Source organism: Biomphalaria glabrata, chromosome 1 (assembly GCF_947242115.1).
Source record: "Biomphalaria glabrata chromosome 1, xgBioGlab47.1, whole genome shotgun sequence".
Classification (NCBI taxonomy): domain Eukaryota; kingdom Metazoa; phylum Mollusca; class Gastropoda; family Planorbidae; genus Biomphalaria; species Biomphalaria glabrata.
The window spans coordinates 59,686,330-59,747,277 of NC_074711.1; the positions used below are offsets into that span (position 1 = coordinate 59,686,330).

The 60,948-nt window shown below is 36.9% G+C and overlaps 2 protein-coding genes across 4 annotated transcripts; one reads left to right on the forward strand and one right to left on the reverse strand.

Annotated features, from left to right (window-relative positions):
- The first annotated feature begins 15,808 nt into the window (after positions 1-15,808).
- On the forward strand, positions 15,809-19,818 carry LOC129925331 (uncharacterized). Its single transcript, XM_056025066.1, has 3 exons — positions 15,809-16,019; positions 16,755-19,073; positions 19,796-19,818. The coding sequence occupies exons 2-3, from the start codon at positions 17,960-17,962 to the stop codon at positions 19,816-19,818; spliced, it is 1,137 nt and encodes a 378-aa protein (XP_055881041.1). The 5' UTR covers positions 15,809-16,019; positions 16,755-17,959.
- A 16,468-nt stretch (positions 19,819-36,286) lies between these two features.
- LOC106073291 (angiotensin-converting enzyme-like) lies at positions 36,287-53,501 on the reverse strand. Of its 3 annotated transcripts, none has more exons than XM_056005059.1 (14): positions 53,391-53,501; positions 52,334-52,551; positions 51,141-51,299; positions 50,736-50,823; positions 49,032-49,175; positions 48,106-48,297; positions 47,504-47,601; positions 45,332-45,504; positions 44,866-44,990; positions 42,913-43,011; positions 42,046-42,190; positions 40,043-40,141; positions 38,342-38,476; positions 36,287-36,698 (listed from the first exon to the last, which is right to left on the reverse strand). In XM_056005059.1, the coding sequence occupies exons 2-14, from the start codon at positions 52,541-52,543 to the stop codon at positions 36,524-36,526; spliced, it is 1,842 nt and encodes a 613-aa protein (XP_055861034.1). In that variant the 5' UTR covers positions 52,544-52,551; positions 53,391-53,501; the 3' UTR covers positions 36,287-36,523. The 3 variants fall into 3 exon arrangements, with proteins under 3 accessions (XP_055861034.1, XP_055861018.1, XP_055861028.1); XM_056005043.1 differs by lacking the exon at positions 53,391-53,501 and adding an exon at positions 52,649-52,717; XM_056005053.1 differs by lacking the exon at positions 53,391-53,501 and adding an exon at positions 52,649-52,713 and having other exon boundaries at positions 38,342-38,464.
- Positions 53,502-60,948: the final 7,447 nt, after the last annotated feature.

Sequence of the window (60,948 nt, forward strand, 5' to 3'; positions counted from 1 at the left end):
AATACAGCTTCTGGCACCCATTAAGCTACCGTGGAAGTACTGACTTAAACTTCTCTTACAGGTTATAATTTGCATGGCGTTATGTTCTCTGGAGCTGAATCAGCTTCTGCACTAAATGGTGAGCTGATGGTATTGAAAACTGGTTCTTGACGTCTTAAAATTTGCCTTCATAAATTTCATAATTAAGGAATCCAAATAAGTCTGGTAATATTAACCATTTCACTAGAAATATTTTCACCTTTCAACAAAGGAAAATTACAAAATCTATTTTCCCCTGCTGGCCTGGAGAAATTGGAAAGCCTTGTTTGAAAAGATTTAACTTGCATTACTTAAGCAAGCAGCCCATTGCAATAGCTACCATGAAAAACATAAAATGTCTTCCACTCTTCATTAGAAATATTAGTTTCAAAGTCACAGTCAATATCCTTCTTAGAATATGGACATTTCTTCTTTGAGAATTTATATTCTTCTCATTACCTTGCCCTTGCTAAGCCAGCGGATGCATCGGAATATTTAGTTTATATATCTACAAGTACTTTTCTATACTGCCTGTGGTTATGACCGTAAGTCTGATGTTTTTATTGAGGAATTCCAGTTTCCATAATAGCAAGAGAATTCATGCAGCTTTGTGCAAACTTTTCTGTTTAGAGTTTATGGTTGGGATATTCTTTAAAAAAAAAAGTTTTTTCTCAGTCAAAGATCGAGCTTTATCAGTTGTTACACTTGCCATCTTGTTCCAATCATACCCAACACTCAACACAGTTCTTCAAAGCATTGAAGAAATACTGGCCTGAGATTGTGTCTTTGACTTTATATAATGAGAGAGTTTCGATAATTTGTAGGGAAATTTAGAATTATTTTTAATAGATTAGCATTTTTATATGTATATACTGTAGGTATTCGCGGGCCGCATAAAACACTTCAGCGGACCGCATGTGGCCCGCGGGTCGTAATTTGCCCACCCCTGTTCTACACCATGTGTTCACGTATGGCTGCAGGTAATCACATTTTACTTATTCATATTGTAGATTGTAATTTTAATTAGTAGTTTATATAGAATATCACTACCGCGGTTTTTGTTCATGTTGGACTATTCTTATTTTTAGAAGCCAGCATGTAGATGAATTCATTTATTGAAATGCGTACCTGTAGTATTCTATATATAATGTTAACTGTAGATCTTGTAAATGTATTTTTACAACAAGTGTTTAGATACTAGCTTTTAAGAAACATTGTATTTGTGAGTGTATAGATTTGTTCTATTTAATTGTTATAGTTTTTTGTAAGGGAAGTAAAGAGCGAAACTCTTCAAACAATGTATATTAGTTTTATGTAGAACAACTAGTTGATTTATTTTTAGAGAACTATATTTTCATTTATTTTTATAATGTTTTTGCTGTTCCATATCTCTCTTGTGTTTGTAAAAGAGATGATTGGTTCACACCATAAGATTTTCTTTTAGTTTTTCGTTAGATCTAGTATTTAGGCCTATTAATTATGTTTAGTTTATGTTCATTTGTAATTGTGTTTTATGTTTGCCTTTGGCAGGTCTTTAGTGTATAATAAAGTTTGGAATCGTCCTACGAGTTGCCTTCGTCATTTAGAATTTAGTTGTCTTCTGTGACAAACCCACCACATATATATATATATATCCTCCTTCGTGGTCGAAGATAAGCACATTACTCATTTCCCATGGACTCGAAGATGACTGTAAAATCTGAGCCTTGCTATGAAAAGCCGACCGCATGCGTGCCCTGGGTGGGTTAGGTCAGTTGCAGATTGGCCTGAATCTTCTCTCAGCTTTTTGTTGGCAGATGTCAGTTATCAGTGAAGGATACTGGGATGACATGGGAGCAGATGAAAAAAGCTGCTCAGAACCGAGTTTGGAGGAGAGGGGTGGTTGCGGTCCTAAGCAACCCTGGGAGCTTACAGGATTAAGTAAAGGCCAAGTCATTAAGCACACTACTTCTTAGTAAACAGAAAAATGTCCATTTCAAATCTTGCGGTCTATAGGGCAGATAATGTTTAGATCATCTTTGTTCATTGACCCACTATTACCGAGGATGTCATGTGGCCAGCACAACAGCCAACTAATGCCATGTACCCATTAGAGCTGGGTGGACTCAGAGGCGCCCCAAAGATCGCAAAAAATAAAATCCCAAGTCTACACCAGGATTCGAACCCAGAACGCTCTGGTTCAGAATCCCAGCGCTTTGCCACTCAGCCACCGTATTTCCCTATTTCATTTTAAAAGTTAGATATGTTTTTGTATTCGAATGTAACAAACAAAACAAGAATAAACTGTTTCCAACAGAAGTACTTAAAAAAAAACATACGCCCGTTAAGATCATTGCAAGGCATCTCATTCAGTGACATCCAACATAAGACCAACATAAGACCAAATAAAAACTCTTCATTGTTCTATAATTCCTATAAAAGAAAGAGAAAAAAAATGTTAAAGGTAAAACTGATGTTCCATTTAATACTTTTATAAGTTTAATGTATTTGCATAGGATTCTATAAACCAATGTGATTAACACAACTCATTTAATTTAATTTTTATTTTATTTTTTGAAATATTCTGATATAGCAGTAAATTTATTCAACTTATGATACGCAGAAAATAAAAATTAAAAAAAATGACCTTAATTTTTTTTGCCACAACCATATGATGTCGTTTAAAAAGTCTGCAAATAAAAGGAAATTTGTATATTAACATTAATAGATAGCATGCATATGTAACTTCTGTGACCATTACTGTTTTTCGTGCCTTATTTTGTGATGAGCTAATGTTTATGATAGTGTTTACAATACAATTCTTGTTTTTCTTTAGCGTACAATGGCATTAACAAAATCGCTTACCAAAAAAATGTAAAATGACTAAAAACAAACCCACTGAAAAACTTCTATAATTTTTTTTTATTTTTTTTTATGAACTCCTTAAAAACAAAAACTTATTCCCACTACAGCACTACTTGACGTATATTCTTACAAAACCACTGAAATAATAACACTGCACAACGTCATCGAAATACAACATACTGATAGAACTGAACAACTGAACTTTTCTGTCTTCTTAACTTCAACTTAACTTGCACTAAGAGTTGACTTCAAAGATACAAAGTACTCACATTTATTTACAACTTATGGACCCGAAACAACTCAACCTTTTTTTCAAAAATGTATTTCTAGTATCCTAGAAACTTCTATTCTAAATATTTGGCTATTTAGTTATGATCTTCTAGAAACTTCTATTCTAAATATTTGGCTATTTAGTTATGATCTTCTAGAAACTTCTATTCTAAATATTTGGCTATTTAGTTATGCTTCTAGAGACGGATGTTTGCGACTTTTTGTTTTCCTGACCTCTTTCTCTGATACGTCAATATCATTAAAACGTGCTTACTCCTGCGACATTTTGGACCTGACCCCCATTTCTCGAAATAAATAGAGGTCACAGTATCGATACGTGACAACGTCAATGTAAGAAATGTATTTAATAAAGTCACACTACGGATTTCTGAACTCAGAGCTGATGGGCTGCTGTGAAGGACATGGTGAAGAAAACAAAAATTCTGAAATATTTAGATGTGGTGACTCACTGTTAGCGGCGGATCATGGTCAGATATAAATCGTGTAAAAAGTGAGATTATTTTTAAATCTTATCAACTCACTCTGTCTGTCTAGTACACATTTTGCACACGTTATTTCACCTACACCACAATGCTTGGAACAAGTTGAACATTTACACAATTATTCATTGTCCCTGACAACACAAAAACAAATTTACAAATTATTTTATCAAGGAAAGGTAAAATAATTAATTTTGTTTTATGTGCAGACCATTCTATCTAATGGGATATAAGCTTTTTATACAAATTTAGATTTCAATTTAAAATGTGAAATTAACAAAAGCTAACGATAAGACCCTTAATATTCTTAAACATTTGTCTATCTCAATATTCAATTTTCACTCAAGCAACTTTGAACAAAACTTAACTCATTCTGTCTGTCAATCTGGTACATGTTTTATAGTTATTTAAGTAATAGTACAGAGAAGAAATACGGGAGGACTTTCCAGGTGTGCTCGTTATTTAGCTTCGAACATAACACGAAAATCTTTGGATACGAGCCATCAGAAAGTCCTTGGATACGAGTCATCAGAAAGTCTTTGGATACGAGCCATCAGAAAGTCTTTGGATACGAGCCATCAGAAAGTCTTTGGATACGAGCCATCAGAAAGTCCTTGGATACGAGCCATCAGAAAGTCTTTGGATACGAGCCATCAGAAAGTCTTTGGATACGAGCCATCAGAAAGTCTTTGGATACGAGCCATCAGAAAGTCCTTGGATACGAGCCATCAGAAAGTCTTTGGATACGAGCCATCAGAAAGTCTTTGGATACGAGCCATCAGAAAGTCCTTGGATACGAGCCATCAGAAAGTCTTTGGATACGAGCCATCAGAAAGTCTTTGGAGACGAGCCATCAGAAAGTCTTTGGATACTAACCATCAGAAATTCTTACAGTAAGAGTTATCAAGAATTCTTTGGATAGGAGACATTGGAATACTTTTGATACAAGCCATCAAAAAATCTTTGAATACGAACCACTAGAAAGTCTTTGGATAGCGATGTATCAAATAAAAAATGATTAAATACCTTTAAAGAATGAACAGTGTAGAAAGGCCAATCGAAAGGAAGATATCATGTGTCTGAATTTCAAAGAGTCTTCGATATTTCATAGACGAAAAAAAAAGAAAACTCAGAAATACAAAACAGTTTACTATAATTTTTATGGTCAAGTGCTAATCAATCCAACACTTAACAAAGAATACATTAGGCTTGGTGTGTACTACACATTATAACAAATGAAATAAGGATTCCATATGTTTTTGATTCTTAAGTTTTACAATAGAGACGGCGGGGAAGGATAGAGAGAAACAGAGGTAGACAGAACGAAACATCCATCAGCATGTCTCTACAACAACATGTTGAGAGACAGACATTTGTCCCTCCAACTGTAACTTAAGCATCACCTAATTCCAATGACATTATAGACAGTTGTTATTCCTACTGTAACCTAAGCATCAACTAATTATAATGACATTTGTCCCTCCAACTGTAACCTAAGCATCACCTAATTCCAATGACATTATAGACATTTGTTCTACCAACTGTAACATAGGCATCACCTAATTCCAATGACATTAAAGACATTTGTCCCTCCAACTGTAACCTAAGCATCACCTAATTCCAATGACATTATAGACATTTGTTCTACCAACTGTAACATAGGCATCAACTAATTCCAATGACATTATAGACATTTGTTCTTCCAACTGTAACCTAAGCATCACCTAACTCAGATGACATTATAGACATCTGTCCCTCCAAGTGTAACCTATGCATCACCTAATCCCAATGCCATTATAAACATTTGTTCTTCCTACTGTAACCTTAGCATTACCTAATTCCAATGACATTATAAACATCTGTCCCTCCAACTGTAACCTAAGCATCACCTAATTCCAATGACATTATAAACATTTGTTCTTCCAACTGTAACCTAAGCATCACCTCATTCCAATGACATTATAGACATTTGTCACTCCAACTGAAACCTAAGCATCACCAAATTCCAATGACATTATAGACATTTGTCCTTACAACTGTAACCTAAGCATCACCTAATTCCAATGACATTATAGACATCTGTCCCTCCAACTGTAACCTAAGCATCACCTAATTCCAATGACATTATAAACATTTGTTCTTCCAACTGTAACCTAAGCATCACCTAATTCCAATGACATTATAGACATCTGTCCCTCCAAGTGTAACATATGCATCACCTAATTCCAATGACATTATAAACATTTGTTCTTCCAACTGTAACCTAAGCATTACCTAATTCCAATAACATTATAGACATTTGATCCTCCAACTTTAACCTAAGCATCACCTAATTCCAATGACATTATAGACATTTGATCCTCCAACTGTAACCTAAACATCACCTAATTCCAATAACATTATAGACATCTGTTCTACCAACTGTAACATAGGCATCACCTAATTCCAATGACATTATAGACATTTGTTCTACCAACTGTAACCTAAACATCACCTAATTCCAATAACATTATAGACATCTGTTCTACCAACTGTAACATAAACATCACCTAATTCCAATGACATTATAGATATCTGTCCCTCCAACTGTAACCTAAGCATCACCTAATTCCAATGACATTATAGATATCTGTCCCTCCAACTGTAACTTAAGCATCAACTAATTCCAATGACATTATAGACATTTGATCCTCCAACTGTAACCTAAACATCACCTAATTCCAATAACATTATAGACATCTGTTCTACCAACTGTAACATAGGCATCACCTAATTCCAATGACATTATAGACATATGTTCTACCAACTGTAACCTAAACATCACCTAATTCCAATAACATTATAGACATCTGTTCTACCAACTGTAACATAAACATCACCTAATTCCAATGACATTATAGATATCTGTCCCTCCAACTGTAACCTAAGCATCACCTAATTCCAATGACATTATAGATATCTGTCCCTCCAACTGTAACCTAAGCATCAACTAATTCCCATGACATTATAAACATTTGTACTTCCTACTGTAACCTAAACATCACCTAATTCCAATAACATTATAGACATCTGTTCTACCAACTGTAACATAGGCATCACCTAATTCCAATGACATAATAGACAGTTGTTCTACCAACTGTAACATAGGCATCACCTAATTTCAATGACATTATAGACATTTGTTCTTCCAACTGTAACAGAGCATCACCTAATTCCAATGACATTATAGATATCTGTCCCACCAACTGTAACATAAACATCACCTAATTCCAATGACATTATAGATATCTGTCCCTCCAACTGTAACCTAAGCATCACCTAATTCCAATAACATTATAGACAGTTGTTCTACCAACTGTAACATAGGCATCACCTAATTTCAATGACATTATAGACATTTGTTCTTCCAACTGTAACAGAGCATCACCTAATTCCAATGACATTATAGACATTTGTCCCTCCAACTGTAACCTAAGCATCACCTAATTCCAATAACATTATAGACATTTGATCCTCCAACTGTAACCTAAACATCACCTAATTCCAATAACATTATAGACATCTGTTCTACCAACTATAACCTAAACATCACCTAATTCCAATAACCTTATAGACAGTTGTTCTACCAACTGTAACATAGGCATCACCTAATTTCAATGACATTATAGACATTTGTTCTTCCAACTGTAACAGAGCATCACCTAATTCCAATGACATTATAGACATTTGTCCCTCCAACTGTAACCTAAGCATCACCTAATTCCAATGACATTATAGACATTTGTTCTACCAACTGTAACATAGGCATCACCTAATTTCAATGACATTATAGACATTTGTCCCTCCAACTGTAACCTAAGCATCACCTAATTCCAATGACATTATAGACATCTGTCCCTCCAAGTGTAACCTAAGCATCACATAATTCCAATGACATTATAAACATTTGTTCTTCCAGCTGTAACCTAAGCATCACCTACTTCCAATGACATTATAGACATCTGTCCCATCCAAGTGTAACCTAAGCATCACCTAATTCCAATGACATTATAGACATTTCTCCCTCCAACTGTAACCTTAGCATCACCTAATTCCAATGACATTATAGACAGTTGTTCTTCCTACTGTAACCTAAGCATCACCTAATTCCAATGACATTATAAACAGTTGTTATTCCAACTGTAACATAAACATCACCTAATTCCAATGACATTATAGATATCTGTCCCTCTAACTGTAACCTAAGCATCACCTAATTCCAATGACATTATAGATATCTGTCCCTCCAACTGTAACCTAAGCATCACCTAATTCCAATGACATTATAAACATTTGTACTTCCTACTGTAACCTAAGCATCACCTAATTCCAATAACATTATAGACATTTGATCCTCCAACTGTAACGTAAACATCACCTAATTCCAATAACATTATAGACATCTGTTCTACCAACTATAACCTAAACATCACCTAATTCCAATAACATTATAGACAGTTGTTCTACCAACTGTAACATAGGCATCACCTAATTTCAATGACATTATAGACATTTGTTCTTCCAACTGTAACAGAGCATCACCTAATTCCAATGACATTATAGACATTTGTCCCTCCAACTGTAACCTAAGCATCACCTAATTCCAATGACATTATAGACATTTGTTCTACCAACTGTAACATAGGCATCACCTAATTTCAATGACATTATAGACATTTGTCCCTCCAACTGTAACCTAAGCATCACCTAATTCCAAAGACATTATAGACATCTGTCCCTCCAAGTGTAACCTAAGCATCACATAATTCCAATGACATTATAAACATTTGTTCTTCCAGCTGTAACCTAAGCATCACCTACTTCCAATGAAATTATAGACATCTGTCCCATCCAAGTGTAACCTAAGCATCACATAATTCCAATGACATTATAAACATTTGTTCTTCCAGCTGTAACCTAAGCATCACCTAATTCCAATGACATTATAGACATTTCTCCCTCCAACTGTAACCTTAGCATCACCTAATTCCAATAACATTATAGACATTTGATCCTCCAACTTTAACCTAAGCATCACCTAATTCCAATGACATTATAGACATTTGTTCTACCAACTCTAGCATAGGCATAACCTAATTCCAATGATATTATGGACATTTGTTCTTCCAACTGTAACCTAAACATCACCTAATTCCAATGACATTATAGATATCTGTCCCTCCAACTGTAAGCTAAGCATCACCTAATTCCAATGACATTATAGATATCTGTCCCTCCAACTGTAACCTAAGCATCACCTAATTCAAATGACATTATAAACATTTGTACTTCCTACTGTAACCTAAGCATCACCTAATTCCAATAACATTATAGACATCTGTTCTACCAACTGTAACCTAAGCATCACCTAATCCAATGTTATTATAGACATTTGTTCTACCAACTGTAACATAGGCATCACCTAATTTCAATGACATTATAGACATTTGTCCCTCCAACTGTAACCTAAGCATCACCTAATTCCAATAACATTATAGACATCTGTCCTTCCAAGTGTAACCTAAGCATCACATAATTTCAATGACATTATAAACATTTGTTCTTCCAACTGTAACCTAAGCATCACCTAATTCCAATGGCATTATAGACATCTTTCCTTCCAAGTGTAACCTAAGCATCACCTAATTCCAATGACATTATAGACATTTCTCCCTCCAACTGTAACCTAAGCATCACCTAATTCCAATGACATTATAGACATTTGATCCTCCAACTTTAACCTAAGCATCACCTAATTCCAATGACATTATAGATATTTGTTCTTCCTACTGTAACCTAAGCATCACCTAATTCATATGACATTATAGATATTTGTTCTTCCTACTGTAACCTAAGCATCACCTAATTCCTATGACATTATAGATATTTGTTCTTCCTACTGTAACCTAAGCATCACCTAATTCCTATGACATTATAGATATTTGTTCTTCCTACTGTAACCTAAGCATCACCTAATTCCTATGACATTATAGATATTTGTTCTTCCAACTGTAACCTAAGCATCACCTAATTCCTATGACATTATAGATATTTGTTCTTCCAACTGTAACCTAAGCATCACCTAATTCCTATGACATTATAGACAGTTGTTCTTCCAACTGTAACCTAAGCATCACCTAATTCCAATGACATTATAGACATCTGTCCCTCCAACTGTAACCTAAGCATCACCTAATTCCTATGACATTATAGATATTTGTTCTTCCTACTGTAACCTAAGCATCACCTAATTCCTATGACATTATAGATATTTGTTCTTCCTACTGTAACCTAAGCATCACCTAATTCCTATGACATTATAGATATTTGTTCTTCCTACTGTAACCTAAGCATCACCTAATTCCTATGACATTATAGATATTTGTTCTTCCTACTGTAACCTAAGCATCACCTAATTCCAATGACATTATAGACAGTTGTTCTTCCAACTGTAACCTAAGCATCACCTAATTCCAATGACATTATAGACAGTTGTTCTTCCTACTGTAACCTAAGCATCACCTAATTCCAATAACATTATAGACAGTTGTTATTCCAACTGTAACCTAAGCATCACCTAATTCCATTGACATTACAGACATTTGTCTCTCCAACTGTATCCTAAGCATCACCTTATTCCAATGACATTATAGACTATTGTTCTTCCAACTGTAACGTAAGCATCACCTAATTCCAATGACATTATAGACATTTGATCCTCCAACTTTAACCTAAGCATCACCTAATTCCAATGACATTATAGATATTTGTTCTTCCAACTGTAACCTAAGCATCACCTATTTCCTATGACATTATAGATATTTGTTCTTCCTACTGTAACCTAAGCATCACCTAATTCCTATGACATCATAGATATTTGTTCTTCCAACTGTAACCTGAGCATCACCTAATTCCTATGACATTATAGATATTTGTTCTTCCTACTGTAACCTAAGCATCACCTAATTCCTATGACATTATAGATATTTGTTCTTCCTACTGGAACCTAAGCATCACCTAATTCCTATGACATTATAGATATTTGTTCTTCCTACTGTAACCTAAGCATCACCTAATTCCTATGACATTATAGATATTTGTTCTTCCTACTGTAACCTAAGCATCACCTAATTCCAATGACATTATAGACAGTTGTTCTTCCAACTGTAACCTAAGCATCACCTAATTCCTATGACATTATAGACAGTTGTTCTTCCAACTGTAACCTAAGCATCACCTAATTTCAATGACATTATAGACATCTGTCCCTCCAACTGTAACCTAAGCATCACCTAATTCCTATGACATTATAGATATTTGTTCTTCCTACTGTAACCTAAGCATCACCTAATTCCTATGACATTATAGATATTTGTTCTTCCTACTGTAACCTAAGCATCACCTAATTCCTATGACATTATAGATATTTGTTCTTCCTACTGTAACCTAAGCATCACCTATATCCTATGACATTATAGATATTTGTTCTTCCTACTGTAACCTAAGCATCACCTAATTCTTATGACATTATAGATATTTGTTCTTCCTACTGTAACCTAAGCATCACCTAATTCCTATGACATTATAGATATTTGTTCTTCCTACTGTAACCTAAGCATCACCTAATTCCTATGACATTATAGATATTTGTTCTTCCTACTGTAACCTAAGCATCACCTAATTCCAATGACATTATAGACAGTTGTTCTTCCAACTGTAACCTAAGCATCACCTAATTCCTATGACATTATAGACATCTGTCCCTCCAAGTGTAACATATGCATCACCTAATTCCAATAACATTATAGACATTTGATCCTCCAACTTTAACCTAAGCATCACCTAATTCCAATGACATTATAGACATTTGTTCTTCCAAGTGTAACCTAAGCATCACCTAATTCCTATGACATTATAGATATTTGTTCTTCCTACTGTAACCTAAGCATCACCTAATTCCAATGACATTATAGACAGTTGTTCTTCCAACTGTAACCTAAGCATCACCTAATTCCTATGACATTATAGACATCTGTCCCTCCAAGTGTAACATATGCATCACCTAATTCCAATAACATTATAGACATTTGATCCTCCAACTTTAACCTAAGCATCACCTAATTCCAATGACATTATAGACATTTGTTCTTCCAACTGTAACCTAAGCATCACCTAACTCCAATGACATTATAGACATCTGTCCCTCCAAGTGTAACCTAAGCATCACCTAATTCCAATGACATTATAGACATTTCTCCCTCCAACTGTAACCTAAGCATCACCTAATTCCAATGACATTATAGACAGTTGTTCTTCCTACTTTAACCTAAGCATCACCTAATTCCAATGACATTATAGACTGTTGTTCTTTCTACTGTAACCTAAGCATCACCTAATTACAATGACATTTTAGACATTTGTCCCTCCAACTGTAACCTAAGCATCACCTAATTCCAATGACAGTATGGTGACCAGTTTCTCTAATAAAAATGTTGATTCCCGTTTCTCTCTGTTGTCTCTTCTGTCAACTTTAATCTAAGATCACTCTCTTCGAAACTACATCCTTTTGAACCTGAATTATCTCTCCTTCCTAGATCATTAATGGGGAAAAAAAACAATAACTATTTTACATACTGTTACAAATACCAGTAATAATTCATTTAACAAAAATGCTCATATCTCGCTTTATGTATTAATTTATTTTGAAATACAGAATGAAATATAATGACATTGTTTTAATGCGTATGTGTTTGTGATATGTATTTAGTGTCAAGAATTACTCACCTTGGCAAGAGAGTTCCTATTGTATTGTTGTATGTAACCTGTGTGATGTGAGAGTGTGTTATTAAAGAGTCTGATGTATCCAACGTCTAGTGTTATCATTGGTTATTGAGTTAAGTGTTCTTTACTATTAGTGTGCCATTATTTAAGGTAAGAAAATAAATGTATATAATTTGTCAAAAACTAAAACTTAAAATGTTCCTGCTTTGCAAAGAAATAACATCTGCACACAAAAGATAGAGATACTACAATGCATCGAACATGACATACCTGTAACAACAGTGGATTTCAAATCTGAACAGCCAAAGCAGCAATAACAGCCAAAACAGCAATAACAGCCAAGAGAGAAAGTTTTGAAACTAATCTATTTTGCATCATTTAGGTTACTGATGTCCGCCTTATATAGTCTGTGGACCACCTTACTTAGTCAGAGTACCAGCAAAATAGACTCATAGTCTATCGTTTAGCCATTTTTTTTTCTTTTAATTACTAGAAGTTTCTAAAATGCTTCACAGATTGCATTTCTTTTGGAGACTTCAGAATAAGTCTTTCTGAACATAATCAATCTTGGGATTTAACTCTTTATGCTACATGACTCTAGAATTGAACAGATAGTAATCAGTTGATGGAAATAATTAGATAATATTTTAAAATCTATTTTCTGTGACTCATTCATTTTAATAACAGTACCAGAGCTACGTTTTATTCTATGGTTCCCTCCCTTATTCCTAGGTGTATACGTTTACTTTACTCTCAAAGCAGAATTCCATTAAGTTTTAATCTGTACTTGTATATTTTACTAATAGTGGTGAGTTGGAGAAAGACAAAAAGACTAATCTTATATGTCTATTGTAAAGGTGGCAGTTATCCTACGCTTTGTAATCAGGAGATAAGTGATAAATTGAAATACTCTACAAACCGTTTTTATAAATCATAGCGCTTACAAAAGAGTTAGTAAACTTGTTGAATTAGATTTGTATTTCTGTCTTAATGTTTGAAAAAAAAAGAATTATAAGTGTTTCTAAAAAAATTAGTTTAACAGACAGAACTACAGAGATGCAGGTAGACAGACTAATTCAAAGAAATCTCGAAACCAGATGTTACTAAACTCTGCATTTGGCTACATACTATAATTCATACAATTGATTTGGTCTACAGTTAAATTGTTGTTTTCTTTTTAACAAAAGATCCAAACATCATTGCTAACCCATGGTCAAGTTGATCGCAGGACAAAATCGAAAGAAAATACTTCTTTCTTAAGCCAAAACATAACATTTTTGTTGGCTGCATTTAAACTTACCATAAAAACTATTTTCTTAGAGCTTAAATAAGATGACAAAGGTTACTTCTCTCTGCGTAGGTGTTGTGTCCACAGGAATGATACCAAGTTTGTATCTAAATTGATTACGAAAACCTTTCCAGTGTTTGAATTTAGCAGCAAAAAAAGATCTTGAATGGTGGCATTGCTAGTGATGTCGTCATCCGGGGTAGTTAACTTAGGATATCAACGCCTATTCAATCATACCTTCAAAGAATAAATTTTTTCAAGAAAATTGATTTTCATAAACAATCTTTTATAATCTTGTTCATAATTTTGTGAAAGGTCCGCACTTGCACTCTTCATGTCAAGCACACTCTGTAAACCATGTTTACGTGACGAGGTATTCTGTACTAGGCTCTAAATATCTTGGGAGCACTTTTCAAGCGATTACAAATGAAATGCTCACTTTCATTTAAAAGTGCACTTTAACATATTTTTTTTCTTTGAGGACAAAATGACAACATGCATATCACATTCGACATATTTTCCTTACATGTCAGACAACCTGCTGCCTTGAAGTCAAATGTACCTACAAATATATTATATCAGTTTATCTAATAGTACCAGGTGACCGAGCCTCGCTTGTTTGATTAATTTGTTGAGGAAATATATTGTTACAAATGACCAGTGACAGGAAGAGGTTAACGTGTGACCCCGACGAGATAACACAGCAGCGGGTGTTCCCTGGAATGTACATGTATAAACAGAGACAGGATGTGACGTGTCCTTACATGTTATTCCAAAAGGAACTAGCAATGTCCAGTGACAGATAGAGGTCACAACTTGTGACCCCAGCAAGATGTCACTGTAGCCGATGTTTTCTGGAATCTACATGTATAAACAAAGACAGGATGTGACGTTTCCTCACGTGTTATTCCAGAAGATACAAGCAGTGTTTGTGCAACTTTGGAGAAGCGATTAGGGACTCAATATAAGCCAGAAAGTTAATGTGAAAGTCAGTCGTATGGAGTCGTGAGTGAGTCGTCGGTACTGTTGTCTACTGTGCGAGACAGTAGAAGAGAGATGTGTACGACTCGATGCAAGTTAACTAGGATAGAGTTAACTGGAGTGGACTACTGTCGTTAAAGTCTATACGACGAACTACAGTGGACTTGAGCCGTTACAGTCGATACAGTCGATGTAAGATGTGTGCGGCTCTGATTCGGTAGACTTGAGTACGACTTGGTTCAGCTTAGGGAGACCTGGAGCGACACTGGGAAGTGTGTCGTTGGTCTGTTCTGTGGAATACGGCTCGATGCAAGTTGAGAAGAGATGAATTGCAACGAAATGAAGAGATGAATTGCAACGAAGTATAGCTAACTGTAAACTGACAGATATTGTACATTCTTCTACGCTACATGTTACAGTGACGAATTGTTAGAGTTAATAGTCATTAAAGTTATATGAAACTGAAAGTTTAGTCGTCAAGTTCTTTACAGTGTTTTTATTTGTGTGCCTACTAATACTTCTAGCCAGAAGATTCAGAAATACGTAACAATATATACATAATACCTGATGTTGTGGTCCTTGACTGAAAAGAGCTTATAAGAGTATTTGAAGAATTGAAATTGAGATAACAATACGGACAAACATCTTTTTTTTTCTAATCTCATAGACCAGTAATGCCCAACCTAATTCAACCTGCGGGCCATTTTAATTTCCGACACTCGTTGTGACAAGTCAAAAACTCGCTGTCAGAGTCACTCTAAATTATCACAGCATTAATTATTATTTTTCATTATTTATTTATTTTATTTTAATTATTTCCCCATCCTACCCCTAAACTATTCACCCGCCACACCTTTTCCGCTCCAGGCTAGACTTAGTTGACCACCTTGGAGATAGCTAAGGCGCGTCCTTTCATTTATCTGCCCTTGATCGGGGAAAGGTAGACACACAATCTCTTTTGTCTTGCCCGCCGGATGTCTGAAGGACGATCGCGGTTGACACCACCTTGGTTTGAATGCAAGCTAATCCTTCTCCCCCCCCCCCTTCTCTCACGTCTCTCCTTGATCTAAGAGATTACCCTGGTTAACACACCGCGTGATACTCCAAGGTGCGGCTCTTGTCGGACTTCACCCACGTGTAAGATAATTCTTAGCCTAGGACATTTCCGGTGTCCGCCCACACTTTTCAGGCATATATATATAGTAAACCAACTCAAATCACCCTCTCTTTCTCATTCGAGCTGAGCTATCGAGTCTGGACTATATCACTTATTCTTTCTCCTAGAGGAATACCTGGTGGTAAGCCGAACTTAATCACAAGTTCCATCTTAATTACTCTGTGTATATTTCCATTGGATATTATCATGTGTATTTTGCTTAGTTCATTTATATTTAATTAGTGCATTGTGTATTTCTCACTGGCGTAAGTAGAAAACATAAACATGTCCTATGTATTTATTTATGTATTGCATTAATCTATTAATGCTACGTTGCTCAATTGATCGTTGATGCAACCATGTATATATTTGTACATCTTAGTCTATTTCCTTTATCTCGGTTGGCCGCCTTGATAATTTTACTATCGCACTAATACTGCGCTTAGAAAGGAGATATGAGTTATCTCCCCTGTATTGAATTATCTCCCCTTTACTCATGTTACTCTAATGAGAGTTGCGCCGCTTGAAGGGACATTCAAGCACGCTCCATTGTTCTCGACCCACGGTCATATGTAAACAATCATCTGGGTCGCTGACCACCGCCCAATTCAACCCCCCCCCCTTTCTTTCTCTATCCACCTGTGTTGTTTATTTGAGATTATTATTTCCCCTGCTATGTACATTTTATATTATTACTTTCCCTTTTATGTACATTTTTATATTGCTACTATCTGCCATCTATTTTCCAAATCCCATTTGTCATCATCTCCCCTTTATGCTCTAAAGCAATTTTACCAATCTGACGAATGCACCTCAGTCGAGAGCATCGATAAGATGTATGAGAGACATGTCCTAACTTGTCTTTATTTATCCGCAGCCTCCCTCAGGTGTCTGCCTATTTGTTTGATATCAAGAATCACCTACTATTTATGTGCTGAGTGCTATCCAGCACTGCACTGTCCTACTGAGACCTGCCTATTTATAGGATTACTTACCTGCCTATTTGCCTATCACCTATTGCCTAGTTATTGGATCAACGATCTATTTACCGGCAGTTGTGCTTAGTGCTATTCAGCACTGCACTTGCCTACTGAGATCTACTCAACTCTACCACTTGGCGCTATCGGCATTGCCCGCCTATTCGACAGCCCACCTGTCAAGCTATTAGGTGCGACGTCCCTACGGACTCAGGTCTGTGCGAGACGTCATAGCTACGCCAACCCTCTGCAACTCACTGGACATATCCTGTCAACTACGCTGCCCACGGCAGATCAGCTCTGCCCGCAGTAACCTTGTGCCCACGGTAGCAGGCCACCCGCCCTACTGTGCCCACTACAGATATTAGATTTTGGGGATTGAGACTCCACAAGAACTATATCGCCGGCGTCCCTCTATCCGCTAGAGCGCCACCTCCAGCTGCAGAACCTCAAGCCAGGACACAGCCAGCTGCGACATCAACAGGAAAACCAGCTAAGTCGGAGGACAAAGTGACATACTCTCTTATTAGGTGCAAGAGTGATGATTAAATCTAATATATTAGAGATAGATGCAAACCCTCCCCCTTTTTATTCTTATATGTATATTTATGTAAATAAATATTCTTCATTTTTAACTTTTGTATCTATCTTTCATTGCTTTGTCTCGTTGCGTGTCTGCTCCCGATTCATATGCTGATAGGTTGGGGTGTGATAGCTTTAAAAATAATCATCCCCTAGACATAAAACGTGCCAAACACACGTCACATTTCCCCACCTGTCACATTTTGGCGAGCCCGTCCGTGGATTTAACCCATTAGTACAGCAGGCACGAACAGGCAGCAATAACCAAATTTCCTATCAATATTTTTCTAAAAGCATTTATAAGTATCATCACTTCGCATTATCAAGAGTGTCACTTCTGTCATATTTTATTTATTACTATTATTGCATTTCATGTGTAATATTTCATTGCAGGAATTTTGTGATTAACGTAGGCAGACACCACATTCCCCTTTTACTCTTTCTTGCATTCAGCGGCTCCTTTCTACATTTTACCTCTCAATATCTTCCACCTCATCCTCTTCCTAATCCGGCCTCTTTAACCATGGACTTAGCGGAATTAGCTTCCGATTTCGAGGCTGAAGGAATATTAGGTGGATTTGAAGGTCTCGAGTTAGAAGACTACGTACGAAGACGGATTGAAAGGGCACAAAGAATGGAAGAATTGCGCAAAGCCCGTGAGCAGGAAATACTAGAAATCAGACAGCGCTATAGACCGCAGAGTTTGGAGCGGAACAGCACACCCGCAAGACAAGGTCAGGAAGCAGAGGAGAGTGGAATCATGACTCATGTCGAAACAGAGCACACCGCCCCATCAGACACAGACGTTGCTAATAAAGGTGAAACTACCACACCTGATGCCCCTTCTCTCGACCAGTCCACCTTGTCTACCCAGCCCAACCCTCCAGCTCAGTCTAATAGAACTTTAATCCAGCCCATGCCCTCAAGCAAACCCCAACCTAGAAAGGCACCAATCCAACAACCAGCCTTGCACAAAAGCTGCAACTACCCAGCACGTAAGCCTCGTCATAACGAGAACAACCAAGCCCACCGTGACTGCAACAACAGCACGCGTGGCAACAAAACTAACCGTGCCTACCGTGACTGCAACAACAGCATGCGTAGCCACCAACCCAACCGCCAAAAGCAGCAGGCCTCACAGAACATTTCAGTAATGACCGCGGTCCCCAAACCCTCTGCGTCTAATCAGCAAACACAGACTGATAGAGCAGCGGGCGACCCATACGTCATATCAACACTGACTGTGGCCCCTGAACACACTGCCCTTGGCCCTACGAAAACGGAAGTCCTACCGGCACTTCCTCACCCTGTCTCCTCTTCCCCCGGGGTAGAGAAGATTCTGGTTAACGGACGTTACGTCCGGTCCCTATTTGACACAGGCTGTGCAGTAAGCTCAGTTATCTGCAAAGCACTGGTTGATCCAGCTGATCTCACAGATAGAACTGTGACGATTCAGTCCCTTGACCGTGAGATTCCTCCAAAGGTTCTTCCTATCGCGAGGGTGCACGTGGAGTGCAGATACGTACATGGCACCATCGACGCCGCCGTCATGGACACGCCAGTATATGACTTCATTTTAGGCTCCAAATATGTCCCTCTTGGGGTTGTCAAAAAGCCATACTTTTCTCTGCCCGTCGGTAGATCGACGGAGCAGAAACGTGGCAGCAACCAGCTGGTTGGAAGCCCTGGTCGCCACACTAACACGCCCGGTCCCGACTCATCAGCGAAGCTCACACCACTCCGCCCTGGCATTGACTCTGCTAGGAAGTCACGAGTTAAGTCGTTTACCCGCGCTCGTGAGGGTCTACTTGACCCATGCTACTCAGACAAAATCATGCAACATTCCTCTGACATTGACAGTGTCAGAATGCCCCGAGATAAGATGAACCCTTGCTCTCGTGGACTCACTCCTCTTCATGGCTCCTCAGCCACCATTCCGAATCAACCTCCCCCTGGCAGTGATAGTGTCAGGAAGTCACGAGGTAAGCCGAACCCTCGCGCTCGTGAAGACTCTTCTCACCCTGGCTCCTCAGCCACCATTCAATATCAACCTTCCCCTGGCATTGACCGTGTCAGGAAGCCACGATGTAAGCCAAGTTATCGCAATCGTGGGGACGTTCTCCGGCAGAACTCCACATTCTTTATCAGGCCACTCTTCCCTGACATTGATCGTGTCAGACGATACCGAGGTAAGCTGATTACTTACTCTCGTGAAGAGGCGCCTCACAGCGGCTTCGGAGGTAAGCCCCAACAAGCACACGTGCCTTGGGCACCCCGCCTAAGCCCCAATCACGCTCCCCAATCCGCCCCAGGAAGGAATTATTACTCGCCCAATCACCCAATCTACTCTCCCAAGCAGCCCCATATGTTTCACCCAGGTGACTACATACTCCGGGACGGGAAGTAGACCACGGACAGACTTGGACAGACCCTCCTCCTGGCATGGCTATCCCTTTATTTCCAGATTTTTTTTTTAATGCTGTGATAACAACTGATCTTAAAGTTAGAGTGACATCAGTCTGCTCGCACTTTATGGATCTTTCTGCGATAGATCCATCTTGGCGGCGGCGTATGTGACAAGTCAAAAACTCGCTGTCAGAGTCACTCTAAATTATCACAGCATTAATTATTATTTTTCATTATTTATTTATTTTATTTTTAATTATTTCCCCATCCTACCCCTAAACTATTCACCCGCCACACCTTTTCCGCTCCAGGCTAGACTTAGTTGACCACCTTGGAGATAGCTAAGGCGCGTCCTTTCATTTATCTGCCCTTGATCGGGGAAAGGTAGACACACAATCTCTTTTGTCTTGCCCGCCGGATGTCTGAAGGACGATCGCGGTTGACACCACCTTGGTTTGAATGCAAGCTAATCCTTCTCCCCCCCCCCTTCTCTCACGTCTCTCCTTGATCTAAGAGATTACCCTGGTCAACACACCGCGTGATACTCCAAGGTGCGGCTCTTGTCGGACTTCACCCACGTGTAAGATAATTCTTAGCCTAGGACATTTCCGGTGTCCGCCCACACTTTTCAGGCATATATATATAGTAAACCAACTCAAATCACCCTCTCTTTCTCATTCGAGCTGAGCTATCGAGTCTGGACTATATCACTTATTCTTTCTCCTAGAGGAATACCTGGTGGTAAGCCGAACTTAATCACAAGTTCCATCTTAATTACTCTGTGTATATTTCCATTGGATATTATCATGTGTATTTTGCTTAGTTCATTTATATTTAATTAGTGCATTGTGTATTTCTCACTGGCGTAAGTAGAAAACATAAACATGTCCTATGTATTTATTTATGTATTGCATTAATCTATTAATGCTACGTTGCTCAATTGATCGTTGATGCAACCATGTATATATTTGTACATCTTAGTCTATTTCCTTTATCTCGGTTGGCCGCCTTGATAATTTTACTATCGCACTAATACTGCGCTTAGAAAGGAGATATGAGTTATCTCCCCTGTATTGAATTATCTCCCCTTTACTCATGTTACTCTAATGAGAGTTGCGCCGCTTGAAGGGACATTCAAGCACGCTCCATTGTTCTCGACCCACGGTCATATGTAAACAATCATCTGGGTCGCTGACCACCGCCCAATTCAACCCCCCCCCCTTTCTTTCTCTATCCACCTGTGTTGTTTATTTGAGATTATTATTTCCCCTGCTATGTACATTTTATATTATTACTTTCCCTTTTATGTACATTTTTATATTGCTACTATCTGCCATCTATTTTCCAAATCCCATTTGTCATCATCTCCCCTTTATGCTCTAAAGCAATTTTACCAATCTGACGAATGCACCTCAGTCGAGAGCATCGATAAGATGTATGAGAGACATGTCCTAACTTGTCTTTATTTATCCGCAGCCTCCCTCAGGTGTCTGCCTATTTGTTTGATATCAAGAATCACCTACTATTTATGTGCTGAGTGCTATCCAGCACTGCACTGTCCTACTGAGACCTGCCTATTTATAGGATTACTTACCTGCCTATTTGCCTATCACCTATTGCCTAGTTATTGGATCAACGATCTATTTACCGGCAGTTGTGCTTAGTGCTATTCAGCACTGCACTTGCCTACTGAGATCTACTCAACTCTACCACTTGGCGCTATCGGCATTGCCCGCCTATTCGACAGCCCACCTGTCAAGCTATTAGGTGCGACGTCCCTACGGACTCAGGTCTGTGCGAGACGTCATAGCTACGCCAACCCTCTGCAACTCACTGGACATATCCTGTCAACTACGCTGCCCACGGCAGATCAGCTCTGCCCGCAGTAACCTTGTGCCCACGGTAGCAGGCCACCCGCCCTACTGTGCCCACTACAGATATTAGATTTTGGGGATTGAGACTCCACAAGAACTATATCGCCGGCGTCCCTCTATCCGCTAGAGCGCCACCTCCAGCTGCAGAACCTCAAGCCAGGACACAGCCAGCTGCGACATCAACAGGAAAACCAGCTAAGTCGGAGGACAAAGTGACATACTCTCTTATTAGGTGCAAGAGTGATGATTAAATCTAATATATTAGAGATAGATGCAAACCCTCCCCCTTTTTATTCTTATATGTATATTTATGTAAATAAATATTCTTCATTTTTAACTTTTGTATCTATCTTTCATTGCTTTGTCTCGTTGCGTGTCTGCTCCCGATTCATATGCTGATAGGTTGGGGTGTGATAGCTTTAAAAATAATCATCCCCTAGACATAAAACGTGCCAAACACACGTCACATTTCCCCACCTGTCACACTCGTGTCGCGGGGCACATGACCAAAAAAAGTTAAAAAAAAACAACAACTTGAAATTGACCTGAAACTATTTCATTTAAAAACCCGTGGATCTAGTAAGGACATTAATAATTTGGTATATTTAAAGTTTATCCTTAATCTAGTTTTTTCAACGTGTCTGGAAATGGCATTAATTCTCTATTTAAATTGTTAGCAACTTAGTAGTTAGCCTAGCCATTAATTCATGTTCTTCTCTTTTTTATGGTCAATATTCCCATGGATCCTCCGCGTCATAATTGTTTTTTTTATGCTGCTGCTGTATGTTGTTTATTAAAACAGCCAGACATTCTTTATAAAAAAAAGTGTGTTGGCTTATTACCATGTTCCGCAAAAAAAAAATCCGTTCAATGGTTCTGGTAGATTCTTAATTTCCTTTTCATAAAGGAACAAATGTTAAAGCTCGTGGTACCAATTTATCCAAGGAAAAGTGAGGGCCCTAACGTAGGTAAATATACATTTTTCAACCTTTATATTTTTTAAAGGGGTGGTGAGATTTTCTACACTTTATACCGACGTTTCGACTGGCCAAATGGATCCTCGTCACGGGCTGGATCTGGCCCGCGGGCCGTATTTTGGGCATCACTGTTGTTACGTCTTCATATTGGATGAGACTCTTTAGACATGAAAACGACAAATCCCAGTTTATAAATACTTTACTCTTTATTAATACTGAAAACACTTTCTTGTTCACATTCCTCCATTTTGGTTCTTCCCTCCTTTCAACACGCAATCGCACCATTTCACATTCACACTAAGATGCGCACGTAACACCCCCCCTGTTTAACAAGTTCGATGCACATCGAACGTCCAAAATACAAATCACTGAATATATTATCAGACTATTCCAAGTTAAAAAAAATCGGTAACATATAAAACCATAATGTAATAACTAAACAAAATCAAACACAATGTCATGTTAATACCAATACAATCCCAACATGAAATAACAATTATATTCATCACAATAATAACTGTTATTATGAGCAATTGAAACCACTTATGTTAACATTTATCTATAAGTAATCATATTTCTATCAATACAACTCCCCACTCATAATTGTATGCCTGTACAAAACACCATCATTCCAGTCGTAATCAAACAAAGTCTATCTTGCTCCATGCATCTTGTAACAACAATATTCAATTCATTACACATATATTTATTCATTGTAGAATAGAACAATAAATAATGTCCATCATTCTTACCTTTTCTAATCATATCTATATAATTCTAACATTATTGACATGCCATCCTTTCCGCTTCCCTCATTTGCAATGATGTCCCATTGTGATTCTACTACCTAATGATCTAGCTGTACTGTTTTCTAGGCTGCTAATATCCCTCTCTTTTCTCGTATACGCCTCTTCACTATTGTACCTTGAATCCTTAATTCTAATTAACTGTTGACACTGTCTTCTAATATGCCCCCTTTTCCCACAATTAAAGCATAAGATGTATGGATTTGTACGTCTGTATGTGGGCTTATATCGCTTTCCCTGTACCACTGATTGCCTTACTTTACTTTGATTTGGACCCATTCTTATTGCATTGCTTTCTACCTTATCTGTTAATTCTTTCTTCTCGTGCTCTCTGCTACCCATGTCCTCTGATGTATGAGATCTTATGTCTTCTTCCACATCCCCATTTCTACCTCGCGTAGACTTTATCCCATAATATTTCTTCCAATTCTCAATCTCCCTTACTGAACATATTTTCACCCCATGAATATTCCCAATAATTAAATCTATCTCAACCTGATCTACAACACAAGCTTCCACTGTCCCCTTAACATACGGTGTGTCTATACTAACTTTAGCAATCGGTAATTGTACAATATTCCCATTAAACATAACACACTTCCTAGATTCGCCTGTATATTCATGGTCTTCCACTAAATTCTTATTCACTCCAATAATAGTGCTCCCAGTATCCCTGATGGTCTTGGCTGCCTTGTTCCCTACGAATGTCTGAAAAATCTCCAATGTTCCAGTATCAGATGACAATGATAAGCCTTGCTCTATTCTACCTTTCTCCCAGTCCATTCTTTCCTGTCTGTTTCCTTGATATCTTCCGTTGCGGCTATCATTTTGTCTTTCATATGTACCACTTCTATACTGTCTATCCTGTGTCTCCCTTGTTCTGTGAGATTTATTCTGTGTCTCACATGTTCTGTTAAAGGCAACTATTTCTTCTATATCACTGCCTCTAGATAATTTCTTCTCGGGATGTGCCACTTTATAAGCCCTTATCAGTCTTACTATGTCTTCTATGGATTTCGGTTTCCTCTCCAACAGAAATATTTTTAATTCCTCCTGACACTCGTACATCAATTTGTCCAGCATGAGAAATGTCTTAAGACTGTCAAAGGTTTTTTCTACCTCAGCGGTTTCTATCCAGTTATCGAAATGGCTGCTCATTTTGTCCAAGAAGGTCTGCGGGCCATCCTCTGGTTCTATCTCACAATTAACAAACTGTTGGCGATAGAAAGCTTCTGTTTTCCCGAAAGTTCTAAGTAGTTGTTCTTTCACAATGCTGTAGTTACCCTGGTTCATACATATTTTTGAAGGCACCTCCGCTGTAAATGATCTCGACAATAAGAATGTCCATTTGTCTTCAGGGTACTCCAGTTCTCTCATTTCTATCTCGAACTTCTTCAAAAAAATGTCTATGTCCATTTTGTCTTCGTTGAATATCAAACCTTTATATTTTGCCAGTTTATTCCCTGTAGAGTCACTCTTTCTTTTATCATTCTCTTTTCCTTGGTCTGTTTTTAACTTTTTCTCTGCTGTCTCTTTTTCAAATGCTAATCTTTCTCTTTCAATGGCGACTAATTCATTTTTCTTTTCCCTTTCAATTGCTACTATCTCCTTATCCTTTTCTCTTTCTCTTTTGTCCTCCTTATCTAATCTCTCCTTTTCTTTGTCTCTTTCCATCGCTAATCTCTCCTTTTCTTTGTCTCTTTCCATCGCTAATCTCTCCTTTTCTTTTTCCCTTTCTCTTTTGTCCTCTTTATCTAATCTCTCCTTTTCTTTGTCTCTTTCCATCGCTAATCTCTCCCTCTCCATTAACCTTTCTTATACGTATTTTCTTAGTTCTGCCCCTTCAAGCTCCAACAACCTTCCCTCTTCCTTCAACGCTGCTACCTCAGCCTTGTCCGCCATAGTTGATTACTAATAATATCGAATCGAATGTTCTCCTGTCTCTAGATCTAGACTATACTATCTCTACTGTCTGCTGACAGGAGATCCCCTGTGAATAGAGGGATACGTGGGTTACCTTTGCGTTGGGCGCCACTTGTTACGTCTTCATATTGGATGAGACTCTTTAGACATGAAAACGACAAATCCCAGTTTATAAATACTTTACTCTTTATTAATACTGAAAACACTTTCTTGTTCACATTCCTCCATTTTGGTTCTTCCCTCCTTTCAACACGCAATCGCACCATTTCACATTCACACTAAGATGCGCACGTAACAACTGTCATAGACCATTCATTCAAATAAGTTTATAACGTCTTACTAACAACTGTGTTGAACGCATCGTGTTAGACTTGAGAATTTGTGATAATAGAACTGTGTTACGGTCGTAGCGCAGCTTGGTGTGAATGAAAATTTGAATTTGGATATTGAATGGAAGTGGGATGAAAAAGTGGCAGTTAGAGAAATAGGAACATGGAGCGAGTTGAAACAAGTATGTTTACGTAATTTGTGATAATATTAATTAAAGTCTTTTTTAATTGGAACCTCAGAATATTTGTTCATTTTTTATTTATCTACTATTTTCCAAGAGTCTTGTGTCGTAACAAACTGATAATAGTTTTTATCTTGTCCTATGCAAATAAATTGGCATTTTACAGAGCTCAATTGTAATTTTGAAAAATGAAAAGAAACAGTATTAAACTTATGGACCAAACCATCTTTTTTTTTTGTAAACTATCAGGGACCCTAATTTCAAGGAAGTCTATAATGCATTGTTATCCCTACACTTAAAAGCATGATAAGGAATATGGACAACAGATGTGACCAAATCATGTGAGATAACAGAATAGTAATAGTTTTTAAGAGTTCTTTTCAAGACTTGCCTTATTCATAGCGCGAAAATTCAAGACAGACAGACAGATATATAGATTGATAAATTCGTAAAAATACAATTTATTGATTTATTTAACAATCTTGAAATCTCTAAAACCACATAAAAAAGCTGAAATGCTTCATACATACAATCCTCTTAACTGTTAAATGTTATAACAATAGAAGTCATCTATTACATTTTTTTAGATATAGTCGGTAAGCCCCCTTAAATACAGTGGCGTAGCATGATACCCGTGGGCCCGGGTTCAAGAACATATTGGTGGGCCCCCTCCCCCAAAAAGACAAATACAGTGTATGACTAAACAATTGAGTAATCTGAATGTATTGGTACATTGACCAAAAGACATTCCAATGCAAGAAGAGAAGCTTTTTAATCATCTTATTACGTTTGACTCTGTTAGAAGTCTCCAACACGAATTAAAAGTCAATGTTTGTACAATTTTTGAACAGAATGAAACGAAATAACGGAGTTTCAAATATATAAAGAAATGTTTTATGATTTCAAGTTCCCATTCTTTTCATTGACAATCCTAAAACACTTCAAGGTGTAAAACTTTCAAACATTGATACAAACCAGTATCTAGTTCTACATCCATTATTCAACAGTAAATAGATCGAAGATTTAATTATTGAACATTTCTCTGGCCTTCTAAGTAGCAAAGTAAGAAACCAGTGCATCTATTTCTTAATGCGCGAGTGGATTCTTCTGATGAAACAATGCCCAAAAGCCATTCTAGTCACCAATCATATTGGAAGCACCTTCATAGCTTTGGCCTAGTAGTTTATTTAAGGATAAATGTTGTTGTTTTTTTAATTACTTGGACCATTTGTTCAGCAAATTCTGCTGACGTTTGATACTCACATATATGAAACGCTACACAATCTAATTTCTATTTCTTTGGATGTTCCGTCATCGGAGATCACTGAACAGTATCAAAAAAATAATACGAATTAGATATCAACTTTTTATTTGTCTTGAGCGCTGCCACCAATGAAAGAGACAAATGGTACAGAATGGATATCCTATAGTACCGGTATTTTGTCCAGAACTGCATTGCCCAACAGATCTATTATTTCGTTTTGAATCTGTGGGGGTTTGATTTTCTGTCATATTTGAATATTCATAGCAATTTTCTGATGTTTTTGTATAAATATATGGCGTTAAATTTCTTTAAGAGCAATGAACCAAGTTTCAACCAAATACTAAGCATTGGTCAGTGAAAGGCACTATTCCATGATACATTTAGTTACCTGTCTATCTTCTAGATCTTGTTATAAACCTGCTCCCCAAGTTTCTTCATTCATTGCAATAGCACAAAACCTAGTCAATTTGAACGATTCCTACGTTAACACTCTGATGTTTTTTTGGCTTTCGAAATGTTTAATGTTATTTTTTATTTTGTTTAGATTTCATCTCCTCTTTATTATGATATAATGATTACATTAAAATTTTGTATACAACACAGAAGACAACAGAACAATGCGATGAAGACTATCGAGGACACATCGTCTTGATTGAATGTCTTACACTATTTCACAATGTAAACTTTTCGGATTCAATAGTTGTTGTTTTTTATGTCAGACTAATTTTTTGTTTATGTCAAGACTAAATTTTTTATGTCAGGCTAATTTTTTTTTGGGTCAGACTACCAGATTATACTTTCACTTACAATAGCACACAAGACAAACAGGTTAACGCATCCACGTTGAGCAGTCAAGGTTATTGAGAAGTTGTATATAGTTCCTGATCATTTACACTGTTCAAACTAATATACCCGCTGCAGTTCATCAATTATAAATTCATAGTCGCAGATATATGAGCATATAATACTATTGAGCAGTCAATGTTATTGAGAAGTTGAATATAGTTCATGATCAAATACACTTGTGAGCGTGCGACCCCAGGTGTATTTGTTATCTATTTTTATCTGTATTTCGATCTGTTTACTTTATATAGGCCAGGCTAGAATAATTTAATTTAGTGTCTTTTCTTCTTGCATAGGTCAGTGCTGTGTGTTTGTAGTTTCCGCTATTTATAACTTCTGCTAGTTTTAGTCTTTTTCTGTTATTTGTGTTTTACTCGTAGAGGAAAAGTAGTTTTAAAAATAGTTAACTAGCCTTAGAGTTGTTGGCACTGTTTCCATTTTTTTGTCCCTAGTTGGTTCTGCTTATTTTTGTCTCTGACATTAGTGCTTGATTAGTTGTTATTTTTTAATTTCAGTTTATGTGCAGGTCTGTGGGCGGTATAGAGCCCCCATATGAGTTTAGAATAAAAATAACTTTTTATCTTCCTATTTGTATTTTTGTAAAATTAAATTTTAAGGTTCTCTTTTTAATGATGTTTAATTTGGTATATAATGTTGTGTAGTCCGTGTCTTTAGTAATTTTCTAGATTTTATTATAGCGTACGGCTAGGTACAAATTAGGGAAATCAGTAGTCCAGTTTAGTTTTAGGTAATTAGCGTGACGTCATGCTCTCCGATATGTTCGCGCTGACCAGTTATAGCTAGCTCCGGAACCACGTTGAGCCCTCTTTTGTCTTGACCAGTGGTCAGTGCTGACAGTAGTGCCTGTGTAAAGTTAATTGTGTGTAGTGTAATTTCAGCTGGGACCGCCTGTAAGTTGGAAAATGTTTTAATTTTTACTTCTTTAGTTTATATTTGTATTAGTTATTCCTACATCTACTGTTTTAGTCTAGATGTAGACTGATTAGTAGTGATTAGTAGAGTGACATCACTGGCTAGTTAATTAGCCATGATTACCTCTGATGGAACCGGATGTTCCGTAAACTTGAGTAGCGTCACCCCCTTGCGTCATCCTTAATGATCCCCTTATTGTTTGTCCATGTGTAAATATTTTATGTCCCCTATGTATTTGTATTAATATCTTATTGCTAGGATAACCACTCCATTAAGTTGGCATGTTGCCGATTTTAATTTTTAATGTAGAAGATGGCTGCGTCCTACTCAACGCTCCATGATGGCGGCTTTGTTAAGCCAAATCTAGATTTGTTATTGTTGTCTAGCCCAACTGGTGTTGTGGCATAGACATTAACTTTTACTCAGGTATTGCTTTCATTAGCTACAGGCTGGTAGTGAATATTACCTTATGTCTGTATTATTTTGTATGTGTTAGTCTAGATCTAATTCATTAATATTTTGTCATTATGTCTTATGTTTTATGTATTTGTAATTGCAGGCTATAATTCCTGTCGTTACATCTACTGTAACTGCCGTTACGTCTACTGCCTAACTGTGCGGTAGTACTGTCATTATTTCCACTGCCTAGCTGCCTTTATTAGTATATTATTGCCACAGTTAAGCTGTCTGCTGTACTGTTATGTTTAGTGTTGGTATTTTTAGGTGTAATCTAGTAAAGATAGTTAGACATTTGGGTTTCTTATTAGTGTTGGTAGTGGTATAGTCAGGTTGATTAGTTGCTTATTTCTAAGTTTATTTAGTTGTTTCTGTAAAGTTTATCTTTTTTTTGTATTCATTTATATTTTTATTGCTTTGTAAGTTTGTTGTGAATAAAGTGTATTTATATTTTGTTTTATAAATTTAGTTTAGTTTGTTCTTTTAGTCAGCTAGATTAGTTTAGTTTAGTTTAATTGTGCTGTCTGGTTGCTTAGGCGACTCTAGCCCCTTGGTCGCAGACCGAGGTGCACAGATTGGGCCCACCCAGTAGCGCAAACATCTGCCTGCTGTATAAAATTTAATGTTGAGCAGCAGTAAGAATAGGTTCTCTCCCACTCGCGCCTGCCTGACCTGCTCACATTTTTGGTGTCAGAAGTGGGATCTGTGCTTGAGTGGCCAGACGCACATTATTTTTTTGAGGCTTTTGTTAGGTTGATTTAGGTTTTGGTTAGGCTTCGTTAGCGCATTGTTAGGATTGCATAGGTTGGTATTAGTTTTAGGTTTTGATAGCAGTAGGAATCAGTGTTGGAGAATTTATTTTGTTGTTGGTTGTTAGAATATAGAATATGGATAGTTTAGTTTGTTGTTTGAGTTTTGTTTTATGTAGTGGTCTTCGTTATGGTCAGTAGTGAGTTGGTTTTAATGTTACTTGGAGATGTAGTTCTAGGAAGTTGTTGTAGTGCGTTGTGAGGTAGTTAGTATTGTTGTTATGGGTTAGGGTTAGAGTTGAAGTGTTAGGTTAGATTGGCAGAATGGCAGCAGCGGCAGGAAGGATGCAGCGGTCCCAGGCTGATGTCGAGGTGCCTCGGAAGAGTGATCTGAGAGGATACAAGTCTGCAGCTCTCCCATGCCTGCGGAGAGATGTCGGCCCCAGTGTTGACAGATGGCGAGAAGACTGTTCAAGTCTTGATTGATGGGAGGTCATCGTCAAACTTGGCTATCAAGTACTAATGGATGATGTGAAGCACTACTACCAGGACTTAGGCAGTTCTGGTTCTGACCTCATACAGGTAGCCATGTACTGGCCTGACAGAATTGCCCCACTGCCACCTCTGTGTTATATAAATAACTGGGCCAGTTTGTCCTATTTAGGACGACTGACAGCCCATTTGAAACGTATAGTTTATGGCTCTCACATCTTGAGGACGCCACTGAAGAAAGTCTTCCACGCCATCTTTCTGAAGACTGTAAACCGCATGGATTTCACTCCTTACTTACTGGGTGTCCTGTGTCAGCCGCTGGTCATCTCTACTGGACAGCGGTGGTGGACCGGCCATAGATGTAGAAGTCTTCAGGAGCAGAGCAAACCTGTGGTGTCTTTTTCCTTTTTTAAAATTTTTTTATATGTTCTTACCACACTGTTCATTGTGTGGCTACTTTTATGCTTTGAATGGTTTTATGAACAGGCAAGGAAAAAAAAAGAATGGGACGATATGGAAACGATTGTCACCCTAAACGCACGGTTAGGGCTAGCCACCATTGCAATTTACAAAACCTGATGCAAAGCAAATCTTTACAAGGACATCGCTGTCTGTAGTGCGGTCTTGCCACCGTATGTCCATGATGGAGCGCAAGCATCTTTGGTGGAAGCGCAAAAAGTTCAACCCCAAGTTCTTAAAAAGTCAAGAGTCATGGGCCCAAGCGCAGTGGGCCCCTAATGGTCGTGGGCCCGGGTTCATTGAGCCCCTTCGCGACATGGATGCTACGCCACTGCTTAAATAGCCGAATCCCATATATAAAGCTTAAATACAAATGTTTTATAGTATACAATATATTACTTCCTCATTAAAAAATAAAAAGAAAATTGGTCAGTACGAAGATCTACCTCACGACATTAGTAGGCCCTACTATTAGTACAGCGCTTTCAAACTCTTGATTTAATATTGCAATATGGCACCTAAATCTAAACTTTCTATATCTATTTCTTTGATACTGCTGGTTTGACTAATTTTTGTATAAATTTGGCAAAATGGAAACGAGGGCTTTAGCTAAGAAACAAAATCCGCAATTTAAATTCATGTTGTGGATCGCAAGATTAGTCTAATCAAATGTCTAACAAAATGTTTTTTTTTAGAAAATTTGGTGTTTCTCTTTATATTACATCACATTTTTTTAGGATGTCTTAATGCTTAAAATGTAAGCTATGGTATTAGGTATATAATAATTACATGAGCAAACATAAAGCGTAAATCAGTTTCTAAATTCTGATCTGCACAGCGATATGATTATTATAACAAACTTGTCAGTATACTATCCTGGGGAAGGGGGGGGGGTAATATGTGATCCCAAGTTGGGCTAAATTAGGATCCCATGTCTTTTTGACTGTTTATTTGTTTACCCCAAACTGTATCGGCACTGCCATTTCTTTGGATACATCAGCAGCGTGGAGATGTGTGGGCGATATCGTTCAGACCACAGCTAATGCCCAGGCATTCATCTCACCGAGATGATCATAGTCGCTTCGAGACTGAAGGAGGCCAGAGATCGAGAGAGAGAGAGAGAGAGAGATTTGCTTACCTTTTACATCTAGATTATTCTAGATCATACTAGGTGGTGAGTGTTCAAGCAGAAGAAACACCAAGATAATCAACTCTTATACAAGCTGACTTAGCCAATAATATTAATTAAAATGAAGACAATTATTTCTTCTCATCAGCTCCGGCATGCGCGCGGTTCACTTTACACAGTCACTTCCTTAATTGTCTACTTAACAGAAGAGTTTATTCTTGATAGCGTAGTCATCAGTGATTAGAAATAGGTAGACAATAGCTTTGAATGTATTGTCTGCGACCAATTCATTTTACAAACATTACTATAATGATCTTCTAATCTCATAGATTACAGATGTTACTTCAAAAGAGAATATAATAAACTCCAGTGCATTTCATTTGCCTATCTAGACATGCATGTTAATAAGTGACTAAAATCTGCTATGTCGTGAGTTGTCCCTTGTTGATCCATGCCATAGAGATATGGAATCAGAAATATACCTTTCTGTCTTTTTTGAGTTTATTTTGTTTTCTGTGTAAATTATGGTTTAGTGATATATATATCATTGCTACTTTACAATTATATCTTTGTGTCCTGGGGTGTCTCTAATACAGATTTTACTAATGGTGGTACTTTAAAGTCAGGTACCCTTTAGACTACTTTAGAGTTAAGTTGACTCAGGAGCGCCCTAAAAATCCAGAAATTCAAAATCTCAGTCTTCACCGAGAATCGAACCCAAGAACACAGATTCGGAAGCAAAGCGCTTAACCACTTAGCCACAGCGCCCATACTATTTAATCCTACCCTTCCTTAACTCTTCCCAACATACGTCATTATTTTAAATTCATATACTAATGGATTCTATTTTGATAACTAAATATAAATACGTCAGTTCGCTCTAGACCAGGAATTCTCAACCTGTGAGTCGCGACCCCCTTGGGGTTCGATTGACGATATACCAGGGGTCGCCTAAAACCATCAAAAATATATATTGTTTTTGTGTATTCTTCTATTGCTGTGTGGGTGGAGGTCGCGGCATGGTGGGGGATTGTAAAAAAGGGGTCGCTGAGCTTAAAAGGTTGAGAACCGCTACTCTAGACAATGGGCTGAAATGTGATAATCAAATGGACCTCATTACCAAAACGAAAGGTCAAGTGATAATATTGATAGAACAACGAAAAAAACTGTCACGTGATAACCACTGTTGGTTAAAATTAGATCGTAATTTGTATAGAAGAGATAGGGAAGCACGTGGCTCAATGTTGTTTATTTACGATTGGTGTATGAGGTCCATTCTACGATAATCTAGTAAATAGATGCTAAGTAGTTCTTTTCAAAAGTCTTTTCATATAGCGCTGAACAAAAGTTTTAGAATCGAATCTATATTACATTTCTTTCTCAATGGTATGCTTTTTAAATTGTTTTCAAAGCGGTTTTTTTTTTTTTTCAGATAAATAGATAAACAGCCAAACAGAAAAAGGTTTAAATTGAAAATGGATAGAAAGATAGATGAATGATAAATAGATTGATAGATAGATAAGGAGATATACAGAGACACAGATAGACACACACACACACACATATATTTATATGCTAATATACACAATTCTTATTTTGTACTTTTTTTTTACAAAATAATTAATTACTGGCTTACTGGAGTATGAAATATCGCGGTTTGTGTTCTGCGTAGCAAAAGGTCACTCGTTTAGGTGTATGATCTTTAGTCCAGCTAAAACTAATTGAGATTTATATCCAAGTAATCAAACTCGTTGCCCGTGTAGAGGTGTGGCTTGTACTCCAGCCACGTGATTGAAATTTATCTCTAAATAAGCAAACTCGTTGCCCGTGTAGAGGTGTGGCATGAAGTCCAGCCCCCTAACTCAGTTGCCTGTTGTGACCTCTAGAGAGTGCATACGTCCATCGTATCGGACTTGTGGTCACCTGTCTATCAATGATCACAATGTGATGAACAAAACAAAAAAAAAGAGGTTGGAGTTGTTCATCTCTACTCCTGGAGATATACCTGGTTGCCAGTGTAAAGGTGTGGCTTGAAGTCCAGCCACAAATAAAGATTTACTACCAAGTAAACAAACTCAGTTCCCTCGTAGGATGTGACCTCTAGAGAGTGCCTGAAATTAGACCTACGTCCATCGTATTTGACTGTCACCAGTCTATCAATAAACTCAATGTCATGGACTAAACAAATAAAAAGAGGGTGAGAGTTATTCAATTCTACCTCAGGAGATTTACCTGCACATGTAGACAAACGTCTGATCAGCATGACGTAGTCAAGGAATATAACATCTTAACATGTTAACTAACTCACACAAAGGTTAAAGGTCAAGACAAATTGAAAAAATGTGAAAGCCATTGCTGCTCTTTATGTAAAGTGTATTGATAATGCAAAATTTAATTTCTATTAATATTAACACGCCTTTATAATAAAAGATGTTTGGTTTATATTGATATAGGCCCTATTTGTTAAGCATATTATTATGTTTTAAATATAAAAAAAATAATACCTTCTATAACAGACATTAATCGAACGAGGTCTACTTTATGCATATTTAGTAGGTACAAGACGTACTTTGTACTATTCGGCCAACTTTGTGGAAGTGATATTCGGCTAGAGACGGTTCTTCTATCCGTTTCTCCCCTAATAGGATCGAACCCGGGACCTCTGTTTCAGAAGCCAAGCGTTTTATAGCTTTACCTACCTCCATGTTAACATCTATATTTATACTTGACCATACAACATGAAATCTTTATATTTATTGTTTGAAAATACTTTGAACCACTTTAACGTCTTCAGATCAGCATTTGTTTAATCAACATTGGAAATCCCTGACCAGTCTATTAACTAGTAAATTCATTTCATCCTAAAGATACATATCAACTTAAACTGTCAAATTTCTTGGAAATTAGTTCGATCCTTTCTCGAAATACAAGAAGTGTTACAAGACTTATATTGATTTACTCGTCTGTCAGGGTGGATTCTGTCTCATTCTATTCTCCCACTTCCCATTTTTGGAAAAAGTGAAAATTTTGCACAATTATTCATTGTTGATGACATGAATGAATAGAAAAAAATCAAGAAATATTTAACAAATTAGTGCTAATTACTTTTCTGTTATATAGAAAAAATTGAAATAAACCTTGCAATATTGAGAGATACGGCGCCGACTAAATGGCGCTTTGTTTTTCAAAAAAAAAGTTTTATTTATAGTTTGTGTCTACATTTCCTTCCACCTTAAGAACGTGCAAGCTTGGAGTGGGAAATATAATAATAATAATAGTAATAATAAAAAACTTTAAAATATCAACCAGTCGGACGAGGAATTAATTAAATAACCTTTACAACATGGTTTCATTTCTTCTTTTAGTGGTTTAGGTACGTGTGGGCGTGTGTGGGTAATCGAGACCTTTCGTTACAGATATGATATTTAATATTATGGTTTTTGGCACATCGGCACAATTTAGGCATTGTCGTGCCCAAAATCCCTCAAGAATAAATGTCATTCAGCTAAATTATTAAAAATAATGTCCATTCATAGCTCAAATAGTAAAATACTTCTCTCTTATATCTGGGGGGGGGGGGGGGGGGAACAAGGAGGATGTGTTCCATGGTGAGATAACAGTCACAGTAATCACACAGTGGGGGGAGGGAGTTCTTCTTTCTTTAGCACTAAGGAGTGCGTAATGTAGGTGTGGTCAATCCTAAGTCTCGACGTGACCTTGCTTCCACGCCTTGTCAGACACTTAGATGTGGACCGCCACCTGGCATCCGCCTCCACCCGTCTAAGCTTGTTGTGGGTCTAAGCCTCGTACCGATCCTGTCACTCGCTATCAGGCAGAGGCTATACTCTGTCCTAGGTCCAAGCTAGGAATTAGGGTTCCTGACACCGCTTGATTTAGGTCTCTCTTTGCTTCCCTGTCTGCCGCTTCGTTTCCCTCTATACCCACATGAGACCATTCGATCTAGAAGGCGGTAGAAGGCCTCAACATTTGCATACACAAACACATATTTGCAACATACAAATCATGTATTAAAGACCAAAATATATTTTACATTTCTTTCATCTTGTGCAAAACATTTTAATGTTCAAATGCCTTGTATATGATATACAAACTACGATGGGTCCAGATATGTTTAAAGGAAATCACTGAGGCTTGTATAACTGTGTCACAGTCTGTTTTGGTTAAATATTGTTTCACTGTGTTAGAGTCTGTTTTTGTTAAAGTTTGTTTCACTGTGTCAGAAGCTGTTGATGTTGTCATGAACTCTAGTATGATGGACAGTTAGGTTGCCAGCCGATATCTTCGCCGTTTTCTTTCTTCAAGAAGTTAATCAAAGGTTTGAAGTAGTCCATTAGAGGCTGAGCGTCCATTTTGGTTTGACCAGTCATTATTTTCATAGCCACTGGCCAGGGTTGAGATCGTCCAAGTTGTAACATGTCACTAAATGCACGAGAAAAAAAATGAAAATGAGTAAGTGTACAGTTGAACTCATTATTTAAAAACTTTCAGATAAAATCCAATTATGATCAATCAGAGGAACTATTTTCATTACGACGAAGGAGCTCTTTAAAAAAATCTTTATGATGAATTGACAATTATACTAATTATAAACCAAGAATGGGCCAGTTGTAACTCAATTTTCAGAAAAAAAAAGAACCCTTTTTATATGTTATCTCAAAATAAATTTTTGCATGCAAACATGTCATTAACATTCAGACCACCCATGTTCCGGAGCTGAAAATAATGGCAAAACATGCACTTCTGGAGTGTCACAAGAAAATGACGACCATGACCTCCAGAGATGCATACTCATCGAAAGGCCCGAAATATACTGGCAGCGATGGTAACGCACCCCAAGACACTATATTCAAAAACAAAATAAAGTGTAGAGAGCTGACTGATCTTGAAACTACTGCGCTGTTCTTCTAAAATCTTGGACTAGTTATCTGAAGCCTCCAACATGTTATGCAAGCGTTTTGTAAATTGCGGGGCGTCCTCTCTAGGGGGCGAGGAAAAAAAAGTATTTTTTTAAATCCAAGTTGTTACAATAAGTAATTAAAGTTCGCCATTTCAGACCTTGTGATGTATGATGTATCTATGGTGCCATACAGGATGAAACAGGGTGGAGGACACGCACTAACCATGAGTTATATCAATTATATGAAGACCCACCAATAGTGAACGAAATAAAAAAGAACAGACAACGTTGGGCAGGTCACCTTGAAAGAATGTCAGACAACAGAGGGGCGAAAATTGTATACAGGCAAAAACCAAAAGGCAGGCGACCCAAAGGCAGACCCCGAATGCGATGGATAGATGACGTGGAAGCAGATCTGAAGCAGCTTGGGGTTAGGGCGTGGAGACTAAAGGCCCAGGAGAGATCTGAATGGAAGGATGTGTTAAAGCAGGCCAGAGCCCTCCATGGGCTGTAGCGCCACTGGGATGATGTATGATGTAAGGGTCATCTATTTCAGTGGCCCATGGATCAAGAGGGTGTTATGTGACAAGTGCTGACTCTTTTCTTATAAGATTTAATTTAACCTGTTTTGTTTTGTTTTTTAATTAGGAGGAATGGCTCCGGCTAGTTCCACGCCTTTTTACTTTGCTTTTTGGGTGTTCTTACTAGGAAGGAGGGCCATGCAGACGTCATTATGACTACTCTCTATAATTTTAGTAGTGTAGGAACGTAGGTTTCGTTTATCGTTTATTTGATTAAATCCATTCATGTTTAGTGGTTATAACAGCATCCTTGAGATACTGACGTTACAAACAATTATAGAAGCGGTACATATATGTAAAAAGTTTGGTAGACACTGCCTTCAGCTATTAATAATAATGTATTTAAGAAATAACTAAAAAGCTTATTTTTTAAAATACTCTCCCCTTAAGCTATTAATAATAATGTATTCAAGAAATAACTAAAAAGCTAGATTTTAAAAATACTCTCCCCATAAGCCATTAATAATAATATTTAAGAAATAACTTAAAAGCCAAATTTTAAAAATACTCTCCCCTTAAACTATTAATAATAATGTTTAAGAAATAACTAAAAAGCCAAGTTATAAAAATAATATCCCCTTTACCTCAATTTTTTCCCAGCTTTTGTGTTGTTGTAAATGTCACATCTGTGTAGAGGTCCTTTATACCCAGCTTCATCACACAAAGCTTTGTGGAATTGGAACTGTATCACGAAGCTAACGAAATAACTGGAAAGAAAACTATTTTGATTATTAGAAACCTATGCACTGAAAGCAATGAACACGGACGTATTAATGTGAGACCAAACAGAACGTTAGTGTAAAATGACTTGCAGCGGGGTCTATTTAGAATTAGTCCAATCATCCAATGACATGAAAAGACATGAAAGTTTCATATATTAAATATGTTTTTCAAATCCTTTAGATTTCTTTATTTATTGCCAATCTGCATTTGATTGGTTCTCATTCTTTTCTTTTTCTATTCTTTTTCTCCTGTATATATATATATATATATATATGGCTTCTTCTGTCTAGGAAGACAATGGGTGCGCCCAGATGAGTCTATGGCTTTGGTTTCGTCTTAAGACGGGGCAGAATTTGGAATGAATGATAAAGTCAATTCTGGAGCTGCAGAGTTTGCCACAGTTCATAAATGTATATGCACCTGTTTTAGGGCTAGATGACAGTGCAGCTTTTTTATTTCTCTTGACTAATGCAGCTTCGTTTCTTTTGCTCTCGGCAAATGTCGTACCAGCACGCACAGTCTGTCTCCATGCTGTCTTCTCACACATACTTTCGTTGATGCCTGTGGTTCTCATGTCTCGCTTTCAGACATCTCTGGCGGCCCCTGGGTCTGACTCCCTCCGCAAGCTCAGCGTATAGGATGTCTTTTGGTATTCTTCCATCTGGCATGTGGGTGACATGTCCAAGCCAGCGTAGTCTTCTATGTGTCAGAAGAGCATAGATGTTGTGTATATTAGCCAGTTTCAAAACATACTGTTTGGATACATGATTCCTCCCAGAGATGCGTTGCAGGCAGCGTAAAGGAAAGCTATTTAATCTATGCTCGTGACGCATGTAAGTTTCCCAAGTCTCACTACCATAAAGAATTGTGGTCAGAACACATGTATTGTAGACTAGACTATAGCTCTACAATTATCGATAATTCTTGAATATTCTGGAAAAATTCCCAATGATAGTCATAGAAACGTATATTCCTCAATTGATAACAATATAAATGTTGCCATGTTCATGCAGTATTATTCAGTTTTCTATATGTCACATGTCAAAAATTAACCTTGGTTAAACCACACTGTACTTGATTGAACTTTAATATAAACTTCAAATAGCCTTTAGAAATGCGTGGTTTCAGTGGCGTTCTAAAATCCTTAAGTTAAAATCATAGAAACCGAGATCCCTCGATTTGGAAGCTAAGCTCCTTACCAATCGGCAAACATTCTTCCCATGCAAAGCCCTCAGCCTCCTGGATGACAAATGTGGTCATCATCGAACCACGATGGACGAACTATATATATCTCTAGAATTACATTTTACTGCTAACATTTAATGCACATTAATTTACATAGTTACTTCAACACTGTCGTTCTTGATTTGAAACAAAATGAGAATTGTTAGTGGATCACATGACCGGTAGTAGGAGTGAAAGTTTTTATGAAATTTTGTTAGGCGCCACGTAGAGAGTTTTAGACGATAGTTCTGCAGGTTCAACTCTGAAATCATATTTGTACTTGAAACACGTATTGAAACATAGTATGAAAGTTAATATCATGACATTTCTAGTATTACCTGATGTATGGGTAGTTGGCTGGAATATGATATTTGGCACCTGGATCAAAATCATCAGATGATCTTGCTACAGGAGGGAAGATACCTTGATATCGACACCTGATTTTAGAAAGTACAAAAAACAAAATATGGAACAAATACAATGATGAGGTGTGTTTTCCTTTTGAACGTCAATATTTAAATTATTTTCATTCTTTTTGCCTCTGAAAGTAAATCGGAGACTAGCAAGACCTGGAAGTAAACACCGATACGATACGATATCTCATTGTTAAGTGGATCAAAGTTCAATGAATTCAACCTCAGTCACATAATAAATATAAATCCAAAATAAACAAGCAAAATAAAAAAAAAATCATTAAAAAAAATAATAATCTAAGTGAGTTAGAAGTCATTTCTCTTCTTTGATATCGAATAAAAAACTTAACTATTAATAATTACTTCGCTAATTGGTAACTTTTTTTATTGATTCATGTTTTGTTCGGTACGATAGATAATTGTTTTAAGCTTCACCTTGATCCAAGAATGGGTGTGAAAAAAAAGGTGTTCTAAGGGGACGAAACCCTACATATTTTGCCGTATCTGTGAATACTGAATGATTAATTTTCCTTGTTGGTATCAAACAATGTAACTAATTAATTAATTAATTAGCGGTAATTAAATGACTAATTTTTGGTAATTTATTCTATTACTTCTTGTCTTGTCTAATCCAATGTATAATCGTGCAAAGTTTTAACTTGATGCGAGAATAGGTTTGGAAGAGATCACGTGGGCCAACTGTTTACAAACAAAGTAAGCTGACAAAAGCTTTGTATAAACAGAGAAACATTTTCAGGTAAGTTAAACAGTATAATGAGGTAGGTCACATGACTGACAGTACGACCTGATGACAGCAATCAATTTATAATGAACAATTTATTATTATTATATAAAAAATATCTTAGTTGGTTCTCTTTAAAGGCGTTTTTTTTGGCCGTTTTTTTTTTGTTGCCGCCCTTGTTGGGCCCATAGTTCCTATCTGCCATCGTGCTACTCTATAGATTCAAGAAACTCGTACATTAATAACGCTCATTTAGAGGTCTGCTCAATGATAAAATAGTCGATTTCGGAAAAAAAATGATGTTAGTTTTCTTCATTTTCAGATAGAAAAAAATATATTAGGCCCTATACAAAATTTTCTTTAAAATTTAAAATATTTAGCATTTTATTAATAAAATTTGACTTTTAACGAAAATCCCTTCTGAAAAAAATATTTTCAGTCCAAAAACACAACTTTTTAATATAAATTACATTATAGAAACCTCAAAGTATTTAACTTGATATAGGTATTGATCTCAAGCTCTTTTCGTGGTGGACACGATTCTATCATCGTTTATATTTTATTTGTAAGGTTTACCACAATCTCGCAGCAAATGTGACCATACTTTCGAGAACAGGTTATCACAGGGGAATCCCCTACAAAGCATCATTTCCTATTCTACGTATGTCAGCAAGAATCTCCCTACATTGAAAAACTCAGCAGTACTCACGTAGTGGGGATCAGCATGCAGGTTAAACCTCCAGACTAAATTTGAGTGTAGAGCTTATTATATATTGTAAACATCAAAACGGTCAAACCACAAGTTTTTCTATTGTGGCCAATCAGCTAGTAATTCATTTCTCAAAGATATATATAAATTGAATAATTTCTATCAAAATCGTTAGGGCCGATTTAAGAGATTAGTGTTTTTTGTTTTTTTTTGTTGTTGTTGTTTTTTATCCGTCTTGTTTTGACTAGATGAAGAATTTGGAAAATGTTAGAGAACAAAGCGTATTCTGTAAGCTTTCAACCAATTATATTTTTCGCATTTAAATTATAACTCAGTACGCTGAGTTAGTCCAATAGTGAGGGGCACATGCTACTAATCGCAGAGTTAGATCACCAATCAACATAGTCCTAGACCTAATTGGTTGGGGGTTCTTACATTATCTCCAATAACACAGTGAACAAAAATGATAATACTTACCTCAAGTTCCACCACTCTTCATTGTATTTATCTGGAGTTATGTCTCCTCGAAACACTTTCCAACGCCATTGATCAATCAAATAACCGAATGGAAGGAAGGCTATTTTCTCCAGGGCCATACTCATCAAGTAATTTATATCTGATTCTGGTAGATTAAGCAATACGGTGTTGAAGTAACTAAGTAAATATTTGGTAGATCAAGTAATACAGTGTTGAAGTAACTAAGTAAATATTTGGTAGATCAAGTAATACAGTGTTGAAGTAACTAAGTAAATTTTTGGTAAATCAAGAACGACAGTGTTGAAGTAACTATGTAAATTAATGTGCATTAAATGTTAGCAGTAAAATGTAATTCTAGAGATATTTATAGTTCGTCCATCGTGGTTCGATGATGACCACATTTGTCATCCAGGAGGCTGAGGGCTTTGCATGGGGTTTTGTGCCTCCTCATGTGGCTGGTGAGACCTATGTCAGCCCGGAATGTTCGGCTGCAGATTTGACAGCGCACACGCCATGATGCTCTGTCATGTGCTTCTGTCTCCCAAGTGACTGGGTCAATTCTGAATGATTTCAGAGATGCTTTGAGGATGTCCCTAAAGCGTTTTCTTAGTACACCTTCTGATCACTTTCCTTCCATTAATTCTAGAGATAAAGGCTACGCTAACTGTTAGTAGAGGTGAGATAGAAAGGCTACGTTAACCGTTAGTAGAGGTGAGATAGTCTACACTATCTGTTAGTAGAGGTGAGATAGAAAGACTTAGAGAACCTGTCCTCCTTTTTTGGGGGGTTGCGTCATGCTCTATAACAATGATATATGTTATCCTTACATGCATCTTCTTATCAGATGACAACATTTTATTTGCTTACTTTTGTCTTCAATGGATTCCTTCAATAAACCAATAGCATACATATGTTCTGGTGTATTGACTGATAATGAGATGGTGTCACCCACAGCCTCGTGGAATCCTGAAACAATGTAGTAATAGATATAAAGTAGTATCTATATACTCTTGTATGTGGTCTAATACATATAAACAGTAATTTACGACAACAAGAGAATTTATGCAACCAATATTTTAATACTTTTTTCGCTTTTTTATGACAGAAGAAAAGATCGAAATATTTATTGTGTGACGTGAGATTTTCTGTGTTTAATGTCAAATTAAATGTTTCATGACGATAATTTCTTGAAATTAGTTTATATTGTAGTAACACTAACGCTTTCCAGTGTCTTCCTTGAAAGGATAATAGAGGATGCTCTTGAAGGTAACGAGGGTACTGTGGACATTGGTGGAAGAAGAATTGCTAACTGTCGCTTTGAAGATGATTCATATGGACTGGAAAGGACAGAGGAAGAGCTAGCTGATTTGGTGATGCGAATAGAAACGATTTTCGCAGCATAAGGTATGCCAATCAATGTCGAAAAACGCACATTATAACCAATGGCAAACAAGGGTTTAAAATGGACATCCGTATTATAGACAAAAACCTGGCAAGCGTATGATGTTTTATATACCTCAGAGCTATCGTCTCAGACGAAGGAACCAAACCTGAACTATTGTCTAGAACTGCAAAGTCCACATCAGCACTTGCAAAGCTCAAGATAAAAGCATAGGCCTTGGCATTAAATTGATTGACATTCTTGGACGCTAACTGTCGAATTAGAGGAGTGGAGTCCTAGCCATGGAATCGAGATGCGATATAAGGATCCATAGACCGCACCACAAATGTGAGGATTCAAAACAGGATCACAATATTGGACCCCACCATGGCCTGCTGACTACAGACAGAAAAAAGCAAAAAAAAAAATATGACCATATTACAAGGTTCTCAAGGTTTACAAAGACCTTCCTTTTGGGAACAGTACCAGGTAATAGAAGAAGTGGCAGACAGAGAAATGGATGCAAAGACACTATTAATTACTTGATCGGTCAATCATTGATTCGAGTCAAAAGAAAAGAAGAAGAAAGACGGTCACAGATCATGTATGTTGCCTCAATGGTCAAACTAACTAAAGGATAGGTAGATGTAAAGGTAGATGTAAAGGTAGATGTAAATGTAGATGTAAAGGTAGATGTAAATGTAGATGTAAAGGTAGACGAAAGGTAGATGTAAATGTAGATGTAAATGTGGATGTAAAGGTAGATGTAAAGGTAGATGTAAATGTGGATGTAAAGGTAGATGTAAAGGTAGATATAAATGTGGATGTAAAGGTATAAGTAAAGGTAGATGTAAAGGTCGATGTAAATGTGGATGTAAAGGTCGATGTGAAGGTAGATGTAAATGTGGATGTAAAGGTAAATGTAAAGGTAGATGTAAATGTGGATGTAAAGGTAGATGTAAAGGTAGATGTAAAGGTAGATGTAAATGTGGATGTAAAGGTAGAGGTAAAGGTAGATGTAAAGGTAGATTTAAATGTAGATGTAAATGTAGATGTAAATGTGGATGTAAAGGTAGATGTAAAAATAGATGTAAAGGTGTAAATTCGAAGCTAAGACGATAAAAAAATTCGATTCAGATGTAAGTAAATTTTTGTTTTTATACATTAATTTAAATATCAAAATTTTGTTTTTAAAAGTTTTTAAAAAATAAATCGTCTGCAAACAACATTCTAGACAAATATTACTAAAAAAAAAATAACAATATCTAACAGGAAAACATGCTTTTCCACTTTATCAAAAGTTATTTTCCTCCACGCTTGAATAAGAACAATCTTTCTAAAAGAGTAGTGACTAATTTGCACAAATGACATAATATTTAGATATCTCTATATAAAGTTAGCACCACAGACCTGCTCTTTATAAAGTTAACACCACAGACCTGGATTTGCACCGTCTCTAAAGGCAATGGGTTGATTGGCGTATTGAAGGAAGTATTCGATGTGCCCCATCTCGTGATGAGCTGTATTGAAGTCTTTGGAGTTCACTACTGTACACTGTTTTATTCTGGTGGCAAGAAATGATAAAGGAAACGTCCTATACCCAACAGCTATATGAGAACTAGTGTATCCGTGTTCTTGTTGGGCTTGAAAAAAATGCAATATCGCAAGGAAATAACAACATACATAAAACAAATAAAACTTGTGCGCGTTATGTACATACTAATTGCATTCTTGGCCTTCATGAACGAGACTCAATGATGAGACTACTGAACATAAGGTAAACATATGAGCTCTGCCCCCCCCCCCCCAATCCATTTTCTTCTTTCTTTCCACTTTACAGATCAAAAGTTGTTCATTCTTTAAAACTATTGTCACGTGACCAAAAAATAAACCTAGCACTGTTACCTGAAATCTTTGCCATTGTTAAAGTCCCAGGCTGAAGCATGACACACAATTTCTCGACCATCAGCCGGTCTTTCAAACACTGATTTATTCCAAAACTCAGGAGGCATTGGAATTAGACCAAGAGATTGAAAAAAGCTGTCAGCAGTTTGGAATATTTTTAAAGCGGTGTAGTTCTGAAATATTGAAATAATTGGGACTAGTAGGCCTACATTCAATGCAGGCTAAAACATTTAAGTTGTATATTCATTTGCCTTCCCAGATTTAATTATCGAAAACAGTTCGGTTGTGCTGAATGGCATTTTTACGACAATTGAGAACAAAAGCTGTGAATAAGAAGAAGAAAAAAAGAAACAGGAAAGTTTTTAGATGTATCTAGGTATCTATATACATTTTAGGAGGCGCGGTGGCTGAGTGTTAAAGCGTTTGGCTTTCCGACCGGGGGTCCAGGGTTCAAATCCTGGTGAAGATTAGGATTTTTAATTTCTGGATCTTTGGGCTCTAATGGGTACCTGACACTAGTTGGAGAAAAGTAAAGGTGGTTGGTCGTTGTGCTGGACACACGACACCCTCGATAACCGTGGGCCATAGAAACAGATTCCTTTATATCATCTGCCCTATAGATCGCAAGGTCTGAAAGGGGAACTTTACTTTTCTTTTTAGAAGCTTAAACAAGGTTCGAGTTAGACCTAACGGCTTAAATAACATGGTAAGCCTTGCTAAGTGTTTAATTACAAACGATAAATTAATTAACATTTTCTTGGCCTTAGTCAGGTAGCTAACTTATAACATGACGGTGAAAGTGAAACCAGGTAAACTATGAGCAGTTCATTTTGATGTAAGTTTCTCAAGCCGATTGACTTGTTTGCTAGCCCCACTCACAGATGGTTTGACCAATTGACTATTGTCGGACATCAGTGTTAGTTAATTTCAATGTTCTTCGCTATGTCAATCAGATTCTTGTACTCTAGTGTTTACGTTTTGATTACATGCTTACATGTTGATGTCAATTTAAAGAAGCCTAATCAACGAGTGAGGAAGATTAGATGACGGATGCTTATTTATAATGGTTCTACTAGGTTGTCATTACCGGAAGTGGTAATAGATATAAGCACTCAGCTACCTATAAAATGCTTTCTAATGGCATGCGTCTCAAATAGCCTCTGACGTTAGTAACTTCTGACCTTCACATGTGATTCAGATATTGAGTTCGGCGAGTACCTGGCGCCTAAACCAGTAAGCTTGAGCAGGAGGGGTTCATTGCTGGCTCCCCACCAAGGAGAGGAAAAACTCTTAATTCAAACCTCTGATACCTGGAAAAGGCTTCGGGAATCAACCCTGAGGAAAAATCAGGAGCCGGCGACCCTTAGTCAGTGTTACTCCATGGCAAAACCTGCGACGCTGCTGACCCCGTTGCGATGTCCACGTATGGTTCAAGATGACCGCATCCCTTTTATGAACCATGTGACCCGGGAAAGGCTTTTATCTAGGTGGCCAGGATGAGGAATTGGCTCTTCACCAGCCCATCTGTCTGGAGTCCCCCTGCGACTCGATGATCATTTAATCACATTCGTCTGGTCGTGGGACATGGTCCATTCAGCCAACGACACGGTTTCCCCCGACACGTGCGAGGCCAGAGGCCGGGCCCACGGGGGGGGGGACCCTCCATGTGCCTATAATGTCCAATTGACCCCGTGGGGAAACCATCACCGCCCGTATGGTCTCCGTTGGGGAACGAAGCAATGGGGGTCTCGGAGTGGTTAGCAAGCACATCCCCACCACGTGCAAGTGCACTCGTTTGAGCATATTTGTGATAGCTCACTGAATGCCATGTTTGCTCTCGTTCTTAGCCTTTCCGCTTCCCCGGGCAGACGTTTCCACGGAAGTGCCACGGGAGCATTTCCTCCGTCTGCTAACCCCTAACTTTATCGGCACTTGACGTTCAAAGCTTACTGTTATGGGTGCATCTTAAAATGGAGGAGATTTTATTTTCTTGGGAAAGATGGTAACGAAATTTAAGGCGATTCTCACACATCAGAATGAGAACAACCGAGCAATACTAATATTGTTAAACTTAATTCTACATCGACAGACCAATTTGTTCCAATTATTAACAGTCACTTTATGTGCTTCAATTAAAAAACTAAAAGCTACAGGTAGAAGAATAGCACTTGCCTGTCTAATCATCTCATCGGTGACATCAAACGTTGGTTTCTTGGGGTAAGGGCTCAACTCTTTGATTAAATTGTCCCATTCCTGAGCCCACATGTTTCCTGTTAGATAAAATCAAATTGATAATTTTCCCTTTTACGTATGTTATCGTTGTGCTAATAATTCATCTCATGCAAGATGGAAGCATTTAACTATATGCAAGAAACTGTATGATTAGTCATTCGTCAACCTGGGATGCGACACTAAATACGTTTCAATTACATCCTAGAGACTTTTTATGTAGAACAAGTCTTTGGTAAATATTTTGTCAAAGGGCTTGAACAATATTCTTTACATTTATGAGATTTCCAATAAGTCTTTTTTATCGTCTATATATGATGTAATTACGTTTAATGAAAGCTTTGTGATTTAAAAAAAAAGTCGGCATAGGAATAAACTTCTCAAAGGTCTTCACCCATTGCATATATGGTGTCAACAATAGGAAATAGATCCAATTCATATGTTTATGTTTAAATAAACCATTTTATTTGTCGAATAAAGAGTGCACTATATTAGAACTATAAATACGATGCCATTAAAAAAATGTTCATAGGCCTAAAAGTTACCAAGAATATGAGCTGGGATATGACCAGACGCTGGGAAGTTGTCCGATCCATATATGGCTTTAAGTTTACGCCGGACGTAGGCGTGGAGCTGCTCATACAGGGGACGTAACTGGTTATAAAGTCCCAGAACATCCTCTTCAAATGTTGGAGTTTCATACTTGGATCGCCAATAGGCGCCTGTGTCAGTGTACCCTTGAAATAAAAAATAAACATTGACAAAACTAAACTTTTATTTTTCGTCTGCTGTTAGTTTAGTTAGAAGCTGGAACGAAAATTATGATCAGTAGTTTGGCAAAAATGTAGAACAAAATAGATATGTGGTAGCTTTCCATAACATAGTCCTCTTATTAAGACAACAATATTACAATAGTAGGGGTTTCTTTGTATTCTTTAATTTGCTGAAAATATACTTATTTAAACTGCCAGTGTGTGTGGTACTCCACAGTGGTTACTTTGTGGTCTGTTTATTGTTTGATGGTTTCGTGAGTTGAAGCAAAACACCAAATTGAGAGGTTTTGTGTAGTAGTTGTTTTTTTTTATTTATAATTGTAATGTTTTCTTTTCATTCTATTTGAAATTGTCCTTTCCAGCATTTAAATAATCCAGAGGTAGGATAGCTTCTTTGTTTTGAGAAGTCAACAAACATAATACTGATACTCCCACATCTTTATAAGATTGGGCCGAAACAAATTGACTAAACGGGGTTTGTATATATGTATATATCTGTTTCTATGGCCCTGTGTATGTGTGTGTGAACATATCGCCTATGTAAATAAAGCTTTAATATTCAACAAAGCAAGCCAGTTAATTGAGGCTTTTAAAGCCTGTTACCACTGTTCGATTTGGTTGTCAGCCTTGTAACTACTTAAAGAGAATCGATTACACAAGCATCGAGTAACATTCATATAGACTGTATCTGAACTTACCCAGCAACTGAACTGCCTCGTTACTTAGCTCTACGTACTCAGGATACAGATCTTTCATCTTACGACCACTGGCGTCACTCCAACCTTTCCAGACATCTAATAGTAACTGATAATCACGTGACTCGGCCATTATTTTGGTTAAATCTGTTAAAATCATAACATGACATTAGAGAGTGATAAAATAAAACCTGTACACGTCCCTTTAGTTCAGTGGGCTGTCCAGTGTGTTTCATTATTTTCAAAAGCATTTTTTCAAAGCTTACATCAACTCACTCTGTTTGTCTGTCTGGTAAAAATGTGTACACATTATTTCTTTCACACTTCGCACAATTATTCATAGGTGTAGACAAGACATGAATCAATTAAAACTAACCAGTTGGTTGAAAATCAATCATAATTTATTATTTTGTTTGATTCCAATTAGGTAAATTAATCCTTCAGTATTTACATATATGGCTAAATATGTAGGGTTTAGTCCTCTTTAGATAAATTAATTTTTTGACCCGCTCCTCAAAAAGTTTGCCCATCACTGCTCCAGTACATGATAAACAATTTAGCACCTGACATACAATCTAGTACCTGACATACAACCTAGCACCTGACATACAACCTAGCACCTGACATACAATCTAGCATATGACATACAATATAGCACCTGACATAGAATTTAGCATTTGACATACAATCTTGAATCTTAAATACAATCTATTAAATGATGTACAATTAAGCATTATCGAGCACCTAATAAACAATCTAGCCCTTGATATACGGGCTAGCAGCTGATATACAGACTAGCAGCTGATATACAGACTAGCAGCTGATATACGGGCTAGCACCTGATATACAGACTAGCAGCTGATATACAGACTAGCAGCTGATATACGGGCTAGCACCTGATATACAGACTAGCAGCTGATATACAGACTAGCACCTGATATACAGACTAGCAGCTGATATACAGACTAGCACCTGATATACAGACTAGCAGCTGATATACGGGCTAGCACCTGATATACAGACTAGCAGCTGATATACAGACTAGCACCTGATATACAGACTAGCAGCTGATATACGGGCTAGCACCTGATATACAGACTAGCAGCTGATATACAGACTAGCAGCTGATATACGGGCTAGCACCTGATATACAGACTAGCAGCTGATATACAGACTAGCAGCTGATATACAGACTAGCAGCTGATATACAGACTAGCAGCTGATATAAGGGCTAGCAGCTGATATACAGACTAGCAGCTGATATACAGACTAGCAGCTGATATACAGACTAGCAGCTGATATAAGGGCTAGCGCTGATATACAGACTAGCAGCTGATATACAGACTAGCAGCTGATATACAGACTAGCAGCTGATATAAGGGCTAGCAGCTGATATACAGACTAGCAGCTGATATACAGACTAGCAGCTGATATAAGGGCTAGCAGCTGATATACAGACTAGCAGCTGATATATCCTTTAATAATGACCTTGATATGAAATCATCATATAAAATCTAGCATATTATATTCACTCACCATATATATATATTCAGAGAGAGAGAGAGAGAGAGAGAGAGAGAGAGAGAGAGATAATAGAGATATAATCTTGCACTTGATATACAGGTATTATACATGTATAATATAGTAGGATTCAATCCTAGATCTATAATCTAATACATCAAGCACCTTATAAACAGTCTAACATACCTGGATCTAGTGGAACACAGTTTGTTGAGTTAAGGCATACTTTAGCTGTACTGTAGATGGATTCCATATCACTCAAGATTTTGTTTAGCTAAATTAATTTAAGAATACACTGTAGTTCATGTGAAGATATAAAAACAAATATTATCCCTAGACCCTATGTAACTATCGATTGAGAGTTACATACTATAATAATAATATTACGCAATAAATTGATTTAAAGTCCGCTCACATCAATTGCCATAAAAATAATTTGGTAAATTATAATCAAAGTGTAGGATACGAAGTTTAAATGAAAAGTAGTTATGACTAAATAAAAAACAAATTCATGCCATATGTAGTTCAAGGTGATGTTAAAGTTCAAGGAAATACATCAACATAGGCCTATATGTCAAGGGTGTGACCTACTCGCTTAAGTTTGGTTTCATTCGTCTGTGCCGAAATGCCAATATCTTTGATAATATGAAACTGTCTCTTGTCTGCTTCGGACATAACTGATGTGTCATATCCAGTAGCATTGCTGGCTGCTTCTTGTAAGAACTGATCCCACTTGAGCTGTTTATCAAGCTATAATTTAAAAAAATAGATCTATGGTATTAGAACTTAAGTCGTTAATCAAACTTCAATAAAAACATAGATCTGGGATTTTAGAACTGATCCCACTTTAGCTGTTCATCAAGCTACAATAAAAAAAAATGTAGGTCTTTTGGAGTATAGAGTAAGAGATATAAATCCTAATACTGAACAAAATCAGACATAAGATTTTGTAGATAGAAGAAAGAGAAGCATTCTAGATAGACAATGTGAAATTCAAGCTGGTGCACCGATAACACTAGCAGTATATAAAATTTCTAAGCTCTCGCTTGCAACACAAATTAATTTTATTTTGTTAACTACCAGTGTTCTTTCGATTTGACATCCTTACCAAGATTTATTTTGTCTTTTTGTTTCACAATCTTCCTCTTTGAATTTTCTTACGTTTTTCTTTACCTCGCCTCCTTATCTCTTCATATTGCTTTCTCTTCTTTTCTATCTATTGCTTTAAAGAACGTCAACAGAAACTTCAAACAAAGAGCAGATGACTACGATGAACTATTTGTTTCCAGATCCACACTAGTTTAAAAAGTATTGCTGTTCTAATGGAATTATTATAATTAAGCGTTAAACCTACTAGCATTTGATACTGGAGATGTTCATACATGGCGGATAAATACAAACAAATTTGGTATATCCGCTGTTGATAAGCTGTTTCTAAAATGATACATACATAATAATTTTTGTGTCTATTATTTTAGCACTGCGGAATCAAATTGTGTAAAAACTTTTTTGTTTCAGACTTTCATTTAGTTGGCAATGTTGGAGTTCAAATTAGTGTCCTTGACCTTTTGTTTTAGCATAGAGAGAGAATTTCCACTACACAAAAACTTGAAATATTTGACATTAATCGCAAAAGAAACGAAATAATTTTTGTTTCCGTTTTTAACAAACTTAATTGTTTGTATCGCACAAAGAACACAATGACATTTGGAGATTGTTTGTCATTAATCTTGAAAACCCTTTGAGTTGTCAGAAAGTAAATATAAAAGAGAAATTTTTCTGACCGTAATGTTCTGGTTATAATCTGTCAGATTAGTATTGAAATTCCATGTGGCCTCTGTAAGGTCATAAGCTATTAGTCCAGCTCGAGTGTTGTAGTCAAGGAGGAAATCTTGAATGGCTTGAGAATCATTGATCAGTACTTGACTGCTGACTCCAGCAAGAACGAAAGGAAAACATACCAAAGTAAATAGAGCTTTGGATGTTAGGCTCATGACTCGGTCTGTGGAGGAAATAGAGGACAATAGAATTTTTTAAAGAAACAAAATGTGTTTCAGATTAGCAATTAAACACTGTCGCTGTGAATGACTGTCCCTCACTTTGGAAAGATGTTGCGCTTTGTTTCATCCTTGACATTTTCTTCATTTTCAAGAACTTGCTCTCAGCATACTAAATAGTTGTTTTCTCTTTTAAAAAAAATAAACATTTTTTTTGGAAATGTAGTAGTTACTATGACAGAACTTACTGAACTTAGCAAATACAATTGTAGAAAAAAACACACTATTTTTTAAAACATTCTAAAACCGTTTGCATAAATGTGTTAAAAGTATGGTAAATGGCCGTCTCCTTTACTAAATAGTCTTCCGTGTTTGTTACTATTAATAGTGAATAGTTGTAAAAATAGTGTATTTTTATGAAAAAAAACTGCTTCCATAATTTATTTTAAAAATTAGATTTTTCGCTTTCAGAAAAGAACAAAGCAGCCGTTGCATCAGAACTTTGAATGGTCTAAAATATTATGATGTCGGATTTTCACTATTTTTTTAGTTTACGAGATCAAATGAGACGGACGTACAGACGGACAGAAAGACCACACAAAACTAATAGCGTCTTATCCCCTTTTGGCGGCCACTAAAAATGTAAAGACAAAAGGGTATTTTTAAAAGCATCAACTTGATACTAGGATAGGCCTAGGTAAAAGATTGCGATTTAGTGGAGATGGCGAATGCATCATATATTTATTTATGTTATTCAATTTAAATGTTCAGGTTAGAAAAATTTAACTTTAAAAAAAAAAGTATTATATCATAAAGAAGCTGAGAATTTATATGTGAGACCTACCAATTATCGCCTCGTCTAAAGCTTTCTTCAAATCCTGTTATCAGCTGTGATTGGCTTAGCCTAACTGTAGTATCCGATAGGACAATCGTTTGTGTATCACAACTAATTAGAGCCTGTTAAAATTTAACTAATCGATAATCTGTAATCACCTCATCACGTCTATCTGTATCCCCATACTAGGGTCGTTAATTAGGCTGTTATTCATTTGTTCACACCCTCGAGTCTATATCCTCTTTGTCATTTACAAACCGTGAAAAGAAAAGTTCAGCCCTTGGTAAAATGTTTAAAGCCATGCAAGACACTATAGGAGCAGTATATAGCTAAAAGAAATGAGAACATAAAGTCATAGCACAAAATCCCAGAAAACATTAATATTAATGAATCTATTAGTTTTAAACATCTGTTAAACTCCTTTCTGTTATTAACTACTTGCTACTCGTTTAACTCCATGTTTTAGTTTAACTCCATTCCGTTTAATATTTTCCTGCTAGTTTAACATCTTGCTGTTTAACTCATTGCAACTAGCAATTTATTGCGATGAGTGTTTCAAAAACCTTATTGACCGACACGTTTGACTCTAGTGGAACTTGAATGTCAAGTGTGATATCAACCTGGACAGAGAAAGATTGACAGACTTAAGGGGCTACAGGCATTACAAATCAGAAAGTAAGGAGGAAAATAGTAAGAGGCAAGATAAAAATGAGGCAAATGGGGGATAAAGTAATAGACAGAATGATTGAAATAAATAAAAAAAAAGAAAGAAAAACAATCAAAATATAAAAATAGTTATATATATATATATATATATATATATATATATATATATATATATATATATATTGGGAAGAACTCCACATTTACAGCAATATGTCTCAAAAATGTAAGACTAATTTCCCATTTTCGATATAAAATAATATTACCATTTTTAAAATTACTAATTGCTAAAACTTTTGATTTATGTTTAGTCCCTAAACAATGAAATATGTTGCAAAGTTTCGACTCGATACGAGAATGGGGAATAGGAAGAAATAGCCTGTTCAAAATGTTTACCAAACAGACAGAGTGAGTTGATATGAGATTTGTAAAAAGAAGAAGAAAGAGCTAGGCTCTGACTGAATTAGAAGTTATAAGGAGAGTGAAAGATGAAATGATTGCGCAGAGAGCAAAATATACTGAAGGTGTACCGCGTAGTATAGCAAGATCTAGGCTACACCTTAGTTTTGTTTTGTTTCATGGTTCGACAGAAGGATGATTTCTTCTTTTTGTTACGTAGTGGGGCCTACATTTCATCTCAGGGATTGGCCATTTAAAAAATTAATACGTACGCGAAGTTTACGCATATTACAATCTATATGTATACCATGATAAATAATGTCTACCCAAATCAAAAATATAAACTTTTTTATTCGAAATAATATTTTCATTACAATAGATAGTAGTGATGGGAACTATGTTAAATTTTAAAAGTTAAACCAAAACTAAGTTTTAACTAAAATAAAGTGGTTAAACTAAAGGTTTGTCACCAATTGCATAAGATGGTTAAACTAAACTAAATAAAATTAATTAAAATTTAACTTTTCATAACTTTTTTTTTGGGGGGAAAGGGGGGGGGCTGTTGATCTAGACTTAGCTAATCATCCGACATTGTTGAAATCTTTCGCCATAATAAAGGCAGCTAAGGAAGATGTTTCTTCATAAACTCACAATAAAATTTGAAAAAAAAAAAGCCTAAATAAATATGTGTCCAATGTTTGTATTTTTGCCTTGAATTAACACCTTTAGAAAAGAAGTGTACTTTTATGTTTTTAAACATTATATTGGCTTATTATATTGTTACGAATCTCACTATCCAGGCTCTCTGCAAACTGCACCATACACCACCAACTTAAAGAACTTGACAACACAGGGCTCCAAAGTAACGTAACACTTTAATAGTTGAATGAATAACAGCCAATACTGTACAATTGGCAACACGTACACTGTACAAATATCTCTCCGATAACACCGTACCGCCGTATCAACTCTTGCACTGGCCTCTCCGTCTCGTTCCGGGCTTGCACTGGGTTCAACAGTTCAGGACTGACTTCACACACTAGGCTCGTTGTGTCGGACTCGATCGCAGACCAAGATCAAGACGCCAGTCGTCTCAACTGTACTTGACAGTACCCCGCACTGAACCGTCGTAATGCTCCGTACAGAACCACACCGTTGAACTGTGCTGTAGTCGACCGTGTTCTGAGCCGTTGCCGTGAACCTTCTGTCGTGAACCGTGCTGTATTGAGACCCTTTTCTCCACCTCTTGACTGCGACACCTCCGCTCTTATATAGGGTCCCTAATGGCCTTCTAGAACCGGACGGAACATCGCTCGACGTTTCTGGGTGGTCAGATGACTACATCCCTCGTGACGCTCCTGAGCTCTGTTCACGACTTCGATCCTTCCCGAACCGTCATGTTGACACTCGTCTCGGCTGACCGTCGTAACTCGTCACGGTTGACCGCTCATCTAGCGCTGGCCTGGAGCGATTTGCGTCGGCTGACTACACACACACCACTATCCCTCTCTGTGCCACCACCAGGTTTATAACAATATAAAGAAAAATCTTACAGTACTGGTAAAGCTTAAAATCTCATAAAAGTAATACATCTAGAATTTCACATTTAATCAAAGAAATAAAAACGAAATTTCTTGAATTTTAAGAAACATTTGACCAATGTAACTATTTTAGTGTAAAATTTATATCTACATTTGACCAATGTAACTATTTTAGTGTAAAATTTATATCTACGTACATATGCTTGACAACCATGCCAATTAGTCTGACCTCTCAACATACACTATTGCATAACGCGCAAAAAAAAAAACAGGGTGGTCTTGCCATCATGGACTATACATTACAGTACATTAGGCCAACATGTGTACGTCTAACTGACCAGGTTATTAAAATCAGTTAGACAGACAGTCTATTTACTTTTTTTGCAGGGAGGGTGTGGATTAATTTTGTTTTTCTGAAGTTCGTCATCCTAATGCTCTTATCTACATAGGCATAACTTAAGATGTAGATCTAGATCTCAATAATACGTCTAATAAAGACTATTAGTCCTATCTATTATACACTTCTGCTTTATCTAAGGTTTAAGCTATAAAAAGCATGTACTTGATGTTTCCGCAGTTAATAAATTATCGTTTACTGCAAATCAATTGATAAACTCTAAATATTGACCTGACAAGCTTATCAGATTCCCACTACAGACATACAGAAATTAAACACCACCACGTGACTTTAAAAAATTGTGCACAAAAGCTTTTGGGGGAAAATGTTTAACGACATTTATAGTGCTGCTACGTTCAAGTGCAGATATTGGCTCCATCACTTCTGCCACCATCTTACTTGACCAATCCCTCTTCAAATGGAGACTGTGACTAAAAAAGTTTTTTTTTTTTTTTTTTTAAATTATAATCAACCCTGTTGATATCATGTACACATAGACATATACAAAAAATATATATATGATCAAAAAACGGATGTGCGTTTCAACCACTACAACATGTTGAAAGGTTTTACACATTTTAATTTATCTTTTTAGTTTGTAACTTTAAAAAAATGAATTAAACTATGATTTCAACATTTTTAGTGGCCCCCGAAAGGGGAAAAGACGCAGTTTTGTGTGGAATGTCTGTCCGTCCGTCTGTCCTTTCGTCCCGTTTATATCTCGTAAACTAGAAAAGATAGTGAAAATCCGACATCATAATATTTTAGACCATTCAAAGTTCTGATGCAACGGCTACTTTTTTCTTTTCAAAGGATGAAAGAGAAAAAGCTCAAATAAAGGATCAATTGGAAGCAATAAATATGTACAAATATAAAGGGTCCGAGATACGGTTTAAGAAACCTAGAACGACGAAAGAGCCAAGTTAAGTGTTCTTAGCGATCATGGGCGTAGCTAGGATTTTTTTTCGGGGGGGGGGGGGATTTACCCCCACCCCCCGCGGAAAAAAATTATATATATATATATATATATATATATATATATATGTGTGTGTGTGTGTGTGTGTGTGTGTGTACATAATTAATCTTTATTACATTCTGACCCTTTCGGAAGATGTTTATTGTGCCCTAGAATAGGTTCTTCCTGGAATTAGTGGAAAACTTGTAGACTCCCCGCCCTTGCTAGCAAGGGGGTCTGCGGGAGCTCGCAGCGCTCCCCCAGCGCGGGGCGAAGCCCCGCCGCAGAGCACTATTTCTGGTATTGAAAGCCAACAAAATGCATATTCTGAGGTATCTACAGTGCATTATCTTGCTATTAAAAAGTTTAATTTCAAAAACCTAATGTGCTATTCTTACTGGCTTAGACCCTCTCGCGCCGATCGGCGCATTTTCCGGCAAGCTGTTTCCGCAACTCTTATTATGCGTAATTCATTTTGTCGGAGAACATGTCCCGCAAAACCTCATGCGACGCTCTGTCACAACCTTACTAAGGGTTCGACTCCCAGTTCGGCATATGTTTTTTTGATTTAAACCCAATCTCTATAACTGACTCCTAATATCTGTCTTAGCCATCTTTGTTAAGCCACATTTAGTGTTTTTCAATTTCGACAGAAGACTATTCACACTTTATTAATGGAGCCCAAGTCACTGGTTGAAATTTGTAAACTCTCTTGGCTACGCTCTTGGAATTACATGCCTGTATTTCGCGTTACATTTTATATCGAAAAGGAAAGTTTTATCGTCAAAATCATCTGTTTTAAACAAAAAAATCTGTGGAGTTTTTTTGTTGTTTTTTTTAATTCAAAACCCCATTTAGCTACAATCATAGAATTTGGTGACTGTAGTTTGCTTTAAAATAATATTGAAGAGAGAGATGTTTCCAACTCAAAACGCTCTGTAGGGGAATTTTAAACACCAAAACCATCTGGAAGGGTTTTATACTTTAAAAAAAAAAGCCATCTGGAGGAGGGGGATTTAAACTCAAAACCCCTTTGGCTACGCTCATAGCATTTTGAGTGCGTAATTTGCTTTTTTTTTTTAATATAGAAGAGGTAGTTTTCAGTTTCAAACCCCCTTTGGCTACGCTCATAGAATTGTGAGTGTGTAATTTGCTTTTTTTTTATATTGAATAGGTACTTTTTAGCTTCAAACCCCAACTGGAGGGAGGGGAGGGTTAAACTCAAAACCCCTTTGGCTACGCTCATAGAATTGTGAGTGTGTAATTTGCTTTATTTTATATTGAGAGGGGGTTTATCGTAATTTTTTTTCCTTAGCTGTTTTCTTGGAATTTGGAATTGTCGTTTGCATTTTTTTAGTTTTGTTTATAGAAGAGGGGGATTTAACTGCAAAACCCCTGGTAGAGGGTTTTAAACTCAAAACCCCTTTAGGGGGTTTTTAACTCAAAGCACCTGGTAGGGGGGTTTAAACTCAAAACCCCCTGGTAGAGGGTTTCGTATCTCAAAACCCCCTGATAGGGTTTTTTTAAAATCTCAAAATCTCAAAACCCCCTGGTAGGGGGTTTACAGTCAAAGCCCCCTGGTAGAGGGTTTTTAACTCAAAACCCCCTCGGCTGTGCTGTGGTAAGTGATGATTTAGTATTAAAATCTCACCTAAAATAAACAAAATGAAAGCAAAAATCAGTCACATAATTCCGTCCCCCCCCCCCCGCAGGTGGGATTTCATTTCTGCACCCCCCCCCTGGCTACGCCTATGTTAGCGATAGAACAGAACACAAAAAAAGACAAGACAATTAAGACCATAAAAGACAAAGACGGAACAGAAACGAAAATGGTTTTAAAATTTGGAAATAATGACGGAACACTTCAAAAATATGTATAAAAAAGAACTGACAGACATAGACATACAAAAAAAAAATTCATAGAAAACTGTAAGACAATAACAATGACAGAAAAAAACAATTACAGACACCCCCTTTACCTTGGAAGAATTGAGGGCTGCCCTAGACATTACACAAAACGATAAAGCCCCAGGTCCTGACGGTTTGACGTACGAATTCTACAAAACCTTCCCCTCCCCCAGATAGGGCCACTACTAATAACAATTTACAAAGAAATGCTAGAAACAAGTCAGACGCCCACAGATTTTAATCTCGCATACATTCTTTTACTACCAAAAAAAAAACCGAAGATAACACCACACCCAAGTGACTTCAGACCGATCTCCCTGTTAAACACAGACTACAAGCTGCTGACAAAAATGATTTTCCTTAGAATAAAACCCCTAATCCCCCTTTTGATAGGACATGACCACCACTGCAGCAACCCTACAGAAATATTGACGAACTTAACCACTTTATACGAGACGTAATTTACTACTGCAAAGACAAAGATTTGAAGGCAGCCCTCATGACCATAGACCAAGAAAAAGCCTTTGACAGAGTGAACCACGACTACCTCTTTAGGATACTAGACAAGACAAACATAGACAAGTCCCTGACATTATATATTTAAATGGTCTACACGGATGCCAAAAGTCAGCTAATTATCAACCTATCTCTCAGTGATCGGATCCCTATTAAAAGATCGGTCAGGCAAGGTTGTCCACTTTCCCCTTTTTTATACACCCTCTGCCTGGAACCCCTATTAGAAAGCCTTATGTTAGACCAAGAATTCGTAGGTATTAAAATCCCAGGGCCAAATCCCGTAGTTAAAATCAAGGCATATGCAGACAATACTACTCTTTTCTCCTGTTCAGAAAAAGACGTTAAAATAATTATTGAGAAATTTACACTTTTTGGGAGGGCGAGCGGGTCCAAAATGAATATCCAGAAATCAACCATAATGTGGTTAGGTAGGTGGAATATCCCCCCAATTTTCCCTTTTAGGCTTAGGATAGAAAGAAAAGATTAAAATCTGTGGCATCGTTTGGACCAAAAACCCGGCACTACATTAAAAAACAATGGGATGAAATAGCAGACAAGATAAAGAAATTAATTTAAAAATTTCAATATATGGGTACAACTACCTCTGGAAGGGCAATTACAGTAAACAACCTGATAGTGCCCAAAATTGTGTATCTGGCCAACAGTGTAGAGCCACCTCCTTACTTCATAAAAAACATATACAAAATCACTAGAAAATTTATATTCAGAAACACATTGGCTAACATCAAACACAACACATTAATACAAGTTAAAAAAGAAGGGGGGGATTAACCTACAAAATATCGAAACAAAAAATAAAGCACTTCGTTTATAATTTATGGTAAAGTAGTTAGGTCCCCTGAAAACTTCCCCTTGACCTTATACTATTTCGGTTCAAGACTCAACAAAATTCTCCCCATCCAAAACAACACACACCATTACACACTATTTCGGCACCTACATGCACCCTTCTTGCAGATCCCTAACCAGACACCTAGAAAACAATGAACATCTAATACATCACCAAACTAAGAACATTTACACAAGCTCAAAGAAAATTTAAAGCTTAGAATTAAATAGGGGAGGGAATTAGGAATAGTGGTCAATAAACACACAGACACATTCACGCAACTACACAATAAAAACATTACTCCGAAAGCACGGGAGGAGGTGGCCTACAGACTGATT

Excerpts from the sequence above, each read along its gene's own strand:
- LOC129925331 (XM_056025066.1), top strand. The coding sequence starts at position 17,960 with ATGGACTTAGCGGAATTAGCTTCCGATTTCGAGGCTGAAGGAATATTA. Across the intron at positions 19,074-19,795 it reads ATACTTTTCTCTGCCCGTCG|CCCCATATGTTTCACCCAGG; the intron begins GTAGATCGACGG and ends TCTCCCAAGCAG.
- LOC106073291 (XM_056005043.1), bottom strand. The coding sequence starts at position 52,694 with ATGAAGAAAATGTCAAGGATGAAACAAAGCGCAACATCTTTCCAAA. Across the intron at positions 52,552-52,648 it reads AAGCGCAACATCTTTCCAAA|ACCGAGTCATGAGCCTAACA; the intron begins GTGAGGGACAGT and ends TTTCCTCCACAG. Across the intron at positions 47,602-48,105 it reads TATCCCAGCTCATATTCTTG|GAAACATGTGGGCTCAGGAA; the intron begins GTAACTTTTAGG and ends TTTATCTAACAG.